Consider the following 62,595-nt stretch of genomic DNA (forward strand, 5'->3'; position numbering starts at 1 on the left):
TGAGGCCCATATGCTATTCTGAGAGGAACCGGCATCAGGAGAAGATAAGGGTGAGGATCTAGGAAGGTTTCCAGGAAAAGAAATGACCTTTGGTCCCCTCTGATTCTTGACCGTGGTCTCCACTTTCTTCATGAACTAGAGACACAGCTCCTCTTTCAACAGTGAAGCAATGTGCTGCCCAGCCACCAGAAGTCCCCTGATCCTCTCATAGCCTGTGGGAAAGAGGATGCAGGAGCCCAGACTGCTTCCTGCTCGCAGGCCCTTTGCCACCAGCCCTCTTCATCTCCTCTGCTGTGTTGGGCCCTTGTACCAGGAGCTGGCCGAGGTAGTACCTTGGTGCAAACATCTCATCCCCAATCTATACTGTGGTAAAAATGTCGTGGGTCTTAGAGTTCCAGGCTTTCTCAGTTCTCAGTGAAACCTGAAAAGGCTGTGCTGAGTTTGTGTATTGTTCTCTAGGGTTAAGGTATAAAACTTTCTCCCTGTCCAGAATGCTGACTATAATGATAAAATACAAACTGAGCACCCACCCAATGTTTATTGCATGAGAAAGAAGAATGTACAAATCCCTGATCCCAAACCTGGTTATATTTTCATAGTGAAAATATTGCCTTGACCCCAAACACAGGCTCAAGAACGTAGGGGCTAAGCTTAAGTCCCTACCATGAAATCCAAACATACTTGTAGGAATTCAAACATATTTTCATTGCTCTATGATGATAATAGCATATAAGCCCTTAATTGCCTTTACCTCTGGAGCCAGATCATCCAGTTTCAAGTCCTGACTACTCTACTCCAACTGGCTGTGGTACTTTGTTACCATCCTTTAATGAAGGCACACAGAGTGTAAGATCTTTCATTTGTAAAGCCTCACAAGACAGTTATGAAATTTTATTATAAATAACACAATATATATTATATATGTATATTAGAGAGAGAAAAAAAGAATCCCTTTGGAGCAGCTCTTAGGACAGAGTGAGAACTTAAGACACATTAGATAGTGTCATTACTTGGACTAAAATCAATTTCCAGAAAAAGTAAGTGACTTAATATTTGACTCAGACTCTCACATATTTTTCTGTCTTTCTCTCCCACCAACGTCAGTATTGTTATTTTATATCCTGCAGTTAAATATGCCCATGGTAATATTTCCTTTCATAAACCATCTCTGAATTAGTAATAGAAGCATTTATTGAGAATTTCCTATACACAAGGCTTTATGCTAATTCATTCTCTTTTTATTTATTTATTTATTTTTATTTTTTGGTACCAAGGATTGAACCCAAGGGCACTTAACTACTGAGCCACATCCCTAGCCCTTTTTATTTATTCTTATTTATTTATTTTATTTTGAGACAGGGTCTCATTAGGTTGCTCACAGCCTCACTAGGTTGCTCACAGCCTCGCTAAGTTGCTAAGGCTGGCTTCAAACCTGTGATTTTCCTTCCTCAGCCTCCTGAACCACTGGAATGGTAGGCGTGTGCCATCATGCCCAGCTCTCTCTTTAGCACAAACTTGCAAGGTAAATGTTTTGATTCCCATTTTCCTGGTGAAAAAAAAAAAAAAAAAAAGAAATGAGACCCAGAAATGGGCAATGTCCAATTCAGGTATACTGTAAGCTCCTAACTGGAAGCTTTAGCCCTGTCCCACCCTTCCTGTCTCTGGGATCCACTTTCTTTCCAAATGCCAAGAGGACATTGGTTTTGCAATTTTCTCCCATGACATGGTCAGGGCTGACACAGAGTTCAAATGATGTGTCTTCAGGGACAGACAGAATGAAACTGCAGTAAAAAGACAAAGAGTAAAAACTGGGACACTAGAAATGACCAGTCCCACCCCTACCCTCACAGAACTGAGGCATGAATCAGACTTGATCTGTTCCCTGGGGAGAGATATGAAGAAGAAAATTGATCTCTTGGAAATTTTATCAGATCTCCATTGTATCCATCGTGGAAGGCCAGTTCCTCCTCACCCATCAGCATCACAGGTGGTGATAGGCATCACATCCACTGGGAAGTTCAGGATGCTGGACAGGCTCAGGTAGGAGGAACTGTCTGCATGAAGATGCACGGATGCCCAGGAAGTCAACACGGGAAGACTCAGGCCTGCCCCTTGCAGATCATTATCAGAACTGCAGACCTCTAGGCTCAGAACAGCTTTGTGGTGCCAGGAGTGGTGCTGATCATGGCCACCCACACTGACAACCTGGAAAGAGGGAATTGACATTGCGGAAGCCAAGCCAAGCACTGCGCTGTTCTCTTTCCATTGCTGATTCTTTGACTCCTCTCCACCACGGTGAGGTGGGGATGACTATCCCCTGTGTACAAACGAGGACATAGGGGCAAGCAGGTTAGGTGGCTTTTTCAAGGCTACACAGCTAGTGGTGGCCAAGGATTCAACCCCCATGTCCTCCTGTGCACTGGACTCCCACATGATGTGTGGGGGGGGTACAACTCAGAGTTAAAAGGTCAGCCCCTCTGCAGTAGCTACGGTGTTCAGGGAGACTAGGTACGGCCAGCTGCTGTGGGAGGACACAGGGGGACATGTTCTTAAGCTCAGGAGACGAGTCCAGGCTGGGGCGAAGTGAATATCAGCCTGCCTTGAGCAGCCCCTCTGATTCCGGCACCTGTGCACTGGACTCAGGAATGTCCCAAACACGGCCCTGTTCTAGGCCCACATTTCAGGGGAGCCACACCGAAAACACCTTTTGAAGTGGGTGCAGCAGAAAACATGTAGGAATAAGTGAATATGCTAAGTGAAAGAAGGCAGACAAAAAGTCTCCTACTTTTTTTATTCCATTCATATTAAATTATACAAAATTACGTATGGTAACAGAAAGCAGATCAGTGGTTAATAGGCTCAGGGGTAGAGTGGACTACAAAGGAATATGAGGCAAATTTGGGGGTAATGGAAATATACATTCTACAAATGATAAATATATACTCTATTTTCATTATGGTGGTAGTTATACAGTCATATATATTTGTCTAAATTCATCAAATTACTTAAAATAATTTGCCAGGTGTGGTAAAACATGCCTGTACTCTCAGCCACTGGGGAAGCTGAGACAGGAGGATCACAAATTCCAGTCTAGCCTCAATGATTTAGTGAGACCCTGTCTCAAAATAAAAATAAAAATGGGGGCTGGGGATATAACTCAGTTGGTACAGGGCTATACTCGAATGCACAAGGCCCTGGGTTCAATTCTTAGCACCACTAAATAAATAAATATAAAAATGAGCTGAGGGTTGTAACTCAGTGGTGGAGAATCCCTAAGTTCAGTCCCCAGTATCTCTCTCTCTCTCTCTCTCTCTCTCTCTCTCTCTCTCTCTCTCACACACACACACACACACACACACACACACATACACACACACAAAGAATGGAGACAGGTCAAGGCCACAGAAACTGTGAAAAGACTCAGGCATCTGGACTACCCCAATCTCAATCCCACCAGGACCCAGCACTCTTTCATCTGATGCCATGACAGCTTATGTAGAAGGCAGGGTCCAGAGTGGGTACCAGCAGCATGTCCAGGTTCAGAGGCCTCCACCTGGCTATCAACTCTTGCTGATAGTCCTCCAGGGACTTTAAGGAGGGTAGAGGATAGCCTCATCTCTGTTTGGCAGATGAGGTTAAATGCTGTCCTGGATTAGCCACCATCAGGAATTCTCAGGCTATGAGCTACAGACACCTGGGAAGAAGGGGAATCTCAGCCTGCAATGACTCAGGAACTATGTGTCATCCTGGCTTCAGGGAGATGGACTAGATTAACCAAGCCTCCCATCCAGGTTCTGCTGGGCCTCCCCTGAAGACCAGGCCAGACCTCTGCCCCATCCGGCCACTTAGGGCAGTATCTGGGTTTCTGTTGCCCCAACTCCTGCAGCCCGTTAGGCTCTTCCCAGCCACATTATCACCTGCACTGCTGTGTGCTGCTCCCAGAGTTTCCTGTGTATAAGGAAGACTCTGAGAAGTTCAAAGATCAGCATGGAAGTGTCTCTTTTTACACCAACAGGGAAATTATTACTCAGTGAAAACCTAAATAAACCCTCTTGCTCTGCTCACTCACTTTTTTTTTTCTTTTGGCTACTGGGGATTGAAATCAGGGGCACTCAACCACTGAGCCACATTCCCAGCCTCTATTTTCTATTTTATTTAGAGACAGGGTCTTACTGAGTTGCTTAGTCCTCGCTTTTGCAGAGGCTGGCTTTGAACTTGCAATCCTCCTCCCTCAGCCTCCTGAGTCTCTGGGATTTCAGGCCTTTGCCATGGTGCTGGGTATCTGCTCACTCTTAGCTGACTGAAAATTCACTGATTTGGAGGTCACGTGGCCAGGCAACACATTATTAATCTCCCACTAGCTTTGTTGTAGATAGTGCCTCTGACGTGCAGGTTATGATGATAACAGTTCCCTCAGTTATTTTTCAGGGATGTGAAGGCTATTTTTGATGAAAATATTGACTCTTCACTTTGGCCTGCAGATTTCCAATGGGTCACTGGAACAGGATAAAAAAGCTTAGCATCTCTGCCTTCATATTGTGTCTGTCTCCTTTGCTGCCTTAACCTTTGGGTTAGATTCTACTCAGCTCTGCATGTTGACACGTTGGTCATTTGAGAAATGTTTTGTCCGAAACCAAAATACAGAGTTAACTTGACCTATACTTACCCAGTCTCTCCCCACTTCCAGGCTGAAAACAACTACCAGCCACTACAATCAGAAACCCTGGATCAAGAAAGGAGCAAAAAGAGGTGGCACATAATTTCCTGAAAGATCTCCACCTATTCCCAGGAAGAACACGAATACATGAAGAATATGAATATGTCCCTTTAGGAGCCTATCTCCCTCCTTCATTATTCCTCTCCTGTATCTATAATCCTATAACTCCCTATAATTCCCTGGCATTGATAAGTTGATTTGCAAGCAAAATTCCTGTTTCTCTCCTCTTTGGCTACTGAATAAGCTCTTTCTTCTTTGTTACTCTGTCTCTTGAATCATTAACCTTATCAAGAAGCAGAATCAGGGCTGGGGTTGTGGCTCAGTAGTAGAGCACTTGCCTGGCATGTGCGAGGCCCTGGGTTAGAACCTCAGCACCACATAAAAATAAATAAAGGTATTGTGTCCAAGTACAACTAAAAAATGAACACATTTTTTTAAAAAGAAATAGAATAAATTTTATTTATTTATTTATTTATTTATTTACTTACTTACTTACTTACTTGCTTACTTACTTACTTATTGGCACTGGGAAGTAAACTCAGCGCTTAACCACTGAGCCACATCCCCAGCCCTTTTTGGGTTTTATTATGAGACAAAGTCTCACTAATTTGTCTATGGCATCACTCAATTGCTGAAGCTGTCCTGGAAATTGTGATCCTTCTGCCTCAGTCTCCTGAGTTGCTGGGATTACAGGTGTGTGCCACCATGCCCAGCTATCAAGCCTTTTCTTAATTATAACATGATACCTAAATGCAAGGTCTGGCTTCATTGCAGGTTGTAAATCAGCTGCAGTGGGCTGCAAATGGGCTAGGAGTTACCTGTGTCTTGTCCTCCACTGCCCAAGGTTTCCAAGGTCATATTTCCTCTGCTCAACCTGCCCTCCTAACAGTAGCCATAGGGACTCAAGCTCCCCCCAAAGCCACAGCTCCTTCCTTTAGGCTGTGAGGCACCTGGTTAGCCCTTAGGCCACTCTAGCCCAATTCCAACCAGCACCTCAACCCTAGCCACAGAAACCAATCTAAACAGAAAAGACAAGTCCAAGCCAGAATCCTCTCCCAGCCTCACCTCTCACCTAACTCTAACCCTACCCCAACTCCAATCTTCCTCCCAGCCCTGAATCTAAACTTGTCTTCACTCCCAAATGCAACCCTAACTCAAACCAACTCATCCCCAGTTAAAACCTAGCTTCAAACTTTATCCCCACCTAACTCCAATTCTAGTCTTCACTGAGATCCAAACTCCCATTCCTAAACTAGTCCCAATCCCAGCACCAGTCAAAAGTCTACACTTGGGACTGGGGCTATAGTTCAGTGGGTAGAACTCTTGCCTAGTATGTCTGAGGCCTTAGGTTCAATCCCCAGCACCACGAGGGAAAAAGGAAAGTCTAAACTTAATCCTAGTATCAAGCATGATTTCCAAACCCTAATTAAGCTAGGTACAGTGGTGTACACCTGTAGAACCTGCTGCTCAGGAGGTTCAAGTGGAAGGATCACTTGAGCTCAGGAATTCAAGTCCAGACTGGAAAATATAGTTAAGAACACTTTGAAAAAAAAAAAAAGATTGCTAAGTCTAAATAGCCTCCCCTCAGTGGACATCAATTCTAGCCACATTTCTCTCACTTAATTCCCACCATCCCATGGACTACCTTTGTGGGCAGGAGCTGGACCTGAAGAGACTCACTATTTCAAAATCTCTTCAAAATTCTGACTGTATCAGGATCCTAGAGGTGGAAGAGACAGAGAGACCACCTTTAGAGATGAAGGGGAGGGGCTGGGGTTGTGGCTCAGTGGTAGAGCACTCGCCTCACACGTGCGAGACCCTGGGTTCTATCCTCAGCATCACATAAAAATAAATAAGTGAAATAAAGGTATTGTGTCTAACTACAACTAAAAATAAATAAATATTTTTAAAAAAAGGAAATGAAAGGGAAAGGGCTGGGGTTGTGATTCAGTGGTAGAGCACTTGCCTAGCATGTGTGAGGCACTGGGTTTGATTCTCAGCACTGCATATAAATAAATAAAGGTCTATCAATACGAAAGAGAGAGAGAGAGAGAGAGAGAGAGAGAGAGAGAGAGAGAGAGAGAGAGAGAAAGAAAGAGGGAAGGAAGGAAAAAAAAAACATTCTGGCTGGAACGGGGGTGGGGTGGGGGGGGGTGGTCAGTTAGGGCAGCACTGTTCAGCATGCTGACCTGGAGCCCTCTCTTCCCCACAAGCCCCACCCCTTCACCCAGCCCACAGCCACCCTAAACTCTCACAAGCTCCACCTCTTCCTCTGAGATACCCTGGCTCAGCCTCCCTTCGTGTGTGAAGCTCCCTCCCTTCTAAAAGTTCCCCTCTCTTTTGGCCCCCTTCTTCCTCCTTTATTTCTTTTTAAATTATTTAAAAAATTTTTTTTTTAGTTGTCAATGGACCTTTTATTTATTTATTTATTTTACATGAGAATCGAACCCAGTGCCTCACACATGCTAGGCAAGTGCTCTACCACTGAGCCACGACCCCAGCCCTCTTTATTTCTTCTTTGCCTCCTTGAGCCTCTCTCCAAGCCACCTCCAGTCTCTGGGACTCCTCCTCCTCACTGACCCTGACACTTCATTTCTGAGCCCCTTCTCTTCTCTGGACCCCTCCTCTCTGAGCACCTTGACTGTCTGAATCCCTCCTCTCCTCCACACCCACAATAACTTCAGAATCCAGGCCAAGAAAGCACTTGAATACTTCTGGCAGATGTAACTGTTGGTATCCTTTTCATGCTGGGGCCCACAGTGTCCCACTCTCTGGGGAACCACAGTCACATATCCACCTTTAGCCACTGGCTTGCCCACACACCCACCCAACTCCCTATCATAGATAAGCCATAGAGGGAGGTCAGATGGGGCCTGAGTGGTGATTTGCTGCATAAGTCACATTGTTTACCAGAGGCATACCAGCCCAGCCCCCCAGTTCTTCTCTTGAGGCTCAAATTTTCTCTGGTCCTCCCCACTCTGTTCCACCATACCCCAGGCCTGAGCTCCCTTAGACATACAGCTTCTGCAGAAAGATGGCCCTCCATTGGCAAACAGAGCTCCTAAGTACAGGTGTTGATGATACATTCCAAGGTGATAACCTGGAGATACAGATGCTAGTCAAGGCCTAGAGCTTCATCTACCCTGTCCTGTTTTCTCTCTGCCTTCCCCAGAATTGAAAGAGGGGATGCCACATCACCTGTTCTTCTCTGTCCACTTCAGTTCCTCAGAAGGGCATGGGAGGCCCATGTGGCCAGCCCCTCTCCTTCCACACCTGCTTCCTTATCCCAGCACAGCAGAGGAGACAGCAGTAGGAGAGACCCCCTTTCGGCATGCTTCTCTGTGACCCAGCCAGTGTGCCACTTGCTTTATATGTGGGAGCCCATTTAATCTTCAGGGCCACCCCATGTGGCAGAAAACCAAGGCTCAGAGAGGTTAAGAGGCTGGTCCAAGATCACATAGAAGGTGTGTGGCTGACCTCCAATTCTCAAAGGGGAGGTGGGGCAAGGACAAGCCATGGGGGGTGGGGCAAGGGAGGGGGGTAGAACTGGGACAGCGTTCTTTATAACCATCTGATGTAGTCCACAGAGATCCAAGCTAAAGAAATTAAAGGAGTGAGTCCCTGCAATCTCCAACACTGAACAGGAAAAGACTTGCTGTCTTCTTTATAGGGTAGGCTTACCTGGTCCTTCCTCTGCCTCCAGGAAGCTTGGGGAGAACACAGCGATCTTAGCAGCCCAGCTCAGAGCTTTCTTTCTCCTCTCTCTCCAGAGATGGCCTACTCTGGCATCTCCTTACTGGTCTTCCCCACCGGCTAGGGTGGGTCAGGTGAGCCTACTTTGTGACCTGAGTCCTTAAGCAGCCTGCTGCTGAGCTTCTTGGCTCTGACCATATTAGGAGATAGCTGGATGTAGCCATCAGATCCCTAGTAGCCAATGTGCAGGGGTTGGTTACTGGAGGACACCTGGGGGCATAAAAGGCTGGGTAAGGCTCAAAGGAGAGACTTACTGCCCTCACTCTCCAGGAGCCAGTTTTGTAGCACAGGCCTAGATCTATAGACATCCTCACCCAGTGGGCAATCCACAGGAACTCCTCAAGAATGCCTGGGAGCCTCCATATACTCTCTGGGCTCCAGGTGCTCTGGGGAAGAATAAAAAATGGATGGGGAGATGGGGAGATGGGGTGGATGAAGTGAATGGGTAAGTAGTAGGTGGATGGAAGGATGGATAAGACAGCAGATGGGTGGGTGGGCAGAGGGTTGAATGTGTAAGTGGGAGGGTGGATGGGTGAACCATGGGAGTTGAGTGGGTGGACAGGTGAGTAAATAGATGACTAGATACTTCTTAAGCTAAGTAAGAGTCAGGAGAGGATGAGTATAGAGAGATTAATAGGGACAGACAATGATCATAGCTTGGTAAACTAGGATAGGTGGAGGAAATCATAAACAGATACTGGCTGAATGTCAGAGACTCTGTCCTATAAAGAGGGTTCTGGAGTCAGAAAAGGGCTAGGTGCAAAACCCAGCTCTGACATTTACATGCCATGTGATCACAGCAAGTCCCTCCACTTCCCCTTCAATTTCCTCCCTTGCAAATGGGAAGAGCAATGGTCACTCCATAGAGTGCCTATGGTCACACCCCTTCAAAGACAAACCTGCCAACCTTTTTCCCAGGATATTTCACTTAGACATTTCACTTATTCCAGATAGATTAGCCCCATAGGCGATGACAGTTTATGGGACAGGCCACTCCTTGTAAGTAAGTCTCTCCTTTGAGCCTTACCCAGCCTTACCCAGGGTAGAATTCAAAGAGCCTCACTCACAGTTGTACCAATAAAGATAGTTGAATGAATTCATGAATAAAGGAGGGCTGCCAGAGCTGGAAAGGCCTGGAGTTGTCTTGTAGTACTGGTAATGGTACTGATGGGGAGACTGAGGTCTGGAAAGGATGTGATTTGGCCAGGGTTACTTCCATGGTCAAAGCCCAGCTTAACCAGGAACCACACCTGCTGAGTGTGATGGCTGTATGATGTTGGAGTCCCTCTTTGGGGGAATTACCACTATGGCTCCAGATTGGCAAGAGGCCAAAGCAGCTTTTGTCCGCCAGGGGCAGGAAACAAATAAGATTTGAGTGTATGGTTTCTTGCTCACTGCACCCTGGGTGGGAAAGGAAGTCTTCACAGGGGAGGGTCAGACAGCAGACAGGTCAGTGAGGAATAATGGAGGGGAGGGAAAGGAGCCCCCTTCCTAGCTCTGCTCCCCCCCTCGGCTTACCTCCTTCCTAAAAGGCATGAGAGGCACATTGGGACCCGGTCAGAGTACATCTCCATGCAACAGGGCTTGCAGACCCAGCACCAGGCTGTCTGCATCCCAGGCAATGGGGCCCGCCACAGGATCACTGCACAGAGATGAGGGGAAAGGAGACTCCTCTCAGCTTTCTGCTTTGGGGATCCCTACTGCCTGGTTTCAGAGAGTGGGACCAAAGGCCATGGCAAGGGCCAAGGGAAGAGGCCTTGATACCACCCTGAGTCAGGAGTTGTGGCCTGGTGAGATTGATAGATGGCCACAGGAACTTTGGTGCCTGGTGGGAGAGTTTCATCAGGGACAGAGCATCGAGAGCCAGTCAGAGAGGTTAAAGCTAGATAGTAGGAAGCCCTTCTCAGAGGGACAAGAGGCGTCAATTGGACTAGGGGAGGCCAAGGAGTGGCCTGTCCCATAAACTGTCATCGCCTATGGGGCTAATCTATCTGAAGAAACAGGCTAAGTGAAATGCCCTGGGAAAAAGGTTGGCAGGTTTGTTTTTGAAGGGGTGTGACCATAGGCAAACAGGGGATTACCTGAGTTTTCAAACCTTGACCACAGAGCTGATTTCAGAGTAGCTGCAAAATTCCACTCACCCAGGGCCCAGCTCAGCATCTGAAGGGCATCTGAAGCTCACTCAGTGCCAGGGGGCTTGAGCACCCAGTAAATATGCACCCCCAACCTCCGCAGGCCCAGCACACAGGAAGAGGAGCTGCTTCAACCCTTCTGTGATCTTTTTCTGCCCACAACATAAAGTCTAATCTCTTAGCTGGGTGCACGCCTGTAATCCCAGCGGCTCAAGAGGCTGAGGGCCACGACATGCAACTAAATCAGTCAGGGTCACTCCAGGTGAACTGGGCTGGCACTAAATGATCACACAGACACAGAAAGTACCTTTTTCTTGAGGTTCAGTGTTGGCTCCTCTACCCAGCTCCCGCAAGGGAGGCAAGAGAGGCAGGCAAAAGAGAGAGAGAGAGAGCACTCTGGAACCCTCTTTATTGAGGGGAAGACACTCAAGAAAGTTCCACACAAATGAGGCAAGGGATTGGTTTCAGGGGAGTGTAGCCCAGTCCCATTGGGTGACGCCCACTCCCAGAGCTGTGATTCCTTGTGATCCATCGAAGGTGAGGTCCACCTGCTCTTGCACTGCAGCCGAAGCCTGTATCACAACTTCATTGCTCAAGGTTAAGGGTATGTGCTCAACTCCTACACGCTCAGCTCCTATTCATGGAGGCCCCTGACAGCTGAGGCAGGAGGATCCTGAGTTTAACGCCAGGCTCAGCCATGGTAAGGCACTTAGCAACTCAGTGAGACCCTGTCTCTAAATAAAAATGCAAAATAGGGCTCAGTGGTTGAGTGCCCCTGAGTTCAATCCCCAGTACCAAAAAAAAAAAAAAAAAAGTCTGATCTCTTTGAATGTCCTTCAGGGCTCTAAATGATGCACTTTTAGGGCTGGGGATGTAACTCAGTGGTAGAGCACTTGTCTAGCATGCCATGAGGCCCTGAGTTCAATTCCCGGCACCACACACACACACACACAAAAATCAGCTCTCCATAGCTTCCCCTTCTATCCCTTCCACACACACATGCATACTGCTTCAGGCAAAGCAAGCAGCTTACAGTCCTATAGGCTTCTAGACTCACACCATCTCTAATGTCCTTCAAAACCAACTTAAGCCAGGCAGCATAACACATGTTTGTAATCCCAGCAACTCTGGAGACTGAGGCAGGAGGATCCCAAAATCAAGGCCAGCCTTATAAATTTAGTGAAGCTCTAAGCAACCTAGTGAGACTCTGTCTCAAAATTTAAAATAAAAAGGGCTGGGGATGTAAATCATAGGTAAAGCACCCCTGGGTTGAATCCCTAGGAAAAATTCCTCCTCCAGGAATTCAGTGCTTCCCTTGCCCTGCCTCTGCAAATCTGAATTCTACCTAGTCTTTTTTTTCCCCTCTTACAGTGCTGGATATAGAATCAGGGCCTTGCACATACTAGGCAAGTGCTCTACCACTGAGCTACACTCCCAGGCTTCTAGTATTTCTGTTAAAGAAAATTTCAGCCTCATCTTGTGAGTTCCCACAAGCTTTGACCTTCTCTTTGAGCCCCAATCACTTTCTGATTAATTCATTTGAATGTCTAAAAACACAGCAAAGCCTAAGGCTCAGGTTTTGTGCTGTGTCCCCAGTACAGGGCCGCAGTGTGGGTACTTAATTCTGAGTTTGAAATGTGGTAGATGCATGCATGTTTGGAAAGATGGATGGGAATTTGGATGAATAGATAGGTAGATAAAAGAGTAGAAGGATGGAAAGATGGGTGGATGAAAGGAAAAATGTAAGTTTTTCAAGGGCTGGAATGTTTGTTCATTTTGTTCACTGATGTATCCCATATAGCTTGTAGTGTCTGACACAGAGTAAGCACTCAATAAAACTTTGTTAGATAAATTAAATAGTGGATTAGTGGTGAAATTGATGGATAGAGACTGAAATGATAACTATATGGATGGTTGAATGGATAAAGAATAGATAGGTAGATAAATGGATGGATTAATGAAGGAGTAAGGGAACGTGTAGGTAGATGGATAGCTATATAAATTAATTGATTAATGAGATGATATATTAATGAGTGAGCACCTGTACAATGAGCTGATATATTAATGAACTGCCACCTGTACAAAACATGGTCTGTTTAGCTGTGGCTAGGGCAGGAGTTATTTAAAGCCCTTGTGCAGAGCTAAATGGATGGAAATTGATGTAAGAAACAGGCCCTTCTACTCCCCCCGGAACCTAGTTCCTCTAGGCTGGGTTGAGCTTACCCGCAGCATCAATGAATACCTGAGACAGAATCTTGTGGTCTGGGGACCCCCCAAACACTCTCTGGAATATGGAAGCTGCCACCTGTATCCATACCTATGCCCAGGATGGAAGTTCTTTTTGCCAGCGGGGATCCCTCATCCCCCAGGACCCCCCACATGTCTTCTTCAAATTCAGGGGTTCAGAGTCTAGTCATAGATGGGGTTGCTTCAATTAAAGCTGAGGGAAGCAGGAGAAAAGGGCTCGGAGGTGAATGCTTACCTGGAGTCAACCCTACCCCTCCTCATCTAGAGGGCAGCCACCCTCGGGACTCAACCCCAGTGCTTCTTTGGCTCCAAGAACAACTTCCTGGGACAGAGACTTCTGGTCTCCCTTCCAGCTAGGGTGAGGGGCTGCTGGTACTGCAGAAAAGAAGAAGGTCAGACAGCAATCCTCACTCCTAAAATAAGGACCAACAAGCCACAGCTCTCTGCTGTCTGGTTCCTTACAAAAAAACCAAGTACACTAAAGGCTGTGGAGGAGAGGGAATAGGGGTTGAGAAGAGCAATTAGAAGGAAAGCCAGGAGGGCTGGGGTTGTGGCTCAGTGGTAGAGCACTTGCCTAGCATATGTGAGGCAATGGGTTCAATTCTTAGTACCACATATAAATATATGAATAAAATAAAGGTACATTGACAACTAAAAATATACATATTGAAAAAAATTACTAAAAAGAAAAGCCAGGATAGAAAATAGAGACCCAACTTTGCAGAAATATAGAAATCTAACCTTGCAACAGCTCTAGGAGGTAGGCCATATTATTTTCTGACTTCACAGCAAAAGAAAACACTGAGACCCACAGAGCTATTTGCCCCAAAACACACAGCTAGTCAGTGGCAGAGCCCGGATTCCAGCCCTGGCAGTCCAGCTCCAGGCCTCGCACACTGTCCAAAGTCGTTCTGCTTCCTTTTCATCTCCCACTTCTAACTCCCAGCCTCCTGCCTGCCTATTCCCTTCTCTGTCTTCAAGCTCAATGGCCTCCCCACTGGCCTTCCTGTCCCTAGTCTCTATTCCACCAGTTCAACCTCTTCCCCTCCCCTTGGTACAGGAGATTGAAGCAGGGGTGCCTCACCACTGAGCTACACCTTTAGTCCTTTTTGGGGGTTTTGCTTTTTAGTCCTTTTTAGTTTCACTAAATTGCCCAGGTTGACCTCAAATGTGCAATCCTTTTGCCTCAACCTCCCCAGTCTCTGGGATGACAGGCAGGTGCCTTGATGCCTAGCCCCAGCTCAACCCCTTCACTGCAGCCTGGGCAATCCTTTTAAGGTCCTATAAAACCAAAATCTGACAACAGGACCCGGTTGCCCCCGGGATAACATTGCATCACCATCTCCTCAATAGGGCTTACAAAGCTTCAACATTTTGTAAATTTTGTAAATGTTGAACGTGTTCATATGTAGGCACACACATATCTCCATTGACTGATTTAGAGTGCTTACTATGTAACTAGGAACTATGCCAAGCCCTTGATGTGTACTGTCACATGATACTCTCATAAAAAACCCTTAGCCAAGTGCTCTTCTTATCATTTCTATTCCCAAGTGAAGGCAACTGAGACATGGAGATGGTAATTCCTTGACCCAAGATCATAAAGACATGAAAGCCTGCCAGGCATGGTGGTGTATGCTTGTAATCCCAGCGACATGGAGGCTGAGGCAAGAGGATCACAAGATCCACACTAACCTCAGCAGTTTAGCCAGACCCTCAGCAATTTAGTGAGACCCTGTCTCAAACTTTTTTAAAAACTTGGCCAGGCGTGGTGGCACAGGCCTATAATCCCAGCAGCTTGGGAGGCTGAGGCAGGAGGATCGTGAGTTCAAAGCTAGCCTCAGCAACTCAGTGAGAACCTGTCTCTAAATGAAATACAAAATAGGGCTGGGGTTGTGGCTCAGTGGTTGAGTGTCCCTGAGTTCAATCCCGAGTACCAAAAAAAAAATAATAATAATAATTAAACTTAAAGACCTGAGTATATAGCTTAGTATTCAATAATCAGTACCTCAAAAAATTTAGTAAAATAATTTATTAGTAGTATTTTCAAAGGGCTGTTAAATGTTTAACATCATAAACTGACTAGATTCTACCTGAAGTGACCATAGTTTCTTTGCCAGTAGCCTCCACCTTTGAGCAGATTGCCTCATTACCCCAGGGGTCCCTATTAAGAATATTATCTTCTAAGTGTTCTCAGAAATACTGCCTTATCTCAGACTTTTCCCTCCTTCATACTGCCTTTCTTTTTCTTTCCTTCTTTTCTTTCTTTTTTTTTGGGGGGGTGTGTGGTCACTGTGGATTGAACCCAGGGGCGCTAACCACTGACCAACATCCCCAGCCCTTTTTATTTTGAGACAGGGTCACCCTAAATTGCTAGGGCCTCACTACATTGCTGAGGCTGGCCTTCAACTTGCAATCCTCCTGCCTCAGCCTCCTGATCCACTGGGATTAGAGGTGTTAGCCACCATACCTGGCCCTTCCTTCCTTTAGAAAACTCCTACACAGGGCTGGATGTGGTGGCACATGCTACAATCCCAGCAATCCAGGAGGCTGAGGCAAGAGGATCACACAATCAGTGCCAGCCTTAGCAAGACCCTGTATCAAAACAAAAGATAAAAAGGGCTGAAGGGCTGGGATGTGGCTCCACGGTTAAACATCTCTGGTTCAATCCCCAGTACCCCCCCAAAAAAAAAATCTAAGAAAGAAAGAGGAAACTCCTACACAAAGCCAAGTGCAGTGGCACACCATACAACACCAAGACTGGGAACTTCTTTAAGACAAGTCTGGGTCCGATGTCAGATTCATCTTTTTATTGGTCTCGCCACGTTGCCCGGGTTAGTCTCAAATTCCTGCCCTCATGCAATCCTCCTGCCTCAGCCTCCTGAGTAACTGGGTGTACAGGTGCATACCACCCTAATTAGTTCAGAATCCTCTTTATAATGAACCTGTCCCCCCAGTCTGGCCCAAGAAAAGACTTAGAGGAACCCCCTGTGAAGTTTTACTAAATTGAACTGAATTGTATTTGTTTGACTGAACCCCATGAGGGTTTGACCAATATCTTAGCCTTTCACTTCCCCTGGTACATAAAGAGGTCTTAGAACACCTGAGGTCTTGAAGGTGACCAGACTGGGAAGGTACCCAGGGTGGACCTGTATAGCTTTGTTGGGGAGAGAATATGGTGCCAAGAAGCCTGCAGCCATGAGGCCAGGGACACCAGGGTGACTTCAACCCAATAACCAGACACCCCCACTGGGTACCCAGCCTGAGAGCTGCATACCCCAGGTGTCTACATGTGCACCAACCAGATGCCCAGACACACAGAGAACCAGGTATCTCCAGGTACCAGATGCACAACCACACAGGAAAATATGCAGCCACACATCACACCCACACCAGCCACAGATATCAAAATGTACATTCTCCATCAGCATCATAGCACACACACACCCAGCCGGGCACGCACAATGAAACACCAACAGCAGGCGTGGGCAAGCAGGCCTCCACTCACAGTGAAGGAAGCTAAGCCCACCACTGCCCGCAGATGGGGCCTTTGCACGCACACAAGAATCCTCTCCATCATGCTGATTCACCGCAGCAACCCCCTCAGCCCAGGCTTCCTCCTCATCAACCAGGGAGGGGCAGCTGCTCCCTGGGGGCGGATTGATTTATCCAACTAATTAGCCTCAATTAATATTAATACACATTCTCAGCAACTGCAGCAGCTCGAGCAGAGAAGCTGCCCATTGGGGCCATCAATCACCATCCAGGGGACGGCAGAGGACGCTCAGGAACTCCAGAGCACAGGGACTGCACCTCAGGCCTTATCCCCAACCCCCACCTCCAGGGCTCCCAGAGGAATTCTGCCACCATTGACCAAACCTAGGGACCCCCAAATAGTATGAGCCCTCTTCTCCTCCAGCAGCTGGGGAGCCCAAAACCCAGAGAGGAGCTGTCACATCCTTCAGGCCACACAGTAAATCTTAGGTTCAATCTGTTTGTCTCCTTGCCCCTCCTTCCCATCCTTCTCTTACCACCCTAGGGAGGGTTTGCTGATACACCCAAGTCTCAGCTAATCCCAGCCCAGCCAGCCACAATGACTATCTCAATGCCTCCTTGAAAGACTTATCAGGTGCTCAGGAAACATTTTCAGAGCTGAGTAGAGCAGGAGGGAATGTACGCACTAGGTTCCTGTCTCAGTGGGGTTTGGGTGTGCTCAGAGGCTGAAAAAGAGACCAGGCCTCCTCTTCCAATAGCTTCCATTGACTTTGTTTATTTTTTTAATTTCAACAACTATCCCAGGTGAGCATGTTACTGAGCCATGTGCTGAGAACAGAGAAAACACACTATTCCTGTCCTCCAGGGACTACAAGGACATGGATGACTACAAGGACATGGATGGGGAGATGACAAGGACATAAAGAGCAACAGGGGAGATGAGGCTCCCTGGCTTCTACAGGGGACTTCTGTCCTGAGAAGGGATCCACCTATTGGGATTGAGGGCCAAGGTTCCCTGGGCTAGGGGGCTCAGGGACTGATGGCTACTCATCTGCTGCCTGAGATGCTGGGCCAGGGTCTCCATCTACTGCAGTACCACCACCTCTAAGCTTCTATGTCCTGGTGATCTTGTTCCTAGCTAGGGAATGCTAACAGCCAGCAGTCCCCTACAGAGCCAGCAGGAGCATCATCTCCAGGGAATAAGACAGCCAAGCCACCTCAAGCATCATGGGACCTGGGTGGACAAATCTGCTTATTCCTCAAGAGCACCTCCTGCTTGTTTGTAAGCTACACTGTCAGAGCTCCCACCCGCACCTAGGGCATACCTGTCCATCGGGCCTCCCTTCCAGTGGGGAAATGGAGTCCATGGTTGAGTGTGGAGGGGAGGTGAAGGAAGAGCAGGAACGACATGGGAGATTGGAGGCTGGGCCCTAGCCCTGGGTGTGGGAGATTCCAGCCTCCTCCCAACCAGTTCTTTCTTCCTGGGGAAGTTCTGAACTTCCTGGTGGCAAAGACTCCCCATTCTCTTGGGCCACACAGATGAAAAGGCTTTGGCAGAAATAAGCCTGAAGAGGGTCCTGCAGCTGAGCAATGGCAAGGCTCTGACCTCACCTCCTTCACGTCTTGCTCTCAGACACCTCTCCATTATCCTAATCTGATCTGTCAGAGTTTCAGATCAAAGCAGTTGTTCCTCTGCTTTCCTGTTGCTCTCAGGATTGCCAATCCCTGTGTTCCACATGAGCAGGCACATGGAAGCAGACTGAACAGGCCTTGTTTGCCCAGAGTGGACATTCTGAGGAGGCCTTTGGGGCCCAGGCAGAGAGGAAAGGAAGGAACAACTCGGGGAGCAGTCAGAGATCTTGGGACCATCCCACATCCACCCAGGTGAGAGGATGCACAGGAGTGAGGCAGCTGTGATCCTGGGGTCCCCGCCTCCCTTGTCTGCTGGATCTCCCTTCCAATGGAGGGATGGAGCCTGCAGTGGGTGGGGAGTGGAGGTGGAGGAGAAAAGACGTGGGAGATTGGAAGCAGGAGAGCGGGGGAATTTGGTTGGAAACCTTCTCCTCCTCAGATTTATCAAGACAGTCTCTGTCTCAAAGAGAGAGAGGCATGGCCAATCACAGCAGAGTCTGCCAGTCACTGTGACCAGGAGAATGGCAACTCCACTCTTAAGACTGGGAAGTTGGGAGGAGCAGCAGATTTGGTGGGAAGGAACTGAGTTTGTGGTTGTTGCTGAGTCTGAGCTCCTGAAAGTCATGTAGGAGTAGTCAACAGTTGACTCAGTGGTCACAACCTGAGTAACAGGTATAACCCTGAGTCATCCACCTTCCTGACTCCATCATCTATCTCCAAAGCACCTATGGAACTGTCCTCTGTCCTTCGGCCACTTTCCTCCCCAGCCCTGCTCCACCCTCACCAAACTCTGCTGTCCCCTGACATCCTCAGCTCCTTGGGTTGTGTGGCACACCCCATGACACCCTGGACCCAGCTACCTCATATATTCTCGGGTTGCACCACCCAGTACATCACCCCACTCAATTTCTCCTTCAGCTGTGTTGTTCAGTTGTGTGCTTATTTCCTTCTCCCCATCTAAAAACTAAGTTCCACAGAAGCAAGGACCTTATTAACCTTTTACAAAGTGCCTGGCACAAGATAGGTGCTTGATGACGATTCTTCAGTGAAGGAGTGGTGGCCTTTATCTGTCCCTCCTCAGTGTATCTCTACTAGTTCCTTCCTAGCAGCATTGGGCACACTAACTCTTTCCTATGTTAAGGGGAAATAAAGGATTCTCTCAAACCTACATCCAAAACAGTCACTGCCCCTGCTTTCCTCCCTGTCCAGCCAAGTTCTCAAGCTCTCCACACTTGCTGCCTTTGTCTGTCACCTTCCACTCCCTCCTCCACCCAGTCCAGTGAGGCTTCAACCCAGATCACCGCAGAGAACTCCACGGAGTTGCATCGGCAGCATTTGAGACCATTGGCTTCACCCTTCTTGAAACACACTTTTGTCTTGTAACAATGCAGTTCTCAATGTCACTTCCTCCACAAAGCATTAGGACACACTCCCTTGAATACACATTGTGGGTAAGATAGGGTCCCACTTGGTGTTATTCTCATAACACCTCGGACATCCACTTTATTGCACTTTTTTTTTTTAAAGAGAGAGAGAGAGAGAATTTTTTAATATTTATTTTTTAGTTTTCGGCGGACACAACATCTTTGTTTGTATGTGATCGAACCCTGGCCGCACACATGCCAGGCGAGCGCGCTACCGCTTAAGCCACATCCCCAGCCCTGCACTTTTTTTTTAACAGTTCTTTTTAAAGTATTTATTTACTTATTTTATTTTAGTTGCAGATGGACAGTATGCCTTTATTTTATTTTTATTGGTGCTGAGGATCAAAACCAGTGCCTCACACATGCTAGGCAAGTGCTTTACCACTGAGCCACAAACCCAGCCCTTTATTGCACTTGTAACAAATATTTTGTGTGATTACACATTTGATTTCTGTTTGCTGGTAGAATAAAAGCTCCATTCAGGCAGGGCCTATTTCTGATTGCTTACTCTGATGCACTGTGGGAGGAATCCATCATTGGATGGATGAAGGAGAGGAGGGATTGGGGGGATAAGGGAAGTGGGTGAATGAGGATCTGTGGACCAGGAGAAAGCCCTACGCTGGGTATAGAGGGGAATTATTTGTCTCTAGGGACACTAATCAAAATCCTGAAAACAAATAAATGCAATAAGAGTCAAGGATCAGGGACTGATGGAAAATTCCCTATTGAGGATGAGAAGAGGAAGTAGTTTTGAGTAGCCAAAATGGGTTCATTAATAACAAGCCTTCACTGGGTATCCACTGAGTACTAGGCACAGTGCTGGGTGCTGGGCACACAAAGGCTAACTTTATTACAGCCTGGACCCCAAGTGACCTCACCAGCCTAAAATGCCCAGGGTCACCACTCTAAACCCAAGTGTGGGAAACTGAGGAAGATCTAGCCAAGTCAGCCAGCTAGAGAAATGTGAAGGGAAGATAGACCTGGTTGGGAAGCTCATGGCTTGATTATGTCTGTCTCTAAAGGATACAGCATCAGTAGAGGAACACAAGTACATGGGTGTTACTTCTGTCTTCCACACCAGAAGTACCTAGAGCATGCTTAATGCCTGTTCTTGTAACTGAACTAATGAGCAAAATACACAAAATTTGGAGTGAACCATGTGATTTTCAAGTCTTTCTGTACCCCTTACTGATTTGCCTTGGACAAATCAGCAACCCTATCTGAACTTCAGTTTCCCCATATACAAATGGAAATAATAATGCCCAATTTTCAAATGATGATGGGCTATCAACTCCACAGTCTAACAGATGTTGGATTCTATCATTAAGACACAGTCCCTGCTTTAAGTCATGTAGGAAGCACACTTTGTGGGAGGGGAAGGGCCCTGGTGATTGAACCCAGAGGCTCTACCACTGAGCTACATTCAGTCTTTTTTATACTTGAGACAGAGTCTCACTAAACAGTCCAGGCGGCCTCCAATTTGCAGACCTCCTGCCTCAGGCTCCTGAGTTGTTGGGATTACAGGTATGCACCACTGTGCCCAGGTTACAAGGCAGCACTTTCAACACCAGCTGGTGGAGTTGTGAGGGACAATCACCTGACCCTGAACAAGGAGGTGGTCTTGAAGTGGAGAGGAGAACATTCCAGGAAGGTGAGCTAGGGGCAGAGTTGGGAGATACACATGGTGCTCAGAGCTGCCCTCAGGCTGAGTGACCAGGATGTAGCACTTGGGAAGCCAAGGAGCTGAGGCCATTACTATGCCAGAGGCAGATCAGGTAGAGTGCAGCCTTGTGGGTCACAGCAAGGAGTCTACACACTTGGTACAAGTGATACTAAAGACCCTAAGGGCAATCAGATGTGCATTGAGGAAGGCCCCCCCTTCTGCCATGCAAAGGACAGAGATATCAGCCTGGAGGCAGGATGGTCAGGCAAGGCGCTGTGGCCGTGGACATGGTGAGTGGGGAAAGGCAGCAGCCTTGGACTTGGGGCTTGAGGCCAGCAGACTGGCGGGCAGGAAGGAGCCACTTCTGCTCTCTCTCCTCTGGCCATGTGCTCAATGTGCTTCAGCATCATGGGATATCAGAAAGGGCCTATGTAGACACTGACAGAGGCTTACCCAGGTTTTAATTCAAATCCCTCATTTCTAGCTAGAAAAATGGGACCTTGGGCAAGGTTCATAATCCTTCTTTAAAATGGGGCAAAAATGCCTTTAAAAGGGTTAACAGGAGAATTAAATGACATGACTCTAAGTGACTGGAGGTAGGTGCCTGGCTCAGAGTAGGTACTTGGTAAATGTGGTTCAGAATGCTTGTCCTCCTTTTCTCCTAATCAAAATTCACCTTGTAACTCCATGTATTAAATATTCATGGATCTTTGTTACCATACCTGCCTGCCTTCCTGCCTTCCAGAAATATCCTCCAGAGTATAAGCTCCAAAAGGACAGAAGCCGGGCTGGGGATAGAGCTCAGTTGGTAGAGTGCTTGCCTTACATGCACAAGGCCCTAGGTGAGTCAAGTCTATCTTATACATCACTGCAGTCCCATCACTAATACAGTACCTGGCCCCCATAGCAGATGCTCACTTCATTTCACAGAATTAATTGAGTACCTTCTCAGCACTCTTTGTTCTAAGAATATAATCATGAACAAGAAAAAGTATGGTTGTTTTAGTGGAGGAGACAAAAGCCCATAAGTGACTTCAGATAGTGACAATACACTAAAAAAGTACAAAGGATGACATGTTAGAAAGTGACCAGGTAGGACATTTTACAAGCTAGTGATCAGAGAAGGTGACTGAATATTCCAGGCAGAGGGAACAGCTAACACAAAAGCTCTGAGGCAGGGACCAGCTTGAGATGAAGGAGCTTGTGTGGCCAGAGCACAAGTGACGAGAGAAAGAGACCCCCAAGACTGGAGAGGTGGAAGAGAGCACCTCTTACAAAGCCACATGCTCTGTAAGACACAAGGAGAGACTGGATTTTATTCTAGGCCAGCTGGGAAGCCACTGGAAGGACTTTAGCAGGAGATTCCCATCTGATGTACACTTCTGAAGGATCACTTTGGCTACCCTGTGAATACATTGGGAGGGGAGGATGGAAGCAGGGAGCCCTGCGGGGTAGCAAGTTATCGCAGTGCTCAGATGAGAAGCTCGCACAAGAGCACAGTGGTAAAAAAGTAACTCAGGGGATACTCATGTGCTCTGTGACCATGTCTCCCTTCCCTTGGAAGCATGGAGGCCCTGCCCTTTTCTATCCTTCCTGCCAGCTCTGATGGCCAGGGGAGCAGGCATGTTGGTTATGTCCATCTGTCCCAGGAGCCTCTAAAGGATGGGCCAGACTTGGTTCAGGTTGGTCTCTAGCTCTGTTCAGCTGCAGGCTGGATGTGGCCATGCTGAGCCTCCAAGGGCTGAATCAATGAGCCAGTGAAGGAAGATGAAGGAGCAGTGCCACCAATCTGCAGCCTTGTGTCTGAAAGCACAACGACATCAGCAACTGAAAGGGAAATGGACAGGAGGAGGGAGCTGGGGAAGATGGCAGGTGGCTCTATGGAATGACAGACAAAACTACAGCAGTGGTTACAAGGAATCAGGGCAAAATAGGTTGGGCCATTGAGTCAGCTCCAAGGTGTGGGGTCACATATCTGCCAAAAGTGGCCCCTCCCAGGCAGGAACAGCATTGGTGGGCAGTGCAGGTGCCACGGGGCCTGCAACCTGGCAGGTTTCCAGAGGGGTAGAAAAAATCAGGGCAGAGAAGGAAGTCTTGGGAAGGGCAAGAGAAATTACCTAAGACTCCAAAAACAGTGTGAAATAGGCTGGCAGAGGGAGGGGAGGGGACTGTCCTTCCCTGGGGGCTCAGGCCCCAAAACTTCAGCTACAGGAGAATAAGGCTATGGCCTAAGTCAGGGCATTCTGCTGAGGAGGGTGGTATCACAGACTAGCCACCCCCACCTCATATCCCACCTGCAGTGCAGTCCAGTCCAGCAAGAGGCCAGCTGGCAGACAGGACAGGGCAGAGACAGTTGCAGAGCTCACCTTCAGCCCACTGTCACTTCTCAGATAGCCTCTCAATCCCCGGCAGCTGCTCAGGCCTTGCCACTGCAAACTACTCTCCTCCCAAACCTACATGACCCCTTGAGTGTCCCCATCACCCTTGAGAAAGAATTCAAGTTCCTGACCTGGCCACCCAAGTTCACATTGGTCCGGCCTCAGAGCCAGCTGAACTCTGCTTCCTTTGTGCCTATTTGACATACCTGTGTTATCAAGCTCATCTTGTCTCTGGGCATACTGTCCCTTCTCTGTGGGAGGTCCTCTTCAACTATCTCAGCCTCTAGGAACTTTCTAAACTCAGCATAGGTCCTCATCCAAGAAGCCTTTCTAGAGCAATCCAGGCCTTGGCAGGCCCTGCAAGGGCTCTCTACCAGACTGCCTTGTCTCCTGGTGGCCAATCCTGCCAGTGGGCTCCTCTGCCCAACGCACCAGTCAGGGCGCTCTGCTTCCACTCAATTCCCTGCAGCCCAATTAGATTATTCTCCTGCTGCTCTGTGCTGGTCACAGAGAACAAAGATGTAGGTAGTGAGGTCCCTGCTGTCAAGGAGAGCCATATGCTCACGAAGGCAGACCCACCACAGAAGCTATCCACCCCAACAGGGCAGACCAGGAAGAAACAGCTCACACCCTCCAGGGCCCAGAAGAAAGACAGAAGGCCTCCTGGAGAAAGAGGAATCCAAGTGGGGCCTCAAAGGACTGAGTGGTGGAAGAACAGAAAAGGCATGTCAGAGAGAGGAAAGAAGGAAGGAAGACTAAGGGCTGTGTCCAGCAAAGCTAGGCTGAGTCCAAGACAGGAGGGGCCTGGGTGAAGGGCCCAGGATACGAGCTGCACCTGCTCTGTGGGTGATGGATGCCAAGGGAGATTTTGAATCAGGAGAGTGACATGGCTCCTGAAGGTCAAGCCAATCCTACTCTTAATTGGCTCCAGCACCCAGCACCCTAACGGTGATGCCCAGAAAGTGCACAAAGGAGGAGGTATATTTTGCCTGTTGGTACCTTGGGCCATGTCACACCTGCTGGCTGCCACATGGGGTGGGGAATCACATTGGAGAGGGGACCAGAGGGGAGTGAGGTCTGCACTTCTGCAGGGGGCCAGGCAAGGAGACATTGGAAGATCCTGCCCCATGCTTAACATTTCCTCACATGTGACAGTGTGCTCTGACTAGACCAGGCCACAGAGCACATGGGTCTCAGATCTTCTGAGGCTGGGTAGGCAGGCAGTCTCAGGATGGTCGCTTTTCAGGGGTCATCAGCTGCTCCACCTCCCGCATGAACCGCAGACACATCTCTTCCTGCCAGGGCAGAGCCACGCACTGCACAGCCACAGGCAACCCCACACTATTCTTCATGGCCTGCAGGGGACACAGGTATCAGGATGGACAGCAAAGCAGGATCCCACTCCAGGCCCAGAAAGCATGTGCCCCACTAGAGAGGAGAGGCAGCAAGGCAGGCCGGCTTAGCCCGGGGGCTCGCTTAAAAACAGCTCTGAGGCTTCCCTCCTCAGCAGGCAGAGCTGGGGCAGGGAGTGAACTGAGGGCATGGGCAGGCCTCACCTTCTTCAGCACCTTGTCCCAGATATCCCCAAAGTGGCCCCTGTAATGTTCCATCTGGGCCTCGTCCTCAGCAGTCACTGTGGTGACAGGCACTACCCCCGCAGGAAAGTCCAGGCAGTTGTAGAGCACGGTGTAGCTGATGGCCCCTGGAACACATCACAGTGGCTGCAGCAGGCCCTGAGACTGGCAGAGCCAACTGTCCTTTCTAGGCCTTGATCACCCTCCTTGTGAAATAGCACCCTGCTTCCAGAGTCAGGGAAAAGCCCTCTCCCAGGATTGGTGTTTCAGTGCAAAGTCCAGGAGCCACAGATGCTTGCCCTGTGCCTTTGTCCAGGTAGTTTCCCTGCCTCAAACATCATTCCTATTTTCTTGGCTTATCTAGATCTCATCTAGATTCAAATACCATTTCCCAAAGTAGACTCTAACTAAACATCCCCAAGTTGAATAGTGCTTATGACAGGGAGCTCATTCCCTCCCAGAGCATCCCACATGACTCCCATCTCTCCAGCCAGCCAGCCTCCCCCAAGAGCGGAGTGCTCCCCCAGTATTGGGGTCCTCCCTCAGTGCTCCTCCTGTACTTCCAGTAGCTCCACAGGGCTCAGGGCTGAATCCATAGAAAAGAAGGGGCAGGTGGAGTGTGAGGAGAGCAGGTGGGGCAGCAGGCCTCACCTGTGGCCCTGCCTGGGGCATTCAAGTTCAGAGCAGGACCCAGCATGGGGGTTAGCAGAACATCCAGGTCCAGCGCTTTCCACTGAGCAATCACAGAGTTGCGGTACACCTGAGGGAATGCCAGCACACCAGGGAGGTACTCAGACCAGGACAGTTCAACACAGGGACAGTGGCAGGGGTCTGGTCCCAGCACCTGCAGCTGGATCTGAGCTGAGCCAGGAAGAGGTCCACAGGCAGGCAGCAAAGCTTCTTGGGAACACTGTTGTTTCCACCTCCACCTCCTGCCCAAACTATAGACACTTCCTGCTGAGGTGAAGCCATGTCCTGCATAGCCACAGGCAGCTCCAAAGGGGCAAAGAACAGGAGTCCTATGCTGACCCAGCCCCATGGGACCTGGGCAGATGAGCATCAGAGAGCAGGGTCCAACGTGCAGGATGGAGGTAGGGGGCGGGGATGACAGGTCTCTCCAGGAGACCAGTGGGAGCAGTGGCTAGAAGACCCTGAGGCAGGTGCCCTGAACAACTCCACCCTCCCCTGCCACCTCTGTAGAGTAAGGGCTCAGGCCTCACCTCAATCTTATGCTGCAGTTCCCAGAGCTTTCCAGCCGACCTGCGCAGAGAGAGTGAAGTCACCAGCCAGCATGGCCACAGCCAGGATCACCTAGTGACTCCACAGCAGAGCCAGCCTAGACCAGGACTGATTTCTTACTACCCTCAGGACCCTGCAGAGGCCAGGGCTGTCAAAGGTCCTAAGTGTTACAGTGAGAGGAGGGAGTCCACAGGACACCAGGGCTGGAAATGGGGTCATTTGTGCCCTGCTTTTTCAGTCTGAGCCACTAAGGAGAAGATGGGACCCCATGCATCCATTCATTTCAGATCTCTAACAGCATTTCACCTGGTTCCCCAGTGTCCAACACCCCATGTGTCACCCAGCCAGGGCCAACTCCTTCTGATCCCTGTGCCCCCGCCAGGTCCGTCTTCTCTCTTCTACTTCTCCCCTCTGTTCCCTCCTTGCTTTTGCTCTCCAGCCAGATCTGGACCCTATGCTTCAAGGTCCCCCTGGGGTCACACAGGTTGCCCCCCTGCCTATCCAATTCCATCCCAGAAGTTACTTCCAGTTGTCAGAAACCACCTGGACTCAGATCTGGGTCGGGGAAAGATAGGGGAAGACATCTAGCATGGAAATGTTCTCACCGAGGCCTCATGCTGCTGAGAAAGGATGCCATCCGTGGGAACTGCACAGGAACACACACAGGGTCAATGACTAAGCTTGGGGTAATGGGTGGCCACTATGCCACCCACTCCATACCTTCCCCAGGCACAGGTCACACCCCTTTAGGCAAGAAGGTTGGAGGGGATGGGGAGGAGAGCAGTTGGGGTGGAGAGAAGTGGCAGCCATGCCTGCCCAGAAAGACCAAGGGAAGGCTGGGAAGAGCCAGAGACCACAGGGCATCACAGGATGGGCGACCCCAGAGCCTCCCTTGTCCCTTAGCTCCTCACACTCTTTGTGCCCTCACCAGAGGCTTCAGCAGGAAGGCCAGCAGTCCTCTAAGCCAGCTGGGCAGCTTCAGAACTAAGATCAGGTCCCCCAAGCAGGGGTCCACAAAATCATCTTTGCTGGGAGATAAAAGGCAGAGTCTTGGTGCTCCCACCCTGGTATCCCTCCTGGCCTGCTCCTCACTGACTGTGTCCTGTTCTCCACCCTTCCCCCATCTCTCCTTATCAGAACCCAGTAACTAGTGGTCTCCAATCCCTTTGTCTGCCTCCTTCCAAGCCATGCTCATCTATATTCCCATCCTCCTGCCATAATCCCATCCTGAACTCTAATCTTCCCCAGACAGACAAGGAAGCCCCCTGCCCACCTTCTACTGGACAGCCAGCTCTGCTCAGGAGCTACAGATGTACAATTCTGCCTCCTATCAGGCTGGCACCTTTCCAAACTCTCCCTGGCAAAGTGTCTCCAGGCTCAACTTGCACAGCTGGAGGGACAGCAAGGTCCCTTCCCAGAGGCCCAGGCCTTCTTCGTGTGCAGCTGAGTTGGGTCTTGCTATCCCTGGGCTGGGTATTTCTTTGATTCCACCACAGACCCTGAAGCCCAACAGTACTCACAAGTTTTGGAGGAAGCTGTGGCCACCATCACTGAACAGCCCACCTGTTGACAGGGTCTCCAGAGCATAGGGGATGTTGCTTGGCAAGAAGGGAACCAGCTGTAGGGATTGAGGGGTTTAAAGCCCCCAGACTTAACAACCCTTGGCTCCCATGACTCCGCCTGCTGTCCCAGGGACCCTAAGGATGGGCTGTACCCATTCTGCCACATGGTAGCTCTCACAAGAGCCATTAAAGGATGCTTTACTGGCCCATGAAAACTCCCCGTAAAAATATCCCTCATGAGAGAATTCTGGAGTCGTAGAATTCTCCCAGTGTTACCATTTCAGGGCCCCAGAAACCTCTGGATGGCTGTGTACCTTGTCTGGGGTTGAGAACCTCCCCGCCCACCGCCAAACCAAATGCAGCGCTCACACATTACCCAGCGCTGGCTGAGTTCTCATGATCTTCTCTCTTCAATAATTCCGGCCTGCCGTCTACATACTGATCCCATAGGGTGACAGTCATTATCCTCAATAATTAAACAATCAAGAGGTTGAGGGCCTGGGAGGGAATGGCCGTGGGTACCAGGAAGACTGCCTTGGAGGAAAGGAGATGCCAGGACTGTGGGTTCCTACAGTCATACCGTGTGGCCAGCAGCTTCAAGGCTCTGCTTAGTCTCCAGTAGAGCCCGCTTCATGGCTGGGCTGGGCATGGTGTAGTTGTCGGTCTCATAGTACCCCACACGCAGGGGCCGGGAGCTTGTGTAGACCTGGGAGCAAACACAGAGGGTATGGTCAGGGCAGGAGCAGGACAGGAGAGGACAGTCTGAGCAGAGTTCCTAGAAGCCAGAGAAGCTACTCAGCCCCAGAAACAGCTACAAAGCTACAGCCTGGATCCCTCTGGCACTGTTTCCCCTGAAAACAGATCATCAGCAAGGTCAATCCCTTCCACATATGACCTATTCATAAAACACCTTCACAATGACTCGGTGGCAGACAGAGCATGGATGAGGATTCCCATTGGTCATATGAGGAAACTGAGGCTTGAGGTCTACCTAGAGTCTGAGGCCCAGAGTGGGGCTGGGACTTGCCTAAGGTCACCCAATGCAGAGATAAGATTAGGCCCATATTCAGGTATTCTGTCTCCTGAGCCAATATGCTCCACTACCTTGCCCTGTCCCCATGATAAACTTTCCAGACATCAATGAGGGACCTCTTCTCCTCTTCTCCCTCTGTCCTTCCCTCCCCATCTCTCTCTCTCTTTTTTTTTTCCTTTTTTGATACTGGGGATTGAACCAAGGGGCACTCTATCACTAGGTTACACCCCCAGAACTTTTATTTTTATTTTTTACTTTGACAGGATCTCACTAAGTTATCCCAAAACTGGCCTCAAACTTTTGATCCTCCTGTCTGTGCCTCCTGAGTTGCTGGGATTGTAGAAATGTGTCATCAAGACCAGCATCTTATTGATCCTTGAACAGTCTTCATCAGCTCTTCAGTAAAAAGCATCAAATGACATTTATACCCCATGATTCTGAACCTCTTACCTCAAAGTCCTCAGCTTGCTTTTCCCCAGTCCTCAACAATTAGATCATAATCCTTATCTAATCACAGCCAACATGCATGTTGGAAGACCTGCCTAATCCAGACTCCCCAATCCACCCTCTGGGGCACAGCTCAGGCTGTTGAGGCAGGGTTCCACCAGTTCAGAAAGTAATGAGCTCAGCTTTGATCAATGGGGCTGTCTTGGTGATATCCTGGCGAGCAGGCACTCTACACTACCCACAGCTTGCTCACCCTAGGTGCCAAGCATGCTGTTTTCTGGGGATATAGATAGGACTATTGTAAGTAAGGCTGCTATTTACTGAGAATAAAATACAGCCTAGGTACAAGATTTCTCTGACTGAGAAAAAGGTCCTGACTGGTCCTCTGACACCAGCAGAGGTTGAAAGCCTGAGGGTTTCCAAATGCAGACAAGAGTGCCACCTTGTGTCCATCTATGGAGTAGCAGTTGACCCTGCCCTCAGATCTGGGGACAGTTTTCCTGGGACAGGGCCTGGGACACCTGCCCACAATGACTAGGTTCAGAAGTTCACCCCCTTTCCCCCTTTTCCACCCAACTCACCTCCTCCCTGAAGGGCACTGGGGGTACAGTGGGGTCCAAGCGGAACATGTCTTCACATAGCAGGGCTCTCAGGCATAGTGCCAGGCTCTCCACATCCCGTGCCATGGGGCCCACTGAGAGTTGCACTGTGGGGCAAGGAGGGGAGGGGAGGGAAGAGAGGTCATCCAGCCCCAATAGGCTCAGGGGCTGGCAAGCATGAGTTGGACTATGGCCCAGGAGTTGAGCAAGACAAGGTCAGAACTCAAATCTAGAGGGCCTGGTAGCCAGACACTGCCCCCCAGAGAAAGAGGGACAGAGGTGGATCAGGCTGACCCCCACCCTCCTCCAGGGACTGAAGGAACCAGACCTCACCTGCCACCTGTCCATAGACACAGCCCTTCAGACCACTCTTGCTGAATAAGAAACACAAATGTTGGAAATAGAAAATGGCTACCCTTTGCCCACCCTCAAGCCCAAGCAGCATCTCTAAATTCCTAGCACAGGAAACCAGGAACCACATATGACTGTGATGGTAATACTTCCTCCCAGCAAAAATCTGGTGAATGAATCCTTGCCTGGAGCCCAGAGATGTGGGAAGTTAGGCCAAGGTCAAATAGCAAGGGGCCCAGAAGCTTCCTATACCCACCATACCTGAGGCGGTTCCCAGTAGGCTTGAGGCCACAGATTCCACAGAAGGCAGAAGGGAAACGGATGCTTCCCCCGATGTCAGTGCCTAAGCCCAGGGGAGAGCCTCCAGACCCAATGAGGGCCCCCTCACCCCCTGAGGAGCCACCTGGGCTCTTGGAGGATTTCCATGGGTTCAGGGTCTGGCCAAAGAGGGGGTTACTGCAATCATAGCTGGAGGAAACAGAACAGGTCAGTCTGGGTCATGCTGGCACTGGTGTCCCTGCCCACCCCACCTCACCTTACTGAGGCCCAACCCCTGAGACCCAACCTGAACATGGACTGGGGGATGTTGGTGTGCACAAAGGGCACGGCACCCTGCAGCTTCAGCACCTGCACCACCACGCTGTCACACTCCACTGGCATTCCTTCATTCAAGCTCAAGCCCAGCGTAGAGTCATGGCCCTGGAGGAAGCACAAGCACCAAGAGGACAATGCAGATGAGTAAGGAGCCCCTCTGCAGCCCACAGTCCCCTCCACCACTGTCATACTGGCTGAAGCCAGGCATATCCATGGTCCTCTGGACTTGATATTTCCTCTGAGGGACCCAAATGACCTGGACACAGAATTGGCTACAGGGACAGAGAGGAACAGATATCACAGTAGGGTGTACCTTGTAGCTGAAGCACTCCTTGAGGCTCAAGGGGACACCATAGAGCAGGCCATGCCGTGGAGCCTGGGACAGCTGAGTCTCACAGTCAGCCAGGTAGGAAGTCACACAATTGATCCCTTTGTTCACTTCCCAGGCCTGAAGAGGAGAGAAATTGAAACAAAGTAAAGTGAAATGGGATTTTTTTTTAATTGTGATAAAATGTGCATCATATAAAATTGGTCTTTTCAAATATACCCAGGGAAAGGGTAACCAGCAACATGGCCCACAGCCAGGAACACCTAATGCCCACCATCCTCCTAGCTGGGGACATTTGGCCCCAGCCTCATCCTATCTCCAGCTTTCAACTTCGTGACACAGAAAGAGAGGAGAAAGAGAGAGAAGAGAAAGAGAAAGACAGAGACGGGGGTGGAGAGGGAGAACCTCCAGGGCCAGGACACTTGGGGGAGCAAGATACAGTCCTCAAATATTCCCCAACAAGAGATGAGTTGGGAGAAAGATGACCACTGGCCTCTGCTCCCACTCCTCTAAGCCAGTCTCTGCCCAGCGAGGCAGATGGGAACCAGACAGGGGCAGACCTCCATGTCAGGTCACCTGAGGGTCAACTGTGGAGCTGGCTAAACTCAGGCCCCAGCCCAACACTGTCTCCTCTACCCCATGCCTGGCCCATACCTGGCCCAGCCCAACCTCCCCTTTCCCAAGTCCTCTTGTTTCTGATAATCAAGGCACATGGAAGTGACTGGCTGCAGTGAAGGATGATGACAGAAAGGAATGATTGTGGAGGTCTATCTAGAGTCCCCAACTACAGCCTCAGGGGCCAAGAGGAAAGGCTAGGGGAGAGCCCTGTACAGCCTTCAGTGCCTCCTCTGGTTCCTGTGAGACCCCCCCCCCGGGGGGGGGTGCAGGTTGTGCTGCTACACCCAGGACTGTGTAACATCTATCCCCAGGCCACCCAAGGCAGGAAGGGAGGAGCCCAACATTTGTAACCAAAACTCTCTCTTCTGGTGACAAGGAAGAGTGAGGGGCTTTCAGGGTCCTTGTCAGGGAAAAGCATCACCATCTGCTGAGATTCTGTCAGTGACACCTGCCACCCGTGCTCTCTCACCCTCTCTCAGCTGTAGTACCTGTCATATCACCCCTCACCTAATACACAGGCCCATCTGCTTAGCGGTCATACTATCACACACAAGTCACACTCATAATGCAAACTTTGTCCTTCCTTTCTTTTTTGCACATATTTCTTGAGTACTTTCTGTGTGTTCAGTACTAAGGTTCAAAGACAAATAAGGCAAACTGTCCACAAAGAGCCCACATGGGCATGGAAAAGGAAGAAGACAGGCCTGCTGTGGACAGAGAGCATGCAGAGGGCTGGCAGGGCAGGGGGCAGGGGCCAGGTGAGCATGGAGGCATCCTGCTCAGAGCCCTAAAGGCTCAGCCAGGGCAATGAATATCCCTCCTTCAGTAGCCTGTTGGAGGCCAAGCCCAGGGGCAAAGCAGAGGGAAAGCCAGTGGAGAGCATGGCAGGTCCTAAGCACTGACACTCTAATGCCCTGAACTCCTGACCACCAAGGACTGCAGAGCCGAAAGGGCACCTGGCCAGGAGGCTGCTGCTGGTGAGTGTAGTGAAGGCCAGGGTGGCTGAAGGAGGATAAAGACAAGGGAGGAACTGAAGAGAAACAGAAGATAGAACAGACCAGACTTGGTGACCAAAGAGTGGAGGCGTAAGGGACAGAAAAGTCTGGGCTGAAAGCCAGTTTTCTAGATAAAACAACATGTTCAGTGTCTTCCTCCACATGTACGTGCACACTCACGCCCACACAGAGCTCTCTGGCCTCTTCCCTCCCTGGTAGTCCCTGGCACTCTGGTCCCACCCTTGCCCTCAGCAGGATCATTCTAGGCCAGGTTTTCCTCACACACCTTACAGAGAAAGGGAGGAAGAGTGAGCAGAATATCGGGGCTGGAGGGCAGCAACCTTACCTTTCCCACATAGGTGAAGAGCGCAGCTTCAGGGGACAGCTCTCCACTCTGTAACTTCTGCACCAGTTGAGGCAAAGGCAGGGCCAGCAGCGCCTCTGAGTCCAGGTCGGGGTTCTAGGAGAAACACACTCAGATCAGTCCCCTCTTCCCAAAGGCCCCTGAGCCTGCAGCAGATTCCTGTGGCCCAGGCCCCTGAGCCCTCTCATACTCCAGAAGCTCAGTTCCACATGCCAATCCACGACAGACATGCCCATACACAGTTCTGACACCAGGGCCAGGACCTGGCCTGGGCAAGCCCTTGCCACCTTTGGGCAATGAATATCCCTCCTTCAGTAGCCTGTTGGAGGCCAAGCCCAGCAGTTGCACCAACCAATCACCATTGTAGGCCTACTGCCCCCAGGCACCACACCCATCCTTGGGTTTTGTTTTTGTTTGAGACAGTGTCTCAATAAATTGCCAAGACTGGCCTCCTGCCTCAACTTCCTGAATAACTAGGATTACAGGAGTATGCTACCACCCCTGGCTGTGTTCCACGTTTTGATTAAATGTTACTACCACTAGTGGGGCGTGGTGGTTCACACTTGAATCCCAGCGACTCTTGAGGCGGAGGCAGATGGATTGCAAGTTCAAAGCCAGCCTCAGCAACTTCCTGAGGCTCTAAGCAACCTAGCAAGACCCTGTCTCAAAATAAAATATAAAAACCAGCTGGGGATGTGGCTCAGTGGTTAAGCACCCCTGGCTTCAATCTCTGGTACCAAAAAAAAAAAAAAAAGTTACTACCACTCCCATTATGCAGATAAAGAAACAGGCTCAGAGAGGAAGTACCTGGCCTAGGACCATAAAGGTAAATGGCTGTACTTTGCCTACTTAGCACAAGCTCCTCATTGGCTATCCACCTGCACTTGATCACCCAACCCCTGCAAGGGAGGCCAAGAACAAGACTCCTTCAGAGGGGCTGGAGACTACACCTGAAAGGAAGGATTTATACTTTATTCCACCAGCTCATGAGATGTCGCCTTTGTACCAGTGCCATGGCAGGCATGGGGATTAGGCAGTGAATGAAAAGCTGTGCCCATGTGAGCTTACACAAGGCAGGGATAGAGAACAGGGAATTAATAGGTAAACAAACAAGAATTTGACCCGGAGATAAAGAAAATAAAACAGGGTGTGATGAGGGGCAGCACATGGGTGGAAGGGACTGCTCTCCACGGTTCCAGGTCTCTGGGGTCAGCCCTTCCCACAAACACCCACCTGCTTCCATCCTCAAGGGTATTAGACCAACTAGCAGACACTTAGTCACAGCCCCAACTGTTCACCTGGCTCCCTATTATTTCTGCCAAGTCACCAGAGACCTCCTTGACTTTACTCCACATTTCCATGAGGCATCCTCATCAATTCTTCCTGAAGATAGATAGTTCACTTCCCTGGTTTCCCTCCTGCCCTCTTCACTACTTCCTCTATCATTCATTGATTTAGTCAGTCAACAAACATATTCTGAGCACCTACTATGTGAGGGGCTATGAATTTAGAAAGAACCAGGAAGACCCAGCAAATAAAAAGCTAAGTCACAGACAGGTCATGGCAAGTGTGAGACAGCAGATCAACAAGCACTGTGGCGGGAATGAGAGGACTGACTTAGATGGGCCAAGCTGGCCTATTTGAAGAGACGGTACTCCAGCCACGACCTGGAAGATGAGAAGGAACCAGATTCAGGGGGAAATACAAGCTCTTGGAGGCTTCTCCAGGGTTCATCTTCCCTTTCACGTGCTAGGAGCCGGCCTCGCTGGCTACCACTCCACCTCCACAAATGCCCCTGACTCTCTCCAGTCCTCTGCCTGCCCCACAGCCTCAGGATCCTTCACTCAGTCCCATCCAAGTGGGCCTGAACCCACTCATGGGGCTACTCTTGTCCCACCCCTCCATGTCCTTCCCTCTGAGCTCATCACCACCCCCCACACTTTCAGCAGGGTTCCTCCTCCTCACTGGACCCTGGACCCTCACTCAGGCAAGTGCACCATCATCCCTTCAGGTATTCAGGGGAACACCCAGTCATTCAAGAACCTCCCTCTCCCTCCTACCCACATCCAACCCGTCACCAAGCTCTGGAAAAACGGCTTCCTCTACCCCTCCACCAGGACGCTCACCCACATTCATCTTTTTCTCCTGGGTCACACAGGGAACCTAACTGCTGCCCTGCCCAAGCCCTGTCCCTCTGGCCCGCCATTCCTTCTAGGACCAGACAAGTGCCAAAGCTCAATCTGGCCTTGCCTGCCCCCTTAAAATTCCCATCCTGTCATGCACCAAGATCCAGAGCTTGTTCCAGAAGGAACGTACAAGCCATGGTCCTGTCAGACTCCTCTGTACCCCAAACACACACCACACTTCCACAACTGAACACCTTCCACCCCCATCGACCATGGCCATTATACCTAATGTCCTCAGGAGTCCTTCCCTGAATTTGTTAAACGGATATACTTTCTTGGTTTGCCTTTGGTGGGGGGGGAGGGGGAGTACCAGAGATTGAACCCAGAGGCCCTTAACCACTGAGCCACATCCCCAGCCCTTTGTATTTTTATTTTGAGACAGGGTCTCACTAAGTTGCTGAGGCTGGCCTCAAACTTTCAATCTTCCTGTTTTAGCCTCTCAGGAAGGGGAGATTACAGGCATGTGCCACTAAACCCAGCCTTAGTATGCTCTTTTTTAAAATTTTTACTTTATTTGTTGATGGACCTTTATTTTTTTATTTTAACGTGGTGATGCTGAGACTTGAACCCAGTGCCTCACAACATGCTAGGCAAGTGCTCTACAATTGAGCTACAATCCCAGCACTTGGTATGCCCCCCCCCCTTTATTTTTGTGGTGCTGGGGATTGAACCCAGGGCCTTGTGCATGTGAGACAAGCACTTACCAACTGAGGTATATCTCCAGTCCCCTTGGTATGTTTTTTAATACAGAAATCTAGAGTAGAAAAAGGTGGGTCACTGATCTCTACCCAAATACACCAGATAACCCTTGTTGAGTTGTTTTTGTTTGTTTGTTTTTAGGCACATAAAATGAAAAGTGATATTCACACACATACTCCTCCACCCCACACAGTCCCTCTACTGAAAAGGAAACTATTCTTAATAGTTTCTAATGAACTTTTACAGAGGAAGAAAAAAAAAGTTTATGAGGGGCTAGGGTTGTAGCTCAGTGGTAGAGCACTTGCCTAGCATGTGTGAGGCCCTGGGTTCGAGTGTCACTACTGCATATAAATAAAATAAAGGTCCATTTACAACTAAAATAAATAAATTACACATATTGGTGCATTGAGGGTGCACCAATATGTGCTCATATCAATATATATATATATATATCAATATATATTTTTTTAAGAGAGAGAATGAATTTTTTAAATATTTATTTATTTATTTATTTTAGTTTTCAGTGGACACAACATCTTTATTTTATTTTTATGTGGTGCTGAGGATCGAACCCAGCGTCCCACGCATGCCAGGCGAGCGTGCTGCAGCTTGAGCCACATCCCCAGCCCAAATATATATATTTTTAAAAGTTATTCTTTTTATACAAAATGATCACACTATACAGAATACTACATTCTGCCTCTCCCATCTCACAATGGAAACAGAAAATGTGGGGGTTTTCTGATTATAAAAATATGTGCTCATTGTTTTCAAGAAAATACCTAAAAGTATGGGGAAGAAATTAAGATCAGCAGAGAGCCCACCAACCTGGGATAATTACCACCTGCTGTCTGCTGGCTGTCTCCTCCCACCTTGTCACCAAGTGCCCACAGAGACAGCTGCAAGTTATCAGCCACACCATCCCCGAATTTTAATTCTTTCCTAGGTTTCTTCCTGTTGACAATTGATGATACAGTTGCTAACAGCTATTTTTAAGTCTTCAACTAATATTAGGCAGCCAAGACATTCTTTCACAAGACACCAAAGTAGGCCTGCGCCTCCAGAAGGCCCATCTGAACATGGGGAAACTCATTTTGTGTGGAGAATGCAGGGATGTATACTGATGTCCTCACTGTGTGGCCACCCTGCATGGGAACTTTTCAAGAGGGGGCTACTGTACCTATCTTTTAAGCACTGCCTCTCCTCGGCTTCGTTGTCTCCTTGAACCACCTATTGTCCTAATTTCAGGTCTCCTGGATTGTCTTCCCTGTCACTTTTCTTTTCCCTCCTGGTTTTTATTGTTTTTGTTCTGTTTCAAGATATTTCCTAAATAAATTAAATTAAAAGGAAAAGGGGCTGGGATGAGAGTTTAATTTTTTTTAAAAAAAAGATATCTCTCCATTTGATCATGTTTGCCACTAATCTCAATGGTAATCATGTTCTCCTTCAACTCACCTACGGAATTATCTCAAAGTTCTGTGTAAGGCAGACTTGGAGAAAGCCAGGAGATGGAACCAGAGGTGGGATCCAGTTGAAAGGAAGTGGCATTCATAGGACCAGTGGGTCTCTGCTAAGTGGGTGGGTATATAAGGTGGAAAAGGCATTGAGGGTGCACCAAAAGCATGTGTTTGAAGGCACAGAGGTAGGCACAGTATCCTGTGGTGCCTGTCCCAGCCTTAGCAATGGTCTCCCTTCAGTCTAGAAAGCCTATCAAACTCACTCAAGGGTCAGATGGGAAAAACGGGTGAATGGTTGTTTTGAGTAAACCTCTATGGTCGACAGAGTTATCAAAAACATAACTTTCTCTAGAGTTGCTCTGAAGAGGTGAATCATTTTGTGATGACTCAGAGATACATAGCACCCCCACACACACTCAATCACACATACATCCAGTGTATGTCCTCCTTGGTCCACAGCTAGCTAGCTAGCTTTGTCCATTATCTATCAGGGAGACGATACTACAAAAGTACTGTGTGTTCCCAGGGCTGCCTGGATCCTTCTTTTCCGAATGGCCCTTGCTATTCAGAGCTGGGTTAAGAAAGTCCCAGAAGAAAGGCTGCTGAACAGCCTCTGGTCCTGCCTCCCTCATCTAAGGACCCAGAGCCTAGAAGAAGGCACAGGGGTGAGCAGGGGAAGGAATTGGTCCTAAGGCTGGTCCCTATCCCAAGGCCTACAAAGTTATTGGCTTCAAGATCCCACCCCTTAGCCAGTTAAATGGTGCACATCAATAGTCTCAGCTACTCAGGAAGCTAAGGCAAAAGGATCACTAGAGGCCCATGAGTTCAAGATCAGCCTGGGTAACATAGTGAGACTACAGCTCAAAAAAAAAAAAAAAAAACTGGGGAAAGTGGCCTGTAATCCCCATGGCTTGGGAGGCTGAGGCAGAAAGATCACAAATTCAAAGCTAGCTTCAGTAATTTAGCAAGACCCTCAATTTAGTGAGACCCTGTCTCAAAATAAAATATAAAAAAGGGCTAGAAATGTAGCTCAGTGGTAAAGTACTCCTGGGTTCAATCCCTGGTACAAAAACAAAACAAAACACTCCTTTACTGACTGCTGAACCTCAGGGGCTCCAAAGTCCCTTTGGTTTCTGGTCATTAGAAACCCAAAAATGTAGGGGCTGGGGATGTGGCTCAAGCGGTAGCGCGCTTGCCTGGCATACGTGCGGCCCGGGTTCGACCCTCAGCACCACATACAAACAAAGATGTTGTGTCCGCCGAATACTAAAAAATAAATACTAAAAAATAAATATTAAAAAATTCTCTCTCTCTCTCTCTCTCTAAAAAAAAAAAAAAGAAAAGAAACCCAAAAATGTAATTTCTCCTCCTGAAAGAGCCAAACTTTGGTGTTTGAGGCTAGGTCTCCTGCTATAGGAAGGGTATAGAAACACCTCTTTGTATTTCAGATTCAAAATGTCTGTCCTGGAAGATTCTGTTCTTTAAAAAAATGATACTGGGAACTGAAATGAGAAAGAGCCATCCTTCTACCACCACCAATGCCCCCCCTCCCATCCCTGCCAGTCAAATGCATTCCTTGTGACTCTCAGGATTCCTTCCTGTGGGCAGGAACTGTGGGCAGATTCCTGCACCTGCTCGCCGCACTGAGCTAAGAGCTGGTAGAACTCAGCTGGCTTCACAGAAGGACAGGAGTGGGGCAGCCAAGGGTGGTCCAGAATGAACCAGGGATCATCAGGAGGACCCTGTGTGAGGGGTATCTCCATCGCTCAGCCAAAGAAGAGACTAAGCAGTGAAGAACCCCTGATTAGGTAGTGACCAGTCTGGGTTGAACATCAGGGACTTCCCAATCTGGGAGAAGAGAACTCTAAAAACTGACTAATGACCAACCTAGATGCCCTTCAATAGATGAATGGATTGGGAAACTTTGGTATATACACACAATGGAACATTATTCGGCATTAAAAGAGAATAAAATCATGGTATTTGCAGGTAAATGAATGAAGTTGGAGAATATTATGCTAAGTGAAGCAAGTCAATCCCAAAAAAACCAAAGGCCAAATGTTTTTTTGTTTTGTTTTCTTTTTTGATATGAGGATCTTGACTCATAATGGTGATTGGTGGGGGAGCATGGAAGGAATGGAGGAACTTTAGATAGAGCAAAGGGGAGAGAGGGGAAAGGATGGGGCATGGGAGTAGGAATGATTGTGGAATGAGTTAGACATCATTACCCTAAGTACAAGACACGAATGGTGTGAAAATACTTTGTGTACAATCAGTGTCTTGAAAAATTGTCTCTCTATATATAATATGAAATGAATCGAATTCTGCCATCATGTATAACAAATTAGATCTCCCAGGTGATGGGAACAGCAGGAGTCAGGAGGATGTACATAGATGGAAGGCAGAGAGGGAGTCATTGAAAATTGCCACTTAGCAGGTGGTCAGTTATAGCAAGTGATTTTTTGAGTTGGGCAGAGCCTGAACTAGAACCTAGGTGCCCAGTGGAACTCTCCAGCTCACTGCAGTGGGGAGGAGCAGAAGAGGGATTAGGGAAACTGGGCATCAGATACTAGGGTGTGGCCCTGAATGTGGGTAAAGTTTTGGCTGGCTGTAAATTTCAATTTACTTCACATCATTCCTGAGGCCAGAGCATATTTATTTATTGAAATAAAAATATATTTGGTTCCCAGGGCTGAGGTTGTGGCTCAGTGGCAGAGTGCTTGCCTAGCATGTGTGAGGCACTGGGTTCGATTCTCAGCACCACATATAAATAAATAAAATAAAGGTCCATTGACAACTAAAAACTAATTTAGAAAAAAATATATATATTTGGTTCCAAACTCCACTCATCAAGCTGGTTGAGAAGTCATCCATTAGTTTCAGTTTTCTTTTTGGGGGGGGGGGCACCAGGAATTGAACCCAGGGGCACTCGGCCACTGAGCCACATCCCCAGCCCTATTTTATATTTTATTTAGAGATAGGGTCTAAGTTGCTTAGCGCCTCGCTTTTGTTGAGGCTGGCTTTGGACTTTGGATCCTCCTGCCTCAGCCTCCTGAGCCCCTGGAATTACAGGCGTGTGCCCAACACCTGGGAGATCCCACAAATACCCAAGGTAAGTCTTCTTTCCCTTTGCATGTGAGAATATCTCCCAGAGGTCAGCATTTTGGTTTCTAAGTGGGGCCAATTTTCATACACCTGAAGGAAAGTCCCTCTTCTAGATGCCATTCCCCTCCCCCAGGGTGCACCTCCCCTGCAGTCAAACACTGAGATGATCCAGAAGTAGCACAGGGAGAAGCAAAGCTTATTGACAGATCATCCGGGGAAGGCTAGAACTAAACCTGCTGTTGGAAAGGGTTGTCAGGGGTTGGACAGCAGGAGCTGGGAAGACCTCCACTCTAGCTTTACCAACAATTCATTGTGCACTTGGGCAAGTCTCTTTCTGGCTTGCTCTGAAGATATTCGTGCACAAACCAACAAGCTTGAACCTTAAGCTCTGTGGATGCCCGGGCCAGGACTCCGTGGTTGCATACTGGCGTATACATGGTACTCACACTAGCGTTCTAACATTCAGATAGTCCGTATTCGAAATTCTTTGGCACGGAGCAAAGCTCCTCTTTGACCCCGTGTGGCGATGGACCTACAAGACCCGACCTGTGCCTCTCGTTTCTTTCCTCCACCTCACCCAGCCCTACCTGGCTCGGAAAGAGAGAGAATGCCTCAGGGTAAAGAGAAGAAAGTCCTACACCTGCGCTGCCCGCCTGTCCTCCGCGCGTCCGGGAGGCTGAAAGTGCTACCGGGGCTACCCCCGCGCCCTACCCACCCCCGCCCTGGCCTTGGCGGTCACCTGGAGCCGGAAGCGCTGCGCCGCCTTGTCCATGTTCTCCAGGCCGGCTCGCTGCCTCTGCCGCGCCCGGGCCGCCGCGCCCCGCGCCGACCGGCGCCCGGACCAGCGCAGGGCCACGGCCGCAGCCACGAAACAGCAGACCAGGGCAGCCCCGGAGGCTCCAGACAGCGCCGGCCACCATTCGTCTGGCACCATGATCTCCCGCCGCGGACTGATGCCGAGAGTGGAGGGAGAGAGATGAGGAATCAGCCGGAGCAGCCGGACGGCTCCTCCGCAAAACCCGGCCTGGATCGCAGGGGATTCCGCGCCCGCCTGAAGGAGGGGCGGGGCGCGGGCCCGCGGGGGAGTGCGCCGAGACCGAGGCTGGCGACGCGCAAGGGTCAAGGTCAAATGGGGCTGCCGGCTGGGATCGCTCCGGGTGTCCTTGCACTTTAGGCCAGCCTGTGCTGCCAGCCGAGGGCATCCGCTCCACTTAGGCGCCCTCGGAAGAAGCACTGGTATAGCAGCAATTAGGCACGCAGACTGTAATCAGGCCTCAGCCCAGGAAGACTCGACCCAGCCAGCGCTCAGTGGAACAGGCTGTCCAAGAGGATTGAGAGCAGCAGCAGACTGGACTTTTGGGCCCCCATCGACTTCATAAACTCTTCAGCAGCATCTTTCCTGGGAAAGCATGGAGGCCTTGCACCACAGGGCGCCCCCTTCTCCCCAACTTGGGTTGCTGAGGATTGAACCAGGGCCTCACAAGTGCTAGGGTAGGCGAGCGCTCTATCGCTGAGCCACTGTCCCAGCGGGCACCCCCCCCCCGCTCTTTTTGAGGGCCCAAACTATCCATCATTTGCACTTTTCTTTTTTTTTTATTTTTTATTGTTGGTTGTTCAAAACATTACAAATTTCTTGACATATCATATTCCACACTTTGATTCAAGTGGGTTATGAACTCCCACCTTCACCCCATACACAGATTGCAGAATCACATCAGTTACACATCCATTGATTTACATATTGCCATACTAGTGTCTGTTGTGCTCCGCTGCCTTTCCCATCCTCCACCATCCCCCCTCCCCTCCTCTCCCCTCCCCTCCCCTCCTCTCTCTCTACCCCCTCCACTGTATAACCCTGAGGGTCTCCTTCCATTTCCATGCAATTTCCCTTCTCTCTCCCCTTCCCTCCCACCTCTCATCCCTGTTAAATGTTAATCTTCTTCTCAAGCTCTTCGTCCCTACTCTGTTCTTAGTTACTCTCCTTATATCAAAGAAGACATTTGGCATTTGTTTTTTAGGGATTGGCTAGCTTCACTTAGCATAATCTGCTCTAATGCCATCCATTTCCCTGCAAATTCTATGATTTTGTCATTTTTTAATGCAGAGTAATACTCCATTGTGTATAAATGCCACATTTTTTTTATCCATTCGTCTATTGAAGGGCATCTAGGTTGGTTCCACAGTCTTGCTATTGTGAATTGTGTTGCTATGAACATCGATGTAGCAGTGTCCCTGTAGCATGCTCTTTTTAGGTCTTTAGGGAATAGACCAAGAAGGGGAATAGCTGGGTCAAATGGTGGCTCCATTCCCAGCTTTCCAAGAAATCTCCATACGGCTTTCCAAATTGGCTGCACCAATTTGCAGTCCCACCAGCAATGTACAAGTGTACCCTTTTCCCTACATCCTCGCCAGCACTTGTTGTTGTTTGACTTCATAATGGCTGCCAATCTTACTGGAGTGAGATGGTATCTTAGGGTGGTTTTGATTTGCATTTCTCTGACAGCTAGAGATGGTGAGCATTTTTTCATGTACTTGTTGATTGACTGTATGTCCTCCTCTGAGAAGTGTCTGTTCAGGTCCTTGGCCCATTTGTTGATTGGGTTGTTTGTTCTCTTATTGTCTAATTTTTTGAGTTCTTTGTATACTCTGGATATTAGGGCTCTATCTGAAGTGTGAGGAGTAAAGATTTGTTCCCAGGGTGTAGGCTCCCTATTTACCTCTCTTATTGTTTCTTTTGCTGAGAAAAAACTTTTTAGTTTGAGTAAGTCCCATTTGTTGATTCTAGTTATTAACTTTTGTGCTATGGGTGTCCTATTGAGGAATTTGGAGCCCGACCCCACCGACTGTAGATCGTAGCCAACTTTTTCTTCTATCAGACGGCGTGTCTCTGATTTGATATCAAGCTCCTTGATCCATTTTGAATTCACTTTTGTGCATGGCGAGAGAAAGGGATTCAGTTTCATTTTGTTGCATATGGATTTCCAGTTTTCCCAGCACCATTTGTTGAAGATGCTATCCTTCCTCCATTGCATGCTTTTAGCCCCTTTATCAAATATAAGATAGTTGTAGTTTTGTGGATTGGTTTCTGTGTCCTCTATTCTGTACCATTGGTCCACCCGCCTGTTTTGGTACCAGTACCATGCTGTTTTTGTTACTATTGCTCTGTAGTATAGTTTGAAGTCTGGTATCGCTATACCGCCTGATTCACACTTCCTGCTTAGCATTGTTTTTGCTATTCTGGGTCTTTTATTTTTCCATATGAATTTCATGATTGCTTTCTCTATTTCTACAAGAAATGCCGTTGGGATTTTGATTGGCATTGCATTAAACCTATAGAGAACTTTGGGTAATATCGCCATTTTGATGATGTTAGTTCTGCCTATCCATGAACAGGGTATATTTTTCCATCTTCTAAGATCTTCTTCTATTTCTCTCTTTAGGGTTCTGTAGTTTTCATTGTATAAGTCTTTCACCTCTTTTGTTAGGTTGATTCCCAAGTATTTTATTTTTTTTGAAGATATTGTGAATGGAGTGGTTGTCCTCATTTCCATTTCAGAGGATTTGTCGCTGATATACAGGAATGCCTTTGATTTATGCGTGTTGATTTTATATCCTGCCACTTTGCTGAATTCATTTATTAGCTCTAATAGTTTCTTTGTAGAGCCTTTTTCCCCAGCCACTCCCTCCAGACTCTTCTCTGGATTACCCTGTCCCAGTCCTGGGCCCTCCTGGACTTCACACCCAGTAAACAAAATGAATGAAGCAGGAATGGAGCCTGATGCCCCTTTCTTTCTTTTCTTTTTATTTTTCAGTTGGACACAATATCTTTTTTTTTTTAAGAGAGAGAGAGAAAATTATTTTTTAATATTTGTGGACACAACATCTTTATTTCATTTTTATGTGGTGCTGAGGATTGAACCCAGGGCCTCACACATGCCAGACGAGCGCTCTACCGCTGAGCCACAACCCCAGCCCCCCTAGTGCCCTTTCTTGGGGGGGGGCATGCATTATACACACATCCCCATTCCTGCCTACAATGTTCACACTGTGAAGTGGCACTCCCTTTCTCCTCAGAAAGTATTAACTGGGCTTCTCTAGAAATCTTCACCATGGCTGATTTTAGGACTGTCAGCAAAAGAGTCTCTGCAGAAGAGTTCAATGTAGATAAACTTCCTATTTTCCTGTCGCCCTGTTTTACTTGGCCACTGGCTGAGATGATACCAGTACTCCAAGTGCTGGACACCCCCTTACTAGTTTTTCACAAACATACACAGTATAGTAGTTTGTAGAAATGTGCAAACAAGCCCTCTGGCCTTGAACTGGGTTTCACAGAGATGTCTACATTTTTAAGATAAGTTACCAACTGGGCTCCATTGTAACAACTAGCAGGGGGAGAAAAGAAAGGGGAGAAGAAGCTGTCTCCTTCTCAGGTGTTGTCCTTGAAGGGTTAACTTGTCCAAAACAGTGAAAGAAAAAGCTGCTTTTATGTGAACTTCTGCAGACTGAACTTCTGAGCCCCACTCCTTACATGCTGGGTATAAAACTCTGAAACTACCTGAACTAGGGATTCAGGAGATTGATTGATTACAACAAAAGCTGTGCCCTCTGAACCTGGCTGCAGCCAAATAAAACTGTTTCCTGCTATCTTTGGTGCCTTGCCTCGTTTGTCCCTACAATAACAGGACTTTGTGTGCTTTATCTCATTTGTCCTCCTAACAGCCCTACGGGAAAGGCATTTTCCTCATTTTACTGGTGAGGCAGCTGAGGACAAAGGGAGTTAAATAACTTCTGTGAATCACAGTTGTGACTGAGTGGAGAGTCAAATTCAGGTTTTATCCAAAGCTGGTGCTCTTAACCATCAAGCAGTACTACCATTGCTGCCCCTAGAAGTGAAGCACTGTGGGATGACATACAGGAAAGGGCTCTGTAGCTGGAAACAATGATGGGGTGGTTCCTGGTTGTCTTTACTTCTCAAATCTGTGCCTTTATCTATAAAAGGAGGATGATTATAAAGCCTACCTTACAGAATTATTAGGGGTCTACAAGGTTCTTTCACAATGATGACTAGCACATTGTAGTCCTTCCAAATGTTTTTGTTTGTTTAGTACTGGGGACTGAACTTGGGGTGCTTTACCACTGAGCTATATTCCCAGCCCCCTCCTTTTTTTTTTTTTGGTAGTTGTAGATGGATAGAATGCCTTTATTTTAGTTGTTGTTGTTGTTGTTGTTTTAATGTGGTGCTGAGGATCAAACCTAGTGCCTCACACATGCTAGGCAAGCACTCTGCCACTGAGCTACAGCCACTGAGCTACAGCCCCAGTTCAGCCCCAGCCCTTTTATGTTTTGTTTTTTTAGTTGTCAATGGATCTTTTTATTTTATTTTATTTATATGTAGCTGAGGCTCGAACCCAGGGCCTCACAAATGCCAGGCAAGTGCTCTACCACTTAGCCACAACTCCAGCCTCCTTTTTGTTTTTTTATTTTCAGATAGGGTCTCACTAAATTGCTAGGGGGTGGGGCTGGGGATGTGGCTCAAGCGGTAGCGAGCTCGCCTGGCATGCGTGCAGCCCGGGTTTGATCCTCAGCACCACATACAAACAAAGATGTTGTGTCTGCCGAAAACTAATAAATAAATATTAAAAATAAATAAATAAATTGCTGGGGGGGTCTCACTACTTGCTGAAGCTGGCCTTGAATTCTTGATGCTCTTGCATCAGCCTCTTGATCTGCTGGGATTACAGGCATGTGCCACCATGCCCAGCACTATTTTTTTTTTTTAATATTTATTTGTTTTTTTAGTTTTTTTCGGCAGACACAACATCTTTGTTTGTATGTGGTGCTGAGGATCAAACCCGGGCCGCAAGCATGCCAGGCGAGCGCGCTACCACTTGAGCCACATCCCCACCCCCTATTTTTTTTTTTTTTTTTTAAATTCTTTTTAAGAGAGAGAGAGAGAGAGAGAGATTCAACATTTATTCCTCAGTTTTCGGTGGACACAACATCTTTATTTTTTATTTGTATGTGGTGCTGAGGATCGAACCCAGCGCCGCGCGCATGCCAGGCGAGCACGTCACCGCTTGAGCCACATCTCCAGCCCACCCCCTATTTTTTTTTAAGACCAATTTTATGCCTACTTAAAGACAGATTGCCCTGTATGTAACAGCTAAGCACAAAAAAGTCATGAAAATATTCTTAGTTTTACAATGATAAATAAAAAGCATTAAATGACTCCATTTGCATGAGGGATACAATAATTTTTATGTTTTTTATTTTTATTTTGTTGTGGTGGTGGTGGTGGTTATTGCTAAAGCCTCAGAAAAAAAATAACTTTCTGGAATATAAAGATGAGAGCTGGGGCTGGGGTTGTAGCTCAGTCGTAGAGTGCTTGCCTAGCATGTGTGAGACACTGGATTGGTTCTCAGCACCACATAAAAATAAATAAAAGGTCCAACAACAACTAATAAAATATTTTTTAAAAAGATGATGAGAGCTGACTGAACATTCCATTAAAGGAGAAAGGGGGTATTTTAACAGAACCACTATTTCCCCTTGCCCATCTCTTCTCCATGTGGTATTTATCAAAATATATTATTGAACAAGGCATGAAGACACATACCTGTGATCCCAGCAATTCCAGAACCTGAGACAGGAAGGAAGATCACAAGTTAAAGTCAGCCTCAGCAACTTTGTGAGATCCTGTGTCAAAAAATAAAAGGGCTTGGGGTGTAGCTTGGGGGTAGAGTGCCCTGGGTTCAATCCTCAGTACCACAGGGAAAAAAATACCATTGACCATTTAGTTAAAAATACATATATAAAAAGTAATATACCTGTGCACACACACCAATTACCAGTTACTTTATCTACAATAAAGAAATGAGGTTGGGCATGGTGATACACATCTGTAATTCCAGCAGCTCAGATGGCTGAGCAGGAGTATTGCAAGTTCAAAGCCAGCCTTAACAATTTAACAAGGTCCTAAGTAACTTAGGGACATCCTGTCTCAAAATAAAATATAAAAAGGGCTGGGTATGTGGCACAGTGGTTAAGCACCCCTGGTTTTAGTCCCCAGTATTAAAAAAAAATGGAGAAGGGTAAAATGAAAGAATATATTACACTTCAGGGGTCAGGAGGAGGTGGAACCAAATTGCTTTTTCTGAGGATGTATTCTTTGTCCATAGGAACTGGGCTCTGGAGGACAGCAGCAAACCCCCTTTTTAGTAGATACCTCCTGACTGCTGCTGGAGCACATCAATTGCACTTCCATTCTCCATTTCCAACATGCAGGTCTATTCATTTAATTGATGGCTGTCCATCAAATCAAACTCTGATTTGCCTCATTGACAACTCCGTCTTTCACAATAGGTCTTCACTAGTTTACTCTCTGGTGTGTACTTCTTAATCTTAAAATGCACCACGAAACCATTCTGCCCTACCACCGTACAATTCATATGATCATTGTTCTCAGTCTTTAACTCTTTCCTTGGGCTTTTCATTGACCATGGTAAGCACAGGAATCTCTCTGAGCCCCTCACTTCATAGAAGCGGTCCATCCAGAAGAGCACACAAGCAACACCAGGAACTTCCCCATACATATTCACTGAATGAGTGAAAGGTCTCTTCTGTGTAAGCCCTGATGTTTTTGAACAGAATTTTTTTTGATGTTGTATTTTCCAGTACTGAGGATTAAACCCAGGGCCCTGTACTCTCTAGGCAAGAGCTCTACCACTGAGCTACACCCAAGTGCCAACCTGAATACTTTTGGAAGAATTCTGGCCTGATGACCTTTAGTCAGGCTCTTGAGTATATTCTACAGTGGACCAAAGACTTGTGTTTCTAAACCTTAGGTCTGGAATAAATGCTTCTGGGTTCCTATTCAGCACTGATGACTGAATATATATATATATATATATATATATATATATATATATATATATATATATATTTTTTTTTTTTTTTTTTTTTCCTCCTTCTCTTCCTTCTCCTTCTCCTTCTTCCCTTGTACTGGTGATTGAATCCAAGGATACTCTACCACTGAACCACATCCCCAGTTGCCTGCTCCCCCAAACACACACATTTTTTTTTTTTTGAGACAGGGTATAACTAAGTTGCCAAGATAGTCCTCAAACTTGTGATCCTCCTGCCTCAGCCTCCTGAGTTGCTGGAATTACAGGCATGCATCACACCACCCCTGGCTTGATTATAAGTTTCAAATCCCTGGGCCTCAATTTCTCTAGAAAAAGGAAACTGAGGACTGGGGATATAGCTCAGTTGGTAGAGTGTGTGCTTGCTTCTCATGCATAAAGTCTTGGGTTAGATCGCCAGCACCAAAAAAAAAGAGGGAAACTGACAGACACAGACACAGATGATGGAAATCTCAATCCAAAGTAAGCCTTGTAAACTCACCTTACTCCATCTCCTTCCTGACTGAGGCGGGAACAGAATTCTAGCCCATAATACACCCTTCCCTGGGCAACCTTGAGGAAGTAATTCAACTTTCCCTTTTGTAAAATAAAAGGCATTCTTCTAGATCCTCTCTCCTCATGAAGGGGAAAATAAGATTACAGTTTTAGGGGAAACTCTGGCCATTTCTGAGGCTTAATTGCCAAGTTTGTAATTTGTGAGTAGGGCCAAGATTTGCTAATTTAGGGACTTCATTTACAAAGCATTCATTTGTGTTCACTGTAATAATGGCTTCTCTAAGTGTAAGCTCCCTGGGGGCATATTAAATTGGATTTACTTTACAAAAGGATCTGAGGGTAGGAGTAGTTTGAAGGCCCTGACAGCAAGTCCTGGAGTGACTAAGTCTCCTGTTCAGGTCGTGGTGGGTGGCCATTGCATTCCTGTGAGACATCCTGGGACACTTCACCTTTTCACATCCAGTGGTTCCATTAGACAGACATCATAGACCCCACCACCACCACCACACTAAATAATAGACCTCTTTACAGTGAGCTGGGGGAATCTGAAGCAAATATAAAACTTAAAAACTGGCCTTGCGGATCTTGAGGTCTGACTGGGAAGGAAACAGGTGTTTATAGACCAAGAAACAAAATTAAAGATGGATTTGGTGAAAATGCAGAGATCATGCTGCATAAACCCAAAGATCCTTGGATTCTGGCCCTTGGGCTGAATAGCTCTCAGAGAAGTCAGATAGCACTGTGGTGTGGAGCTTGGCTCTGGAGCTGGACTGCTCAGTAATCCATCCTTGTACAACTTTCTGAACCTCTTCTTTACCTATAAAATGAAGATAATTACAGTACCCCCAATTCTCTAATACTAATGTAAGAATCAAATGAGTTAGTACATGTAGCAAAGCCAGAACAGGCCTAGCATGTGGCAAGCATTCCATATATGTTAATCATCAGTTGTAACAGTATTATTAATATTCATGACTAGAAAAATAGAGACCTACAGAGGGGTTTTCAGGCCTGAGAAGCCTAAGCTCAGAAACCAAAGCCTGAATTCAAACCCTAACTACTTAGTAACCCTGACTTACTGTGTAAGTCATTAACCTCTGTATCTAAGTTTTCTTATCCACAGAATGGGGATAAAACTAGTGAGTATCTCATAGCTGTAAACATTCAACAAGTTAATTCAAGGAAAGAACTTAGAGCCAAAGTACATTTTGTTTTGTTTTTGCAGTGCAGGAATCAAACCCAGGGGGACTTGCCTTAGGCAAGCATTCTCTCACAGCTCCAGGAAAAAGCTTAGAACAGCACCTCACCCATTGTAAGGGCTCAAAAAATGTTAGCTCACTTTATTTTAAGCAGAGATGTGATGCAATCCTATCAGTGTTTCGGAAGGCAGTGTGGAGGAGGGTTGGGAGATGCAAGCTGGAGGCTGAGGCTCTGGAATAGAAGAGCAGGAACCTGCCAAGATTCAGTGGGGGAGGATCTCCAGGTTCTACTTGTGTATCAGGAGGGCATCTGTGAGGTTCTGCAACACCACACCATTCTGGGAGCCCAGAGAGCTCGCACCTGAATTCAGGTGTTCATGCAAGGAAGGATTAGTCTGATTGCAGTGGCTCAAGCCAACTCTGATGGGTTCCCTGAGCAGGATTAGGGTCCTCCATCATTAGGTGCTGACCCTGAGCAAGTCACTCTGTGTCTTCTCCTATCAAGTGAAAAAACAGGTAACACCTTTCCAAGTTCCCTTGGAGGTGGGAGTGGGGCTGCCCAGGGGAAGGAGAGCTTGCAGAAGGGATGGCAGCTGCTCAGATTGCAGAGGGTTTTGAAGTCTGTCTTTGTTCTGGGGGTGGGAGCTGTAACTGTTCTGCTTTTCCCTTTTCTTTCACTTCTGTGAACCTTCCCTAGCGACCTACCAGAAAGGAGGCATAGAGAGGAACACAGTCCTGCTCCAAGGAACTTCTGTGATTTGAATGTAGGTGTCCCTCCATAGTGCCTACAGTGAGACCTATTTTCAAGGTGATGGCATCAGAATGTGGGACTTTGGGCAAAAGTGATTATGTCATGAGATGATGGTCTCATGAATAGGGTGCTAGGACCGGGCTTGTAGCTCCAAGAACATTCCTCTAAACATGATGAGGCCCTGGGTTTGATCCCCAGCACTGCAGGATGGTGGGAATTTTGAAGGAAGTGGTAGCTGCACTTTTTGCCCTTTTGCTTTTCCACCCTTCAACCATGTGAGAAAAGCAACTGCCCTCTTTGCCATGTAAGAACACAGCAACAAGTCCTACTTTGGAAATGGAGAGCAGACTCTGAATCTGCCAGCACCCTGATCTTAGCCTTCCTAGCTTCTAGAAGTATAAGACATAAACTTTTATTCGTTATAAATTACCCAGTCTCAAGTGTTTTGCTACAGCAGCAGAGACAAAAACTCACAGCCCCACATGTGAGGTACTATACCAAACTCAGAAGCCCTGTCATCTGCTTACAATTTACAAAGCACTGTTGGATCCTTGAATACAGTTTTCTGGGGCCCCCTACAACCCTTCTGTGGTAAAGTGATTGCATAAATGACACCAATAGTTCACTCTTCCTGAGTCTGTGCTCTTTGCAAAGTAACTTTACAGCTCCCACTGCTCAGGCCCTTACACAGGTGAGAAAGCCAACTGAGGAACTAACTGACTACAAATACATGTTTGAGCTTCACCAAGCCCAGCTGAGCTCTGCAGAGCCACAAGCCAACGCAAGACCCAGAGAATAATAAATTCTTGTTTAAACATTGGGTTTATTTGTTACAAAGCAATAGCTAACTAATACACCTACTAATTCCCATTGCTCAGATGAGTACCTAAGGCCCACAGATAACCAATGACTTGCTTCACACCATGTAACCTTTGGGGAGCCCAACCATGAATCAAATCAGGATACTCAAGACTCGATCCCTGCTAACCTCTGTGTCTGCCATGGACACAGACAACAAGACTTTACAACTGCTTTTAAAAGTTCCTAGTATTAGCTTAGAAAACCATCAGCCAGGGCTGGGGTTGTGACTCAGTAGTAGAGGCACTGAGTTCAATTCTCAGTACCACATATAAATAAATCGAGTAAAGGTCCATTGACAACTAAAAATATTTTTAAAAAGAAAAGAAAACCATCAGCCACACTTCACCTTAAATCTCTTTTTCTCATCCTGTCTTAACCCATGCCTCTTTGGATATACATGAAATGTTATACTTGCTCCCTCCAATAATTCATTTGAAACTGTGGGGCTGTTTTCTTTACGATTGTGTACCTTGGTTTCCTCAACTGTAAATTAGGAATATTTTGTACTACCTCCTTAGCTGCCATGAGAATTAAATGATGACAATTAAATTAATGTTAGAGAAGTGCTCAGAATAGTGGCTGACATACACCAAAGGCCGCACCATTAAATAAAAGAGTATGATTAAAAATGGGCCATAGCAATGGCAATTGAATTGGGAAACATTTTAATTTTGATCACAAGAGTTACATGTTTTTCACTTTGATCTGGTGACATCAGTTTGAGGGTTGAGTCAGCTTGTTTGCTTGTCATAAACTCTTCTATCCAAAATGGCATGTGAGACAACATCTTGTAGGTGGCAAACCAGTTTTTGAAAACCAAACATGTAGAGAAGCACTGATGGGATATTATTACACATTTATACCATATACAGAGAATACATTCCTGGTAGTTTGTATGTAAATTAAGTCCTAATATAAATCCCTATTATTTGAAGAACTCATCTGGGAAATTATTCAGTGGGGGAGGATCTCCAGGTTCTACCTGTGTTATCAGGAGGGCATCTGTGAGGTTCTGCAACACCACATCATTCTGAAAAAATGAAGATTGCTTTTATAAATAAGTCAGTATTCCTTGAGGGATATTTTAAAAATTGACTAGAAATGCATTGAATCGCTTTTGTATCAGTCTAAAATAATTCTCCCTTACCCAGGATTCCCTTAAAGGACTCTGATCCCTCTCTCCCTTTCCAAGATACTCCCACAGGTTCCAGGCTGCCTGCCACTAAAACTCAGTTCAATTCAAGTGACCTCCCACCTCCTCTCATTTGGCGTCCTTCCCTTTTCTTTTCAGGCATAGGACCTGCCTGCAATTCCTGCCTCTTACCAAGTAGTTTGGAGAAGTTGTCCTCAGTGACTCCAGTGTCATGACTCTGATGTCTGAATATTCAGCTGCCAAACCTGCAGGATCTCTGGATTATGCCCTAGCTGGCAAAAACATGCTTGCAAATTCCTTCGCAAACAGGGACATCTATGAGAGACACAACCCATGGTTCTAACAGAAACCCCATCAGGTTCTATAGTTGGAGGAACATGCATCTCTGGTTAAAAACTCAGTGTCTGATGGTTCTGGCAGGCTGACAGTTATGAAAGAAGGCTCTGATGCATTTCTCAGCCTTCCTCAAACACTTTTCATGCTAGTATTATTCTGTGCCTCTGAACACACTGTTGCCTTGGCCTCTAATTCCTGATGTTCCTCCATATTCCTCCTTCAACCACCTCCACTCTCCACTTGGCAAACTTTTACTCATTGTTTAAGACCCAGTTCGGAGACCTCAGATCCTAGATGGTAGATGAAGCATTTGCATTTACTGTCTCTAAAACTATAACAACAACAAAAAAATCTTTAAAAGAAAAACAAAAAAGCCGGGAGCAATGGCGTATACCCATAATCCCAACTACTTGGGGCTGGGCATGGTGGCACACATCTATAATGATGAGAGGCTGAGGTAGGAGAGAGCAAGTTTGAGGCCAGACTCGGCAACTTAGTGAGATCTTGTCTCAAAATAAAAAATAAAAAGCGCTGGGGATGTAGCTCATGGTAAAGTACCTATGGATTCACTCCCTACTGAGAAAGAAGGAAGGAAAGAAGGACAGACAGGGTAATACCAAAGTAAGAAAATGAGAAGTCTAAGACATCAGAGGGAACCAGGGTATTCTCCAGAGGAGCCCTGGAGAAGGTTCAAATAGGAATGGGCCATGAGGATAGTCATGGGATTATACAGTGTACAACTTGAAACTGTGGAGTTTGGGGGCCTTTCTCTGCCCTCTTTAATAAATAACATTAACAGTCCTGGTCCAAGTCTTTTAAGAGTTCCTTGTAGATGAAAAAGTTCAAGTATTTCACAAAATACTCTCTAAAGTACCCCAATCTGGGAAGGGTTAACTACTGAATGCAGCAGAGCTTGAGAAGAGCAGAACAGAGAGGAATTGAGTGACTCTAGTTCCATGGGACAAAGAGAGAGAGAAAAAAATAAAAGTAAAAAAAGCAGAGAAAAGGACAATGACATTGTAAGAATTGTAGGAGCCCCTGCCTACATGCCCACTTTTTGGTCACACTCCTGCTCGTGACCAGTCAGCTCTTTGAATCAGGAGAAATAACTCCTTGGAGGCAGACCAGACTGGCTAATCCTTCGGGTGCAGAGGATTGAGCTCAACCTATTCCTCAGTTCCCAGTACATCGTTATCACTGATGCAGTCAAGCCTCTCTCTTAACATCTATTCCTTTTATCTTTGCTCTCTGAACTCATCTACAAGGAACTCTTAAAATTTGTTTAATGCCTTTTTATTGAACATGCTCTCATAAAATATGCTGTTTTGTATGCTTGTTTTATAGCTTTATTTATATATAATTGGTATACAAAAAAACTACACATATACAAAGTGTACAATATCCATCATATCCAAATTTTCTCTTGGCCCTCCTTAGTGGCTCCTCTCCTTGGGCAATCACTGATCTGCTGTCTGTCACTGTAAATTGGTTGCACTTTTAGGGCTGGGGATGTAACTCAGAGGTAGAGTGCTTGCCTAGTATACAAGAGGCCCTAGGTTCAATCTTTAGTCACAATGCTATAAATAATAATAATAATAAATAAACACTTATTTAATAATTCAAATAATTAAATAAATAAAATATGGGATTATAGGTATGTTCCGCAGTACTTACCTGCCAGTTACTATTATTATTATTATTATTATTATTATTATTATTATTATTATTGTCAGGTGTGGTGGCACTTTGTTGAGGGCCACAGCCGAGTCAGGATGACGCATGGCATTTTTGCCAGAAGTAGTGGTTGAGAGGTGACAAAAGCGAGCCATTAAGATGATGACTTTTGAGTTCTCGCGAAGTTCCCGTTGAGTTCCAGTTGAGCTCTCGCAGGGATTCCTGAAGAGTTCACTGTTAGTTGGTGAAGTTCCCGTGGTGGGAGTTCCGGTTGGTGTGGTGTGTTCCTGGAAGAGCTGCGTGGGTGGCGTTCAGGAGAGTTCCCAGGGAGTGTGCTGGTGGAGTTCGGAAATAAAGTTTGTTCCTGCTTGAGTGGCTCCTGATTTGTGCCCAGCCAGACTGCGGCAGCACTTGCTTGTAATCCCAGCAGCTCAGGAGGCTGAGGCAGGAGGATCAAGAGTTCAAAGCAAGCCTCAGCAATTTAGGGAGGCCCTAAGTAACTCAGTTAGACCCTGTCTCTAAGTAAAATATAAAAAAGGGCTAGGGATGTGGCTCAGTGGTTAAGCTCCCTGGGTTCAATCATCAGTACAAAATAATTAAAAAAAGAATACAACTAAAAAGTGGAATTTATGGGAGGCAAAAGTGAAAATTTGTTAACTAACGAACAGCTTTGATTTTTGGAGAGGAAAATTGATACAATCTCTAGTAGATATATTCAAGATAATAGAAGTACATTGCTAAAAGTCTTAATATAAATAGGTATTATTTATTGGGTTCATAATATATACTAGCCACTATTTATTTGTTTGTTTGTTTGTTTTGGTACCAGAGATTGAACCCAAAGATGCTTAACCACTAAGCAACATCTCCAGCCCTTCTTATTTTTTATTTTGAAACAGGGTCTCATTAAGTTGCTTAGGGCCTCAATAAATTGCTGAGTCTGGCATGAACTTATGATCCTCCTGCCTCAGCCTCCCAAGACCCTGGGATTATAGGTATGTTCCACAGCACCTACCTGCCAGTCACTATTGTAAAACCTTTATGTATATAAACACATTTAATTACACAAGGCATGTGCAATTTTATTTCTTGGCGTGCTGGTGATCAAACCAAGGCTTACATGTTAAACAAGTGCTCTATCACTGAGCTAAACCCCCGCCCTAGTAGGTACAATTTTTATCTCCCTTTATAGGTTATTCTCTAGAGAAATAAAATAATACCATGATTGACAAAACAATAGGAAGGGGAGAGAGGAGAAAAACTGGGAGGTGACACATGTGAAATTTTTACTGTTCATAGAAGTCATCAGATACTGACTAAATTTATTAAATCAAAACCGAGTGCAGTGTCACACACCTGTAAATCCCAGCAGCTCCAGAGGCTGAGACAGGAGAATTGCGAGTTCAAAGCCAGCCTCAGCAAAAGTGAAGCTTTAAGCAACTCGGTGAGACCCTGTCTCTAAATAAAATACAAAATAGGGCTGGGAAGTGACTCAGTGGTTGAGTGCCCCTGAGTTCAATCCTCAGTACCAAAAAAAAACAAAGATTTTAAGATGCTTATTTGAAATTATAATGATAACCATCAACAGCAGTTAAAAATAGAAATATCAAATTAAAAGAGAAATAAAAATGTGTAGTTGGATTCATAGTGTTCAACTACCATTATAATTGGTTGTATGTGTATTTGTGTGGGTTTCCTTTAGCTACTTCATTATTGTGAACCTGATTTATTTGTCCTTCCTGTCTCAGCTGAGATATTCCCTCCCCTACATTGCTAAAGCTCCCTGTGCTTTCCTGCCAGATTTATCACCATAATATTACAATTGGGAGTTTACATGTCTGTTGGGACTCTCCTCAAGAGAGGGACTGTGATGGTTTTTTTTTTTGTGATACTGGGGATTAAATCCAGAGGTGCTTTACCACTGAGCCACATCCCCAGCTCCTTTTATATTTTATTTAGAGACAAGGTCTTGCTAAGTTGCCTAGGGAAAAGAGTTCTGGGGATATAACTCAGAGGTAGAGCCCTTGAGTAGTATGCACTTGGCCAAGGAAAGGAGCTTTATCTGGTGAGAGCCTTCTAGTTGTATCATAAAATGGCAGAAAGCATCATGTGGTGAGAGAGAGCAAGATTTCAAAATTGAAGACTCAAGCCCTTTTTAAATGGGCATTAATCAATGCATGAGTTTAAAGCCCTTTTCTGACCAGAATACCCTCCAATTGATCTCACTCCCAATACTGTTGAATTCAGGATTAAGTTTGCAACACATGTTTTGGGATGATGATGAACCCAGCCTAATTCCATTTTAAAATTGGGAGCCATCTCGTCACAAGGTCAAGAAAAATTCATTTCTGTTTTACTGTAAAATGCTAAAATTTCTATTTGGCCTGACCATACTTTGATGCTTTAAAAACTTACTTGGAATTCTTGCCCATGCTTTGAACCTACCCGTGCCTGGCTCTCCTTGACTAGATAACAACCCTCTCTGAAATCCCAACTGCTTCTCATTAACTCTGATGTTGAAATCTAAGTCTGCTCCCTACCTTGAGATGTTAAGTCATGTAGATCATTAACCTGCTGTCTGCACTTATATTAAACTTGCCTGAACCCTGTCAGCTGTAAGTTCCAAAGACAACCCCTTTTGTAACTTTTTATGTTATAAAAACTTCCCTGCAATCAGACCAGCTGCTGTTCTCTGATATGGCTTTTGGGGCAGACAGTTGCTGGCCAGCTCATTTGTGTAAACAATATAAACTTGCTTTAATTTGGTTTAAATTGCAGTCTATGCTCTTTTCTTTGCATTGTGGGTTAAACAGTGACACATTCAAACCATAGGAGTTGTCACAAAGTTATTCATAATACTTCCTTTTTATTCTTTTACTGTCAGATCTCTAATGAATAAAAGCATTCTTTCTATTTTTTTTTCTTTTTAGTACCAGGAATTAAACAGGGGCTCTTAACCACTAAACCACATCCCCAGCCCTTTTTAATATTTATTTAGAGACAGGGTCTCACTGAGATGCTTAGGGCCTCTCTGATTTGTTGAGTCTGGCTTTAAACTCTCAATCCTCCTGCTTCAGCCTCCTGAGCTGCTGAGATTACAGGCATGTGCCACCACACCTGGCTCTTTCATTCTTGATATTGGTAATTTTTGTTCTTTAAAAAAAAAATCTTGATCAGTTTAGTTAGGTTTTATCAATTTTGTTAATTATTCAAAGAACCTATTTTTCCCTTTTTTAAAAAATTTGGGGCTTGGAGTATAACTCAGTGGTGGAACACATGCTTAGCATGCTTGAGGTCCTAGATTTAATCCAAAAAATAAATGACTATAATTTTTTATTTATTCTTTCTAGAAATATATGCCAGTAGGGTGTATTCTGATATATTATACATACAGGATTCCCATTATTATGGTTGTATATGATGTGGAGTTACATTGGTCATGTATTAATATATAAGGATAAGGATAGGAAAGTAATGGAGATGACGGCCAGTGACCCGGCCAACTTCTCATTGCTGGGTTCTTCTTCCTGCCCTGGAGAGTGTAAGCCACCCTAAGACTTAAAGTCTCAAATAATTAGTGAATAACAAAACACAAATGGCCAGAAATATATTTACAAAACTGAAGCCCCTGATAGATTAGTCCACGTGGGTGCTGGAACCAGACAAAGAAAAATGGAACTAGATAAATAAAAAATATTTAAGGGGGTACATTAAAGGCAGGGATAAAGTTTTAAGGACGGAGTCTTGCTTCCTGATGTTTAGCAGTCAGCAAGTTGATTGGCAACTTCTCAGATCACACCCATCTCAGGTGCTATGTGGTATCTCTGCAGAGCTTGAGGGGAAAGTTCACCTGCATCAGGCAGTCAATCCCTGTGGGGGTGTCGTGGGAGGTTCCCAATGCCAGACTTATCCCCTCATTAGGCTACAATGCGCAACATAGTTCACACACAGCCCACGCTGCTGGTGAATGGAAAGATATGTCCGGGATTCATTCTACTGTCTTTTTTATTCCTGTCCCCACCCCCACCCCAATTTCCCTTTATTCCCTTGTCTAGTACAATTAACTTCTGCTTTCCTCTCCTTGGTTGTGGTTTAGCTTAATTTTTTAAAAATTTTTATTTTATTTTTTTATTTGGGGATGAACCCAGTACTGGGATTAACCACTGAGCCACAACCCCTGCCCCCTTTTAAAAATATTTTATTTAGAAACAGGGTCTCACTGAATTGCTTAGGACCTCACTAAGTTGCTGAGGCTGGCTTTGAACTCCTAATCCTCCGGCTTTAGCCTCCAGAGCCACTGAGATTACAGGTCCTCACCACTGTGCCCAGCTGGTTCACATAATTTTGTTTTTTTTGGTGGGGGGTACTGGGGATTGAACTCAGGGGTACTCAACCATTGAGCCACATTCCCAGCCCTATATTTGTATTTTTATTTAGAGACAGGGTCTACACTGAGTTGCTTAGTGCCCCACCTCACATTTGCTGAGGCTAGCTTTGAACTTGCAATCCTCTTGCCTCAGCTTTCCGAGCTGCTGGGATTATAGGCATGCACCACCAGGTCTGGCTCGCAGTATCCATCTTTTTTTTTTTTTAAGTAGCCTTTTTTTTTTTTTTTTTGAGAGAGAGAGAGAGAGAACTTTAGTATTTATTTTTTAGTTATCGGCGGACACAACATCTTTGTTTGTACGTGGTGCTGAGGACCGAACCCGGGCCGCACGCATGCCAGGCAAGCGCACTACCACTTGAGCCACATCCCCAGCCCCTTTAAGTAGCCTTTTTAAAAAATATATATTCTTTCATAACTTTACTTTAATTATTTTTTTATGAGGAGCTAAGGATAGAACCCAATGCCTCACCCATGCTAGGCAAGTACTCTACCACTGAGCTACAGCCCAAGTCCTCACAGTATCCCTCTTAACAAAGGTTTCCTGGATTATTGTATCAAGAATGACAGAACAAATCTGGAAACAAGACACCACTTCTAATAACATTTCAAAGCATGTGACAACAAAGCAAGTTGTCACATGGCCATGCTTAACTGTGGGTGGAATGGGGAAGACATCCCACAATATGCCCAAGGGGAGTAACCAGGAATATGTGAAAAGTCCTAGCATCTATCATATCCACAAAACTCATCTCATAGCCACTATGAATCGTGGTTGTGAACCATAGTTCAGATAACACTGGTTTAAAGGCTTGTTTTTATTTTTGTGTTTGTCATGCTGGGGATTGAACCCAAGGGGCTTGTGTATGCTAGCAAGCACTCTACCAGTGAGTTCAGTTTAAAGGTTTCTTTTTGTTTTTCTGGTACCGGAGACTGAACACAGGGGCACTTAACCACTGAGCTATGTCCCCACACCTTTTTATTTTTTTGAGACAGGATCTCGATAAATTGCTTAGGGCCTTGCTAAATTGCTGACTGGATTTGAACTTGCAACCCTCCTGTCTCAGCCTCGAGTTGCTGGGATTACACGTGATAAGGAATTCTTATGTTAAAAAAAAATAATAATTCTTATGTTGATTTTACAATCTGACTCATTATTAACTCCCTTCTGCTGTCCCAAGATCTGCCACTAGGGATGCTCAAAACACATCCTCTCCCCAACCTTTGTGAGGCCAGGGCAAAAGAACAGTCTGTATAGATAATGAATAATTGGTCAGGAAAATGGAAGCTGATTCAAGGGAAATAAAATTCTAATACCTCCTGAGCATTTACCCCTCCTCCATCCTGTTGCTAAGGTCACCTGCCTCCAAGGAATTGTTTCTCCCAACAAGGAGTTGTTAATGACCACCCCCTTGGTGGCTCCTTTCCCACTCTTAGGATGGGAGGAGGGGGTGTGAAAACAAAGGAAATCTGAAATCTATAAGAGAGATAGGACACCCCTACTCCTTTGCACACCAACGTGGACCCACTTCTCTGTGGAGGAGTCTCTTTAAATAAAACTTTTTACTTTTTTTTTTTTAAGAGAGGGAGAAGAGAGAGAATTTTTTAATATTTATTTTTCAGTGGACACAACATCTTTTATTTTTATGTGGTGCTGAGGATCGAACCCAGGGCCCTGCGCATGCCAGGCGAGCGCGTTACCGCTTGAGCCACATCCCCAGTCCTAGAACTTTTTACTTTTGCCTTGGCATTTCTCTGGGACTCAATGGGAACACTGGTAACATCTCTGGTCTCATTAGAACAGTCCTATTTGGAGATGGCCTCTCTCTTCCCTAAATCTGCCCTTCTCCAGGCATAACAATTGTCAGTTGTTCTTCCCAGAATGGGCCTTCCTATTTCCTTTCCTTCCTGTTTACTCTCCTCAAGCTACAACCGAGTTTGCCAATATGCCTCTTAAAGTATAGCCTCAAAATATGTTGAGCACCTTGGAGTTTATCAGTTCCCACTTAAGAGAGATGAGGGATGAATAAACTTAAGGATAGGAGTGACCTTCAGAAGCTTTTTCTGTAGAGCCAGTTAATTAATTTCCTCATTCAGCAAATGCAACTGATAATCATATTCCTAGTGGGAGGCCCATGAAATCTGATCAGCTTGTTTTCCAGCTTAAAACCCCTACAATGATATCTAATTACTCTGGATAAGATGCTCATTCCTTTACCAAATTTGGAAGGCCTGGTGTAATTGGCTTTTGCCTTTTTTATTTTATTTTTTTACTTGTTTCTCTAGCCTTGTATTTTACAGCCATTTCTTTCTCTCACTGTTGCAAGTTATTAGACCTTGTTTGTGTCCTGGAATGTACTCTCTTGCCTTAGTGTTACTGTTGGGATGTCCAGCTGAAATCCAGGTCCTTGGTGTCCCAAAGAATTGAGCAAGACACACAGAGGTTAACAGGCAAAGTACAGTGCTGGGAGCCATTAGCCAAGTAAGTATGACAATTTCCTTGCCAGCGTACCCCATGTTGCAGTGACATTGAATGTACTTAACCTTGCTCAAGGACCAAGGCAGATTAGGGTGTTCCCGGTTTTAAGATAATCGTGTTTAGGGCGTTCCCAGTTTAGGTTCCAGGTTTAAGGTTTAAGATTATTCCTGCTGGGAATAGGGCGTATCCTGCTGCCTGAGTTCCCCTTGAGTTCTCACGGGATTCAGACAGTATATTTTTGGAGAGAGAAGCCCAGTGGAGGGGATTTGGGCAGAGAACGTGGATTTGGGCAGAGAACGTGGATTTCCCCAGAACGTGATTGTAGACGGCTGGTGTGAGTTCGGGAATAAAGAGTTGCTGTTTGAATCTACAAGCTGTGTGGTGGCTCGTGATTGTGTGCCCAGCCAGACTGCGGCATTTGTGCCCAGCCAGACTGCGGCATTTGGCGGCTTGTACGGGGAACTTCTGAAGCTTGGAGGTAAGTGAAATTGCTCGCCCCTGAGGAAGAGCGAAAGAATGGGTGACCAACTCAAAAAACAATGTGTTATTGTTTTGATTTATCTTGTTTTTGTTTTAAGCTGCCTATCCCTAGAAATTTCTCAGGCAAACTGGGGAAAATGGTTGACTCAAGGTTTGAAGTTGTTCACCTCCGAGCAAGAGAAATTGTTAGAGGAAGGAGGCACCCCAGTGAGACCAAGAACAATTAGGGCATATGTTGATACAATACAAAAATGTAGCCCATGGCCTTT

At 46.7% G+C, this 62,595-nt stretch overlaps 1 protein-coding gene across 1 annotated transcript; it reads right to left on the minus strand.

Moving 5' to 3' along the window:
- Positions 1-19,516: 19,516 nt before the first annotated feature.
- Faah (fatty acid amide hydrolase) lies at positions 19,517-41,610 on the minus strand. The gene is made up of 15 exons (XM_046469116.2): positions 41,332-41,610; positions 33,128-33,241; positions 31,154-31,288; positions 30,812-30,945; positions 30,508-30,714; positions 30,229-30,269; positions 29,878-30,002; positions 28,397-28,522; positions 27,775-27,872; positions 27,183-27,282; positions 26,860-26,900; positions 26,236-26,275; positions 25,667-25,775; positions 24,998-25,143; positions 19,517-24,796 (listed from the first exon to the last, which is right to left on the minus strand). The coding sequence occupies exons 1-15, from the start codon at positions 41,524-41,526 to the stop codon at positions 24,668-24,670; spliced, it is 1,740 nt and encodes a 579-aa protein (XP_046325072.1). The 5' UTR covers positions 41,527-41,610; the 3' UTR covers positions 19,517-24,667.
- Positions 41,611-62,595: the final 20,985 nt, after the last annotated feature.

This window comes from Marmota monax, unplaced genomic scaffold (genome assembly GCF_021218885.2).
Source record: "Marmota monax isolate L192 unplaced genomic scaffold, Marmota_monax_Labrador192_F-V1.1 WCK01_AAM20220418_F8-fsc00008, whole genome shotgun sequence".
Lineage (NCBI taxonomy): Eukaryota > Metazoa > Chordata > Mammalia > Rodentia > Sciuridae > Marmota > Marmota monax.

Coding starts and splice junctions, on each gene's coding strand:
- Faah (XM_046469116.2), bottom strand. CDS start 41,526: ATGGTGCCAGACGAATGGTGGCCGGCGCTGTCTGGAGCCTCCGGGGCT. Junction 31,289..33,127: donor TCTTCACCTATGTGGGAAAG/GTAAGGTTGCTG, acceptor TCTCCTCTTCAG/GCCTGGGAAGTGAACAAAGG. Junction 27,283..27,774: donor CACAGCTTCCTCCAAAACTT/GTGAGTACTGTT, acceptor TTTATCTCCCAG/CAAAGATGATTTTGTGGACC.